Source organism: Dreissena polymorpha, chromosome 7 (genome assembly GCF_020536995.1).
Source record: "Dreissena polymorpha isolate Duluth1 chromosome 7, UMN_Dpol_1.0, whole genome shotgun sequence".
NCBI classification, from domain to species: Eukaryota; Metazoa; Mollusca; class Bivalvia; order Myida; family Dreissenidae; genus Dreissena; species Dreissena polymorpha.
Window position 1 is genome coordinate 101317808 of NC_068361.1, and position 72089 is coordinate 101389896.

Consider the following 72089-nt stretch of genomic DNA (forward strand, 5'->3'; position numbering starts at 1 on the left):
GTGATAAAATGCCCATAATATCACTTTAAGCATGTGAGTTACACTCGTGTAATACTCAACTAATATACAAGCTGCTCCTTTTCATCATAGTCAAACTACACTTGTCACGAAAATAAAAAATAAAAAGATATATCTTAATGTATATTTAGGGACTTCTTTTGCTACAGCTTCAGAACAATTATTAATTTATCATAATCATCGAATCAACATCATCATCGTCATGGTCGTCGTCATCACGTCATCATCGTAATCATCATCAAAATAATAATAATCATCATCATCGTCATCGTCGTCGTGATCATCATCATCGTCGTTGTCATCGTCGTTGTCATCGTCAATGTCATCGTCATCATCATAATATTCTTTTTCATATCCTTATAGTTATATTGGCAACTGCATCACTTTTGGTACCATGATTTAAAATTATTATAATGTCATTCCATCCTTCTCGTTACGGTAATCATTACGTAGGCCCTGGCCATAACGTACAGCTTGGTAAGCTCATTAACTAAATTTAAAAAAAGAAATATTTCCTTATGAGATCATATTAAAGACCGATTTGTATCAATTGCAGGCGTCAACTTCACGATCATACGACTGCCGTTCTGGTATGAGAATTTCTATACCGTGTTCCGACCACACCAAGTGAAATACGGAGTGTACGCGATACGTAAGTTTAACGAACTGATTTTGTGTAAAACATCAATATTTTCAGCGAAACTACAATCATAACTTAATTAAAACTTTCTGCTTTTATGTCCGATAGGAAGAGTTCTTAATTACAAATTCGAGATGGTGGGTTTTGCATATAAAATGTTTTTCCTATTCAGATTGACCGCATTAATTTAAGTGTCGTCCCTTATTAACCTGTGCGGACTGCACAGTCACATCCGGGTGCAAGATTTATGCATATACCTTAAACCCCATTTTGTTAGGGACTATACTCAAAAACATTATATTCTCTGTAAATTATACATTATATTCTCTGTAAAATATACATTATAATCTCTATAAATTATACATTATATTCTCTGTAAATTATACATTATATTCTCTATAAATTATACATGAATTTTTCTATACTTTGTACATTATATTCTATATATATTATACATTGTATTCTCCGTACATTATGCATTATATTCTCTATACATTGTACATTATATTCTCTATATAGTGTACATTATATTTTCTGTACATTATACATTATATTCTCTATAGATTGTACATTATATTCTCTATATATTATAAATTATATTCTCTTAACATTATACATTATATTCTCTATACATTGTACATTATATTCTCTATACCTTGTACATTATATTCTCTATACATTGTAAATTATATTCTCTATACATTGTACATTATATTCTCTATACATTGTACATTATATTCTCTATACATTGTACATAATGTTCCCTATATATTATACATTATATTCTCTGTACATTATGCATTATATTCTCTACACATTGCACATTATATTCTCTATACATTGTGCATTATATTCTCTGTACATTGTACATTATATTCTCTATACATTGTACATTATATTCTCTATACATTGGACATTATATTCTCTATACATTATACATTAAATTCTCTATACATTGTACATTATATTCTCTATACACTGTACATTATATTCTCTATACATTGTACATTATATTCTCTATTCATTATACATTATATTCTCTATACATTGTACATTATATTCTCTATACATTATACATTATATTCTCTATACATTGTACATTATATTCTGTACACATTGTACATTATATTCTCTATACATTGTACATTATATTCTCTATACATTGTACATTATATTCTCTATACATTATACATTATATTCTCTATACATTATACATTATTATTGATGATGATGATGATGATTATATTCTCCCACAGCGCTGCCCATGGAGGGCAAGCCTCTAGACATGATCTCCGTGGATGATGTCGGGGGGTGCGTGATGCATATCCTGGCACGGCCCAAGTTCTACTCCCGACAGGAACTCAACCTGGCGGCTGACCGGCTCTCCGTTGACCAGATCGCTCGAGTCTTCTCCAAGAACTTTTTCAATAAGAAGTTCATCACACCAAACGTAAGGGAAAACATCACACCTTACTAATTTTTGTTGTTGTTGTGTTTACACGTATTTTGTAGTTATTGGAGTCATAGTGGTTAAAATGATGTTAGTTTTGTTTGTATTTATCTCGATTGATTTACTTGTATTGCAACAGCTCTATCACAGGGTTCTATCAGGCCGAATATTAACCCATTTATGCCTCTCCCATCCTTCTAAATTGGATCAATTTATTTCCAAAATTAGGGATGTCTAGTATATTTATTTCTATCTTTAGAATTTTTCTTACAGAAATTCCTTTAAGCAAACAGCACAGACCCTGATGAGACGCCGCATCATGCGACGTCTCATCTGGGTCTACGCTGTATGCCAAGGCCTTTTTGAGACTATAGGCAAAAATGGGTTAACAGGGGCGCAAGCCCGATATAAGCGAAAGGTGTCCCTCATATGTCAGAGTCAAGCAATATCGTTGATCTATGCAGAAAAATTTGAGTTTAAAAAAACATTACATGTCGGTGGCAGGAACATAATGCATGCCTTTCGCATTTGGCACGGTCGGACTTAATCGTTAAGTCTATTTGGCAACAAACTGCAGTTAACTTCTCTTGATGTGATTAATAAGACTATTAGTGGAATAACCTTCCAATTACAACTTTATTGGTAGCATTAAATGCATAAAACATGGGGTTGGTTCATAGTAACGCAAGGAATGTTCGTCAATGCCCACAGCTAATGCTTTCGACGAATATTTAGTTTTCGTATATTTTGCAATTATATTTTAATTTTAATGAGGGTTATATTTATATACATGTACATTTACTTCAGATTCGGGTCAAAGATTACGAAAAGTTTGATTTCCCCGGTGCACAGGAACTGGCAGCCATGTTTGCCTTTTACCAAAGTGACCTTGCTATTCGGGACATAAAACTAACGAAGAAATTGAATTCTAATTTGAAAACGTTCGACAAGTGGCTGGACCTTGAAGCGGAAAAGGTGGAAAATGCGATCAAGGAGGGTACGAAAGAAATAGAGAGTACAAAAAAGACTTAGCATCGCGTGCCGAGGGTATTCATAAGTGTAAGATGACGTTCTTACAAAAGCCGTCACGTGACTGAAATTGATCACGTGACCGGTGAGAACACAAGAAGTCAGTCGGGTGCGTTTTCTTTCGAAACGACCAGTATGCCCATCGGAAAGTAACAGGATTTGTGTCGGTGTTGCAAAACAATTAGAACGATTTGTTTGTATCTATGTAAACGTATGTACGTGGCGTGATGTTTTCGAAAATAAATTGTCCGTGCGATTACTGACATATAAAATTCGGCAGAAGAAACACCTATATGCAATAAACAATAGAGATATGAATTGAGTTTGATTTCGTAGACCATGTTTAGGAAAATGAAGTAGTGTATGTAAATTACGGATTCCGGTTTGTGTGGCTTGAAATCACTTAATGACTTTAACAGTGTTTGAAGTCAGAACATGTGTTTGATTGAAGTCAGTTGTATAGTGACTAAGAAGGAGAAGATGCTAATCCTGATACAAACTATGGCCAACTATAAAGAAGAAAGTTTTGAATTTATTGACGAAATATTTCTTTAATGTGAACCACGCTAAACTGTATCTTTAAAGTACCTGACATTTCGCTTACAACTAATTTGTGCGGTAATATGCGAGTGCATTTACAAAGGGAGCCAATCGTATCATGTATTTGCTCAAACTTTCATTGTTTCGCCCCATTGCCGATAGTAACTATGAATTGTTGATTTGTGTGGGGATTTTTGTTTATATTTAGAGCCACATGCATTTATTGATTGTTGTTTATTTTTTGTTATAATATATGGTCTTATTCTAAGATTCATGTGATATTGCATGTTTACATTTTTAACGAAATTACCCGCGTCATGCGAAAATGTGTGTTATGCAATATGCGGATAGCGAAGCCCCAGAATCGCCTGCGCAGTCGCACGGTCTGGTCAGGTTCTCCCGTATAGTATACACGTTAACGACAGAAAGTTTGACAGATTTACCTGCGCTATTTTTGGAGGAGATAGTTGAAACCAAACAATGTATTTTCCTGTATTTGAACAGTCTTTCATGCTTTACCTATTCATATTGGTTTTCGTTGGAGCATTTTATGCGGGAAAGCTGATTCGTTATTCCATTGATGTCATTTGTCTTGTTATAGCTGTGTCAGTTCCTTATCTTGATCATTTTCAAAAAATGGTATATTAATGAAATAGTTACCATAAATCCAGCTAATTAAATGATCAAATAGGTGGAATAAATTATTTTTTCTTGATTCTTGATTATATTGTGCTAAGGATATTAGTGTTAGTATACATGTATATGGTTTATGCAATTGCTGTTTGCATCATTGTCATTATTGTTTTGCTCGATGTAACAAGTTTCTCATGTTGTTTTGCCATAGACAATCATTATTTAAATAAAACATCCTAAATCAACTATTTCAGTATAGTTTTTCATAAATCTTTCCGATATTCGACTGAAAATATGAATGATGCCCGTTTCATTTTTGTTGTTTTACAAGAGACAGGACGCAATGAAATCGCGCATTCGGCTCTATGGTTTTCGCGATTTCCTCGTTTGTTTCAAGATCGTAAACGTCGGAATAAAAAAGGAAGGAAATGTTTACTAACCGAGTAAGTAAACTTAAATACTTACTTACTTCTCGTATAAGTAAGTTCGAGAAATTGGATAATAACGCATCATTTTCTCACATCATACGTGCATGTGTACAGTTAAACATGACATACTTCACGATAATTTAGTTTCCTGAGGATATGTATTTTATAATAATTAAGTAATTTACTTCGAACTTCGCAAATTACAAAACGTGTACATATACGACCCATATCCCAAAATACACGAGGTTGTGATAAGATCTGAGGATGACCAATTAAAAAATTTACCGACATCTACCCGGTAACCGATCGGAAATGTGCATGCCAACGTGATCTTATATCGAGCTATAGATAATCGTTGTTTTGACTGGGGTCTCAATAATTATAATATCCGTAATTGTGTAATGATCGAAAAATCAAATGAAACGCAAGGCACATGATACTAAAAGCATATTTAGAGTTCGGTATAATTTTAGCTAAATCACGTTATAATTTTAGTATTAGCAGTAAATTTAACGCAATTTGAGATACAATAAGAATGGATTATAATTATAACTGATTATATTTCCTGATTACCTTAGTTTCGTTTTACTGTAGAATAAAACCAACAGCATACCTATCGGATTATTTACAGCGTTTTGAACAAGCTTTAACATAATCCATATTGCGAAAACATATATTATTATGAGGAAACGCGTTTAGTTCTTTCTTCTATAAACCAACGGACATGTTGACATACTGCGTATTATTATAATTGTCAGTTACAAAAACTTGTATCACGAATAATATGTAAACAACCTTACGATTTCAAGAGCGATGTACAGCGATTGATTTAGTTCCTTGAGTACTATCTGCTCCTAAGAAAAGTATACAATATCACACTTTAGGCTGTTTTTGCTGGATCGTTTTACCTCTTTCGTGGTATATAAAAGGCGAGTTATATTGACTATCGAGCCTCGTTTTGGGAAAACTGGGCTTAATGTATGTGCGTAAAGTGCCGTCCCAGGTTAACTCGTACAGTCGGCACAGGCTAATAAAGGACGACACTTTCCGCCTGTATGGCTTTTTTGTATAAAGGAAGTCCGTTCTAAACGAAAATCCAGTCTAGGCGGAAAGTGTCGTCCCGGATAATAATGTGACTTCAATGGCTAAAGGAAAATCTGTTAACGCACATGTATCTAGCCCAGATTTCCCACAACGCGGCTTTTTTTATATAGAATTGTGTATACCATAGCAACGATTTTAAGTTAAGATAACCGTTAATACGCGCTCTTACTAAATGAAATATGTGTAAGATGTATATCATACGTGCTATTTAACTTCTACAGTTTTTTTTCAATTTGCTGCTATTTGCCAATGATCAAAACGTTCGCCATATATTAATATCGCGTATAATTAACCGCTACTTTAGCGGATGTGATTATTTTTTATCTCCCTTCGCATAAATTGTGTTCCTATTACGATATGTTTATTAAAATCTGGTTGCGATTTTTTTGTTTTTGTCTTGTGTTTGTAAACATTGATTGATTGTGTGTTCATCATATACGCCTGCAATTGGGGTTTAATCTTCTTATATATGGGTCACATATTGAGTTCATCTGTCTACGGTTACTAGGAGTTTATCGAGTATGGGATGTGTTACTACGTAAAGAACAGAATAGTATGACTTCCGTAACGGATTGTATTGAAAACTCAGTTTGAATTAGACGCTCGTTTCGAGATGCTTTCGATAATGAGTTCTTAATTAATTAATTAAATGAGTGATAAATGAATTGTGTATGCAATATTTTCGGGTAGATTTTTTTCTCTCATATTTGTTCAACAAATCCGCATCTAAGTTTGTTGTTTTTTTCTTAAATTCTAAAAAGTCTCATCTTATAAATTCACCCAATGGTATAATCAATATATTTCGTATTGTGATTCTATAATCATTGTTAAAATCAGCGGAGCTCGGCATCGGTATGTACTTCTTTGTTCATGGTTGTTTCACAACACGGAAATTCATGAAAATGTCCAGCCCGAAGTAAACTAATTTACACATGGTCTCATATAGTTGGCGCTTTGGTACGCTTGTTCTATAAGTCAGCAAAACTGGACAATGTTTTTTTCATTCTTGATGATATATTTCCATTATCTTTTCGTGGTATACGTTATTCTTGTACGGCATGCGCACACTTACTTGAAAACAAATATGGAAATCAACCAGGTATGATTCATAGTTTATAAACAAAAAGTTGAGCCGATAAAATGTACTCAGTGTGAACATTGAATGTTTCATTAATGAACGTTTAAGCACGGAAATACCATGTACACAAATGCAGCCTCTTCTCAGTCTTGATTAATTTCTAGCACGATTAATATAATCATCATAAAATAAATAAATACAAATATAAACACAAAATTAAAAACGTGGTATTGAGTTTCTTGCCACTCTGACGACATTACAAACATTAAAATACAAACATGTATGCGTCATGCAAGTTCGTGTTCTTCATTGTTGTTACCGATGAATTGATACAACAATACGCTTTTCGCTTAAAACGTTGGTCGTTTTGTGTTAGCAACGGATAGTATTTATATTAATTATATGTATCCATTTGCCTTTTGTTTTTAATGTGCAAGCTGTAACTTTTATTTTTTGTCCGGTAGTGTACGTTTTAATGAAAATTATCAACAGCTGTAACTAACGATAATGAGTCGGGCTTCGTAAGAAATACGGTAGTAGGTGCAATAAGAAACATGATACATAGTCAAAATTAGAATCGAAATAGTTCTAATAAGTCATAGTTAACTATTAATAACCCAGGACTAGAAGCTTTGACGCATGTTATCAAATAAATCGTGATTTGCACCCGTGGTTTAAACCTATCATTGTATCATAGAATAATAATAATGACCGGTGTAGGATTACTAACTCAGCGATGCGTAAGGTAGGTTATTCAATATGTTTAATCAACGTGTATTTAATGAAACAAATAGCACTACATTTTAAACTCATGCTCAAATTAACGATAACGTTGAATTGCGAAGGAAATAAAAACGATCGCATGCCATATTGAAAATCACGTATTAATATTCGACCTCAGATTATGAAGCCTAGTAACGTTTGTATTGAGCTCTGATTGTAAGTGGTACGTAGCTAGCATATTCTAATAACAGTCGAGATTTGGACACTAGATTTTGTAATACCGGTAACAATCAACCTGCTAAAAATTACATGATGCGCACAAGTATAGTTGTATATTCCCTTTGCTATGTTGCATATATACAATCATTATTAACAAAGTTCAGTTTAGATGCGTACAAATAACGAAATTGCGCGAGCGTCGAGGACTCGTGTTATGCCCCCAATACACCGACTCCGTTCGAAGTACGTTCTGAAAAATGTGACTAAACGGGCTCGAACTGTGTGAGAACGGAGTGATCGTAGTAGCAACGTGTTACGAACTGTCTTCGAACTTTGTGGACGGCCTGGAACGGGGTTTAACGGGAGAGGTGTTTCAGAACTTTGAGCCTACTCAAAATTTTCTTCCGATCACCCCGTTCTACAATTAAACGTAGTAACAACGAACTGGAAACGGAATGGACGTACTAAGAACGGATAGGTCGCACTAGGGTCGGGTTAGGAACGTGCCAGAACGTAGTGCGATCGGACCGAAATGACCTGTACGATGTCACACCGATCGAGTCCGTTTCTAGACCGTCCAATCCGTTCTCAGACAGACCGACCCCGTCCGCACTACGTCTCAAATACGATCTTGTATCGTGTAAATAAATCAAAACTAAAAGATAAGTTCTTGCAACGTTTGTAACACGTTCTAAGAGTTCACAGTAGGTTCTAAGTACGTTGTAATCGTTCAATGCAGTTGTTACAACGTTCAAACCTGAATACAATACGTTCAGACAATGCGCATATAAATAGAGGTCGTTGTCTCAAAATTCATCGATATTAAGTTGAAACATGGACAATCTTGGAGCTCTTATTTTTTGACGATGCTGCGAAGCATCGTCTAACTTATCATACCATGAAAAAATTCTTGACAATGGCGACCTATCTAAAAGACCGAGCCAGTCCGATTGAGATAGCTCGATTTTTCTAATCGGCATACCTCGCTGATTATCATTGATAAAGGTAAATATTAATAGAACGGCATATTCTGGGGAAACAGATTCAATAAGTGTATCAAAACGTTAATTTTAAATTAGTAATTTTACATCCATTTTATTTTTATGGACCAATGAAACAACTATATATTTTTTCTATTTTGTTTGATATTTGTTCTCGATTTTGTAAATAAACTGCAAATGAAAATATGTAAAATTTACTTTTTACGCGATCTAAAGAATGCGAACAATTTCAAACCTGCAAATTGTAAACGGTGCACTGCTATTATATAAAACAACATTTCTTTACCTAGTAGTCCGTCCCCTGTAGCGGATCCGTGGTCTAGTGGTAACACACTGGCTTCACAATCCAGAGATCGCTGGTTCGATCCCCCGCTGCACCTAACCTACTAACTCGTCTTTCGCATGAGACGTTAAACCGAGGTGCAGTGTACTAGGTGCTATACACCGGGCACTAAAAGACCCAGGGTCACCTCTGGAACGGGGTGTCTCCTGTATCTTGCACTATCCCCCGTAACCAACTAACACGTCTTTCTGGGGGCGATGGCCATATGGGAGACAATCCCGGTGCACTCGATAAAAAAGAAAAACAACACATAGTAGTCCGTCCCGCTAGCGCAGTGCTTAGGGCGTTCGCTTTTTCACCTCTACGACACCGGTTCGATTCCCGCTCCCGGCGCAATGTTTTTTTTTGTTTGTTTTGTGGTCACCATACCGGACAGGTGTTTTTTCCGTAAAATCCTATCCCCCGCAGAACAAGACCATATAAAAAATAAAAAAGTATTTCAGTAAAAATAAATAAAAAGCTGGAAATTACAGCTATCTTTCAAAATTCGTCCCAACTGTCGTCAATCTAAGCTTATTAGGTAGGAGTGCTGGACACACTCCAGGTCCCAACATTATGCAGCCTCAGGCGCGGAGGTTACTCATAACCTTGGAAAAACACAGATACACACACTGGGTGCAGCCTAGGCGCGTATAGACTTAAACAAGGAACAAACTCAAGTGCGGGCACAATCATTTTAAATTTACATACATTTAATACGATATTCTAACAGATATTACACAACTACCTAATTGCACATACCATGTTTGATAATTCTTTCGATTGTTAGATTTCAGCATATACATGTATAAGGTCATATCGCTTTGGTTAGTTAACTTATCCATATGTTCCTGGGCGAACTCGGATAGTCAAGTGCTCTTACTATTGAGCTCACCTGGTCCGGCTATGTGCCAATACCTATTTTCAAGAATCATCATGAAAGTATTGCCATACTTAATGATCAAACATTCCTATGCTTATTGAATTTAAATTAACAAACAATATTCAACAGGAAAAAAAGCATGTATCCATGTCCATGGGCATGTGAAATCACGTCCGTACATATAACATTATTAAATTAAGAACGTAAACAACGAAATAAAGGTAGGGTATGATGTACATGTGTTATTATTATTAACGATCATGTCGTGTTTTTTTATATATCTGCTGAAATGTAATTTTAATAACCCACAAACATTTTATTATAATAGAAAGTTTTTACGAAAAGTGGTACAGAAAAATACACGCCGATTATCTGTTTAAAGATATTTCTTGTTAGATTTGATCGAAAATGTGACCCGCCTCCCAGTTTCGCTCAATGGGTCAAGCTACCCACGGGTACTACTTCCCCGTACCCCTAATTTTGTTTTCGTACCAAAAATGTTTCGTACCCAAATTTTTGTCGTACCAAATGTTTTATCGTACCCAAAATTTTCGTATCAACATACACAATTGTGGTGACATAGATAAACTTAAATTGATGTTTTATATCCATCCTCTTCAAAAGCATCGTCACACCAGTACTGTCAGTACTTTGATTTAAATTATGGCTTCGTGCAGTTTATGCTAGAAACACAACAGCAATATAATGTTTTGTTGGGCCGAGAAAGAAGGCGGATGCGACACAGAACTTGTTGGTTGAGAAATTTGACGGAATTATTTCTTGGAGTCATTACATATGTACGTCTGTTCGGCTCAAGCGTGAAACATAAATGATAACTGGCAGGAACGTAGTCGGTTTTATAATCGCCGAGCAGAACGTGACTGCAACTACGTCATAAACGTACTAAGAATGTAGTAGGACGGAGTGAGAACTGCCTTTGAACGAGCAACCACTGCACAACGAATATAGAAGAACTGCGTACGAACGTGATCGAACTGACTAAGGACGGGCTCTGTCTGACTGGAAACGGTATACCAACGGGGACAATGGGAAAATTGACACGATTTGAACTCGATAAAGACAGACTGGCATCGGGATAGGACGGGATAGGAACGAGCTGCGCGTAGCGCGAACTGTGTATGAACGTCATTCAATCATATCGTAGATTTTTTCTGACCATATAACACGTTCAAGTATGTTCACATCCCGTTTTGAATTTTCTTCAGAACGTGGTCGAACTGTCTAAGAACGTGCTTGGTGTATGGGCTCCTTTAGCGTGCAATGTTCGTTTTTGAGTGTTATAAAAGTATTAATTCGCCTTCAAGTCATATTTATTTTGCATAAATAGTTTTAGTGTTTGCTTTCAGATGCTCGTGCAGGGGGGGCTAAGCAAGCGACATGCGCAGGCATATACATTAGCATTGAAAAACAATCACAAACATATACCTTAAGTGTTTGCAAAGTGCAGTATATATCCGCAAGACAACTTTTTTTTAATGTAATGCATGCAATCAATTGGCAAAAAATAAAAAACTAACATCGCATAATAACGTCACACATGCACATTTTATGTATCCAATATAGATATAAGCTAGTATACCGGTAGTTGGTAAAGCGCGCTGAACTAAGATTGCGAGGATCGCGAGCTCGATTCTGGCTCGGCTACATAATTTGTTTGAAAATTCTGCATGAAATCATATCGACGGCGATTTTGTTTCAATTATAATTCCAGTCAGGAAGTCTTCAGATATTGTACAAAAAGGCATAAACAGCATTCAAAACTAAATAAACAATAAGGAAATTAAATTATGGTAATAACAGTTCATTACACAGTTTGAAAAGGTACCTGACTTATAACCATTTATATTACGTAAAATTCGTGAAGTGAGATTAATTTAACGTCACATACTTATAAAAACTGGCCATAACGTAAAATATCAGGACAGAAATGCGATCAGAAATATGTGTGTCGTGTTGTGACACGTTCATAGAAATCAGTCAAATTTAATCCCATGGGAATTTAAATTGCTAGTTCCTGTATTGTGTGAAAATTGACCTTTTGTACAGATCAAAGAAAGCGAAGATGACGTAACAATGGCGAACGCGATACACTTATTTATCAAACAGTGGTGTATTAACATGTTTGAGAAAGTGGCGTTATAAAACTGACCGTTCACGCGGGGTAGTTTGCAGTATGGAAAGACATATTTGACATAAGTTGTTCATTGTCTTGAAGATTGTTAATTCCATGTATTTGTCTACAAAAAGATTGAAGGGACAACAAATATTGTAGTATTATATTTGTAGAAGATAAAAATAGAAGAATCGAATCGTTAACTTCGCAGTGTCTAGTTAATAAAAATAAAAAAGGGTTGAAATGACAATAAAGCGAATATTTATGAACGGTTCGGTAGTTATGGAAGACATTGAACATCCGGTGACTTACGAAGACGTGTGCAAGTTCGGATACCCGATGGTTGACTTCACCTATACATTCCGAAGGTCAGAAAATTCCACCGAACCGATGACATCGGCACATGGGCAAAGCAGCACACGTTGTATCCGCTGTGACACGTGGCTGGAGTTTTCCCAACAGCCCCACGTGTGTGTCAGCGGAACTATGACGTCACTGAATCCACATTACATGGAATACTACCCGAGTGCCCCGGATGTTACTGTGTACTCTCGCACCCGGATCAACCGCACAGATGTCCCGACGAAAACATCGACCTGATTAAATCAACTATAAACTCACGGCGGCAACACGACGAATTTTTTTTGCATTCAGGCCTATCTTCCGTTAGTGCGGCGGTTGATGGTTTTGACACACGATTTCCTACCCAAGACCAAAGTAATCCAGAACTGGACGTTATTGTTATGGAAACTAATGTTCCGACGGAAGTTCAAATAAAGAGTCGCGTGCGGATGTGACTATGAATTAAACTGACTGAAGCTTGTGCATTTAAATGCGAAATTTTACGTACACTCAGAAATAATGAATTGACTGATGCAACTGAAGTTAATATGATGTATCTACATATATGTATATATTTATTGCATACACCCTGTGGAACGTTGCAATTTTTGTTATTAAGTAATTGTCAATAAATATACTGTAAGGTGAGTGTGTTAATGTTGTACTACAATGTCATCTACAAAGAAAATAGTTTCAATGATCTTAATGTTGCTTTTTTCCAAATCATTAAAAATGAAATTATATGCGCACACGTGAAATTGTCCACATGACATAGAAAGGTAATAAAACAATACCTTTATGAAAAGTTTATCCTTTACATGTTTCGCCTGAATACTTCGAAAAAATGGTATACTTTATGTGCGCTGAACTTGTTATGATTATGCAACTATGATTATGCAATGCAAAAACTCAACAATCATGCATGTTGGTTCTTTCTATATATTGAAGAGGTTCCTTTTCGTATTTTTTTTTCTGCTTTCATTCGTTATTGTTTGCTGATTAATTTGAAATAAATTGCATTGGAATAACTTTTTAAATAAAAATACACAATTTTATATTTGACACTTTGATACTAGTATGTGTTAAAAATAAACATTCCATAGGCAAAATAGCCCAAATAAAGATGCCTGCCCTTTAATCTTACACAATTTTGACTTCTTGTCAAGCACGAAACTGTATTTTTGCCAGTCGATATAGTTAATTTTAGTCTACCAACAATTCTTCAAATCTTCTTTTTAGCCACTATTTACCAAGTGGCATATATATACAAGTCAAACCAATATTGGCTAATGCTCTACCCAAAAAAGTTTTTGCATGGATTAACATCACCATGTAAATTTCCGTCCAGTTTTGTTTGCTGCACTGATAAGTTGAAAATCTGCATACAGGATACATTTGTTCATCGACATCGTCCTATTTTATTTTAAAACAATTAATATAAGGAGGCGATTCTTTGTATACGGCATTGTTCGATCAACTATCAAAATAAAAACCAAGTCATCAACGATGTTGTTCCTTTAAAATTGTACGTTAATTTCCGCCGAAAAGTAAAAAAAAAAACATAAAAAGACACCACCATTATAATACTCTAATTATTAAATTAGAATCTACTTTTTCTCAATCCGAAATGTGTTTAACATAAACACGAAATATAAAACAGTGCATTATTCGAGTGCATTCTACATTAGTAAAGAAATATACAATGCACTCTCGCCGATTTCATGTAAATCCTAAATTCGAATACGTTTATTCACATTATAGACGTAGATAACATCTACGGCTCTGTTCACATTTTATTGTAATAATCCACCATAAACTTCATAGTATTGTATAGCCTAACTGACAGTCGACAACGCCAGTTGCATTCGGCAAACTCTCGTGAGACTTACCGAGATACTTCCTTTCCGGAAACAGCCAACATGGGTTCGTACGAAATTTTTGATGTTGCGTTAAAAATCGTTAAACATCTGCGGCCCTGTTGATTAACATCGTGTGTATAAAATAAAACGAGTATTTGCGAAACATTTCCGTCAATTAAATTGTTATTTCATTTTTCAATCTCAATGAACTTGGTGGGTTTATACAATATCTTAATTGTGTATCGGAGGACATTTTCGGTTTGTTTACAGGTATCTCCCGTGACAAGTGGCATAAGCGTAGGCCGACTGGCGGTCGTCAACCCCAGCCTCGCAAGAAGCGTAGGTTTGAATTAGGTCGTCCAGCATCAAATACAAAGGTATTCGCAATAAGGTGTGGACAAATATTTAGTGAAACATTAAATGACTCTGCGAACTTTCGCAGACTTGCTCTCGTTCTCGAGCTAGGTCTACATCGTCGCGATTAGAGTCTGCTTACACTAGTTAGAGAGTTGTTTTCTTAGGCATATTAGGAATTGGACCCTTAAGTTAATGCGAACTTTGGACATTTTACTGGGAAAACCATAGGCAAGGCGTTGAGCATGCCAAATAGGCAGAATGTCACACATTCAACAAAAGCAGGGTTCGACACTAAGGCACGTCCGACAGACATTGTCTAGTAAGATCGGTGGTCGGGCTAGTAAAACTGCGTGCTAGCTTGTCCGACTGGTCGTATATGAAAAAATCTATACTGATTCATATATATAACTATAACTAACTGCTGTGAAAACCTTTATTTTTAATGTGTAAAATAACTCTTGTATCCGTAATTTACATTAAAACAAAACTAGTGTATTTAAATAAACGCGGAGCGTTCACATGACTCATCGGTATTTTTAGACGCAAAGGAGAGCTTCCTGCAGAAATTGCTGGTTTCCATTGGTCAAGTAATCATGAACAGTGCCCCAGATAATTATTTGGGAAATAGGGTTTTCACCCATTGATTTTGAAAAATAGGGTGATTTCATTCTTGAAATAGGGTAAACTTAGTTATATAATTGCATACCTTATAATCATTTCTGCTTTTCATCTGTTGAAGCTGCATACTTGTATTGATTCAATAAAACTGTAAACAATTATAATTAACTTTAATAAACAGATGTTTCATAACATCTTTAACCCTTGAAACATTCCATAATATAAACTTTAAACTTAAAAAGAATGTTAACACGAATGATTCGGCATTTATTGGCTCTTGCTTTCTTGGTTCAAAAAGTTTGTGATCGACTGATATTTTGGCGCAACAATCGCGGACGTCTTTCGACCTCTCTTAGACATTTTTATTTCGCATTGTAGTAGAAACTGAAAGAACAGACGCTTTACAAATACATGCACAATGAGCGACGGATTAAATCAGATTGAAAACGCATGTATGTTGTCGTAAACGCTGTAATTAAGTTATGAACTCTAGTCCACAGAGCGTTTAAATAACTTTGACTGATTTCCTGCTCCGTCATCCAGGCGCTTTCTGAATAAAAGCGTCGCTGCGTTTCGAAAATAATTCCAAAGAGAAAATACCGAAAATGAGCAAAGCATTTTCGATCGAAGCTATTGTACGCATCAAATTTGACGAATTTGCGTAAAAGTCAAATTGGTTGCGTTTTCAATACGCATGATATTGTATTTCTTTGCGTTTTTAAACATTTTAATAGGGTGAAAGACGCAGATACGCAGCTTATCTGGGGCACTGCATGAATATTAATGATTTAAAATCGGTATCGTCAATGTAAACATTTTTGCGTAGCAGACAAGAGAATGCTATTAAAAAGAATTCGACGCTTAAACTGACACGAAACGTTGAAGAAACATGAAAACGTCAATTTTATCCTAGTTGGAAAATCGAGTCAGTTCCCATGGCTTGAATTGGACGAAGAAAAGTAAAAAAATTTTTTATTTTATTGTTTTACTCTATGCATAAAAAAAATCTGGTGTTCACTGATTATTAACTGATATATCCTGATTAAACAGTTACATGACACAATTGTGTTAATTTGCTATGATTATGTCATTTATGGTCTAGTAGCAGGGCTCGCGCTGTCGTTCGCCACTTGAGCCATTTGCGAAAATATTGAGAATTTGGCTCAAGAAAAATCTGATTTGCGAAAATGCTAAAATCTCGTAAAATTTCATTAAAAACAGCCGCCATTTTAACCCGAAACTGGTTTTCTATATTTTTCTCTTTGTTTCAATGAAAGTATTCGCAATTTTGACAGTGAACGAATACCGGTCTGCACCTGTATCGAGACATCGCTTGACCTTATTGTTATTGAAGTGCAAATGGTAGCTGGCCAATCAAAACTGAGCTCGCTTACACATGAAATGACGTTGTTGAATGAAACGTAAAAATGTGTGGAGCTTTGAATACACAGTTAATATTGTCGTCTGCCAACAAAATAGCGGCCGGTCGCAAATGTCGTATTATAAGATTAAAAATGAAAATAAGCGTGACAATAAATTAATTATTTCCAAGCTGACTATCGATCTAAATTAAAGAGTGATAATTAAATAATTAGTTCTATGTCATTGATGTTACAACTTTCTGCCAATTTTCGATTGAAATGAAAGGTGATAATTAATTTGATCGTTTTACTCATACACTATGCTAACTAACAGCGGAGTATTTTAATCAAAGGAAAACGTGAAAAACACGCGCGGTTTAATTGCAATAATTAAAGTTTAATTAAAGTTACGAATTTGTAACACATTGGAAGAGTAATTCATATCGTCTACAATATAAATGGGAGTAACCACTTTGTCCGTGCAGTCGCTAACATAGCTTCTTTAACCTTAAGGCGTCCTTTGGACGAAAAAGAGTCTGAACAAAAAAATAAATAAAAATAAAATAGAGCGTTCCATGAGTCATGGAAAGTTGATAATAATTGGTTTTGCTTTGAGAATGAATCAAAATCAATGTACTGTGACCTATGCATTAAGATGCAGAATTCCAACACGTTCACTGTAGGTTGCAATATCCTGAAAAAAGACTCAGTGACGAAACATGCAAAGTCTAAAGGTTAAATTTTGAAGATGAGAGGAATTTTCCCCCGGACCCCCCTAGATCTGGGTGGCTCAAAGATATTTTGGGCCAGCGCTAGCCCTGAGTAGACATCAGGGTCGGGCTAGTCCATTTTAAGAGGAGCTGGTCCGACGGTCTTGCTCTAAAAATAGTTAATGTTGAACCCTGAAAAGTGCAAATTACAAAGTCTTTATCGCTTAAAATGTAGACACCTCTATATACAATTGTATCTAAATATCATCTGCAAACGTTGGCCATACAAAAATTGGCCATATTTCAACCGTATAAGAATAGCAAACTGAAAAATTGGACGAAATCGACAGTTTTTGCTAGGAAGGATAAAAACCCGCACTCCAATCTAATCATAACCATCTGTGTTAATAGGTGCTTACAAACAATACTATCACAATATATCGCTTAAAATTGATGAAAAAGAGATTTTCTTTGCAACAACTGATATAACCCTAAATTTGATTTACTTGAAAACAAAAGTCACCATTTCTCTTGAACCCGGCTTAACAGTGAATTACACTGACAGAGCCAGGCACAGAATCATCCAATCAACAACAATGATGCTTTGTCAAATGTCATTAAATGTCTTTATAAAAAAATACTCACTCATTCTGATTGCATTGGAATTAGGTTTTTAGGGGTAAGTGGTTCAAGCCCAGGTGTCCCGTTTCCTAGGGGAAATTTTAAGGACCTTGAAGATCAGACATAAAGTTATACAATTGATTGTTGTGCCATGTATAAAATGATCTTGATGGTAAACTGTTTCTTTGTTTGAGTTTGTTAAATGCAACTTATCAGGGCTCGAATTACTTTTTTTAATCAACTCGCAAAAAATTTCGAGTTGTCAAAATTTTAACTCGCATTTTTTCTTTCTAACTCGCAATACAAGTTTTAAAAAAATTCTTCCTTTGGTAGATCTTAACTCTAAGAATAAAGCCATAAACTTGTAGTGATACTGTGGTAACAGATACACAAATATAAAACTGGTAGAACTTAATGTTTATTTTAACTTAGAAGGTTTAAAAATGTAAGAACAGTTCACATTACACTATTTAATGGTATTGTATGATCTAGGTCTTTCTTAGCAACTCATTCAGCCCTTGTGACACCTTGTCAAGTAATTTTGGTTTTAAATAGTGTATATGTAAACACTGATTGCACATCTCAAACGTTTTAGCATTTTTTTCGGAGAAAAAACTATGTGCGAATATAGTACACATCTGAAAAATCGGTTGGGGTTACATCATGCTTTTTGTTTCCAACACAAAACATAACAATCTTAGTTTGGTTGCTATTTCAAAATTAATACGTTTATCGCTCTGTGTTGGTTTCGCATTTTCAATGTGAATACCCTGTATAACGTCATCATATCATGTGTTCACCCGTGCTATTAGCGCGAACATGGCACTTCCGACCAATGGCGACTGGTTGTGTTTATTCAATTCCTAAACAAAAGTTTTCGTTCATTCTCGGTCTGCATTTGTGTTTAAATATTTATGTGCTGGACTAAATTATTATCAGGTAATATACGCAATATGTGATAATCTAAAAACATTTCCAACTCGCAAAAATTTGCGAGAACCTAATTTGTCAAATCGCATTTGAGAGGCGTTTATTGAAATTTACTCGCAAATGGCCCGTTTGCGAGTGTTTAATTCGAGCCCTGACTTATTATTATTTGTAAATGCTTTAAGAAGTTTGCAGCATTTCAGCATAAAGTATAAATTTCCTGATTTGGATGAAAACTACACTAATTTTCCCAATTTGATCGGTACCAGTACCATTCCCAAAGTGGTGAGGAAAAACGCTGAAAAGCTACATGTGATTGGTTGTAGAAACAAAAAGTTGGTTGTGGAGAATATGATGATTTGAATTTATCACCATCTTTCGACTGAGGAAAGTGATGAGTCATATTCTTACTGATTCTCCAAATTTCACATAAACATGTAGCGATTTTTTCCCTTCTTTGTAAAGTAAAAGGTACTTTCCCAATTGAAAAAAACTACAAAATTCCCAATTTCTGTATGAAAATTTCCCAAAATAAAGGCTAATTCCGTCAATTTTGTTTCAAAGGTGCATTATCTGCGAGTAAACAAATAAAATGAGTACTGACACTAAACATTTCAAGCCAAAATGAATGTAAATTAATATTGGAGTAGATTTTTGCTTTTGATATCAAGCAATTAAAAAAACCTATAATTGGATCATTTCACGACGAGAATTTTCCCTATTTTAGCATGTTTTTTTCCTTCTTTGGGATCCGCTGAAAATCGGCCCTTTCCCCTCGGATTTTTTTCCCCTCAGCTGGTAAATTTTCCCCTAGATTTCATTTTCCCCTAATTTATTTTTTTTCCTTTAAATATATAAGTTAACCTGATCCACTGTAGAAACTAAAAAATCTTGCATAATTAAATTATCTGTTGCCTTGAATTTGTTTTAAAAACAGTAAAATATGTTAAATTGATTATTTTAGACTTTGCTTATTTTCCCCAAAATCCAGCTTTTCGCACAATTTTATTCCCCAAATTCGACGTTTCGCGCGATTTTTTTCCCCTCAAAAAAGGCCAGGCCCTTTCCCCAAAATCAGATAAAAAACCCTGTTTAGGTTTTTGCGCTGTTTTTTCCCAATAAGCATGGTACAGGTACTTTTTATACGCCCGTATAAAATACGGGACGTATTATGTGAAACCCCTTGGCGGCGGGCGGGCGGGCGGCGGGCGGGCGGGCGGCGGGCGGCGGGCGGAAGGCATCACTTTGTCCGGACTCTAATTCAAATTGTATTCATCCGATCTTCACCAAACTTGGTCAGCAGTTGCATCTAGTTGATATCTAGGCCAAGTTCGAATATGGGTCATGCCGGGTCAAAAACTAGGTCATAGGGTCAATAAGTGCATTTTCAAAGGGGCCACTTTGTCCGGACTCTATTTCAAATTGTATTCATCCGATCTTCACCAAACTTGGTCAGCAGTTGCATCTAGTTGATATCTAGGCCAAGTTCGAATATGGGTCATGCCGGGTCAAAAACTAGGTCATAGGGTCAATAAGTGCATTTTCAAAGGGGCCACTTTGTCCGGACTCTATTTCAAATTGTATTCATCCGATCTTCACCAAACTTGGTCAGCAGTTGCATCTAGTTGATATATAGGCCAAGTTCGAATATGGGTCATGCCGGGTCAAAAACTAGGTCATAGGGTCAATTAGTGCATTTTCAACGGCGCCACTTTGTCCGGACTCTAATTCAAATTGTATTCATCCGATCTTCACCAAATTTGGTCAGAAGTTGTGTCTAGATGATATGTAGGTCAAGTTCAAATATGGGTCATGCCGGGTCAAAAACTAGGTCACGAGGTTACTTAGTGCATTTCAAGCATTTAGCATGGTGTCCGCTCTCTAATTGAAGTAGTTTTCATCTGATCTTCACCTAATTTGGTCAGAAGTTGTGTCTAGATGATATGTAGGTCAAGTTCGAACATGGGTCATGCCGGGTCAAAAACGAGGTCACATAGTGCATTTCAAGCATTAAGCATGTTGTCCGCTCTTTAATTGAAGTAGTTTTCATCTGATCTTCACCAAATTTAGTCAGATGTTACATCTAAGTGATATCTAGGTCAAGTTCAAATATGGGTCATGCCGGGTCAATAACTAGGTCTTGAGGACACTTTCAAGCATTGAGCATGGTGTCCAAAACCTTCGAACGGGCGTATCTTGTGACAGTTTGGCACTCTTGTTCCCTATTGGGGAAGAAAAATAGCTGTTATGAAATATAAGTGTTACCTTTAATAGAATGCATTTATATTTACATTAAAATAACAGGGTCTTCCCCAGGCCATTTAAGCGCCCCTTGCCGGGGCGCTTGAATTTCGAAATCAGAGTCCCCGGGGCGCTTGAAATTTTCCGATCAGTGTATTCTTCAGTAAAAGAAAGTGGAGATTGTCCAAAAAAATCAAGGTTTCCCTATCAGTGTATCAATATTCCCTGTTTTAAAAGAGCACTCGGTACCTACTTTCACAAGTAATCGCCATAAACACCACATGGGGTAATGGATAATCCACTGATAAGAGAATAGCATGACGCGCGTATCGATTATTCTAGCCACATTACACGGTCATTTAAATGCTGACAAGGATGTATCTGGTAACTTTCCAGTCGTCAAACTGTGAAGTTCATCGTCCAATCGGTTACGCGAATGCTTATGAGGGCGGGGTTAACTAGCGACCATTATTTTTTATTGACGTCGGGCATGAAGTAAGAGTTTATCGCAGCTTGATAAGCAAGAAGTTGTACCATTGGAGTAATATAAAACCGGTAATTAGTACAGTACAGAACATTAAAGACGGTTTCGGGCATCATCATCACACCTTTTTACTGTAAACAAGTGTTACCTATGACTCATAATTAATACGAGAAATTAATTGCAAGTGATAAACAATTAATTATTATAGCGAGTAAGTTGTTCAAATGACTCCCGGTTACAATTATGTGATAACAATTTATTTAATTCCAGTACATGTATATTTCAACATGTCCATTTATAGAACTGATTCACCTCGTTTTTCTGACATTTATTTGACACGTAATGCGCTTTAACAAATTTTCGTTTAATTAATTACGCACACTTGTAAATGTTTCGTCCGATAATCAATAGTTAGAAGACTGATGATGGCAACCGGCCGTGATCCTCGTGGACAACGTGAATTTCATGCATAATTCCGTCAAAACATTTATTCGACTCGTAAAGTGTGTAAACAAATTATCGTTGTTATAACGCAACGGTTGATATTTGTTGAAATCTCAAATGAGAATAATTAAATTTGTAATCCGAAACCCATTACCGTAAGTCGATGTTGACGCGTTTTTAATCCGAAACACACTTCCGAATGTAAATGTTACCGCAACGTTAAATATTTTGCTTCAAATTAGCAGTGCAAATTTATTTTGTGTCGAATCTTTTTCTCAATTAAAAAGAGCGCGAAAATTATGCATCATGTACAACGTCGCGTCTATTGCATACAAATGGCGTGTATTGAGCGTTTTAACAAGCACACAACAGGTCAGGGGATTGACGCATATTCAGAGGCAATATTTCATCAAATCTTAAAAAATGGCAAGGTTTGTGTTAAAGAAATAAATGAAAGCTTTTATCGTTAATATTTACCAGAAAGAAATTGATAAAAATGGAATAAACGGGATTATCGGGTAATAAATAGAAACTTGAAAAATAGTAAGTATACAGTAATAGAGTCGGGTTGAAACGGATGTATTGGGGAATCGTTCGAGTCGGGATTTTACAATCTGTGCGGAAAAGTTTTAAAACAATTTAACAATATGAAAAAAGGATATTTTTTAATGACTGGGGGATTTTTTTTGAAGAGTCATAGCGCACCAAACGACGTCTTTTGACGCTGTTTTTTTTTTTAGTTATAACGCACCACAGAACGTGAATTGACACGTTAAATAAAAAAAAATCAACGTCGGCAGGGGACACCCCTCCCGAACCCACCCCCGGGGCGCCTGAACAAATTCCTGGGGAAGGCACTGAAATAAGTATCGGTCCATTTTAAATGTCGGTCCAGTTTAAAAAGTTATTTTCATACCACAATTTACTATTGTGCAATAAAATAATCTGGGTCATTGGAAAGCCTTATTAAGCATTCAAAAGAGGAAGCGTAATTATAATAAGGGGCATGGATTGCGTAGTACTTTTCTGACAATTTTGTAATTTTCTAGCAACATATTAACAGTTGACATGCGTTTTGTGTACAGCATGCAAAAAAAAGAATTTATGTACATCATGTCATTCGTTCTGCGGGAAAGCATGGGCTTTGCATTTGAATGCTGAATAAAAACTTTGTGGCACATGGGAGACAGGGCTACAGTTGTTGAGATATGGCAGTATTTACGTAAAACTTCATCTTCGTTGTTGGACAAGTGGTGTTATTGTTTGTTGCACTACACAGGCGTGAATGAACAATGAAGGCACCAAAAACCTGGACCAAACTGGAAAACGCTAAGAAGTCTTGTGTTCACACTTACAGTTACCCGCCAGTGTTTTTTTATGGCAATTTCGGGGCCGATATTCGGCCTCATTCCCCTCCAAAAATAGTATTTATTTTCCCCCATTTTTTTTTGAAAAAAATCCCCTCAAAAATTAAAAAAAAAATTTTTTTTTTTATACAACTGCCTCATGATAGATATATCTCAAATTCATTTTATAACCATCTAACAAGGTATATATAACTATAATTAATATGATTTTTTATTATTATGCCCCTCTTCGAAGAAGAGGGGGTATATTGCTTTGCTCATGTCGGTTGGTCTGTCGGTCCGTCCACCAGGTGGTTGTCAGACGATAACTCAAGAACGCTTGGGCCTAGGATCATGAAACTTCATAGGTACATTCATTGATCATGACTCGCAGATGACCCCTATTGATTTTGAGGTCACTAGGTCAAAGGTCAAGGTCACGGTGACCCGAAATAATAAAATGGTTTTTGAATGATAACTCAAGAACACATACGCCTAGGATCATGAAACTTCATGGGTAGATTGATCATGACTCACAGATAACCCCTATTGATTTTGAGGTCACTAGGTCAAAGGTCAAGGTCACGGTGACCCGAAATAGTAAAATGGTTTCCGGATGACAACTCAAGAATGCATACGCCTAGGATCATGAAACTTCATGTGTAGATTGATCATGACTCGCAGATGACCCCTATTGATTTTCAGGTCACTAGGTCAAAGGTCAAGGTCACGGTGACCCGAAATAGTAAAATGATTTTTGGATGATAACTCAAGAACGCTTTTGCCTAGGATCATGACACTTCATAGGTACATTGATCATGACTCGCAGATGACCCCTATTGATTTTCAGGTCACTAGGTCAAAGGTCAAGGTCACAGTGACAAAAAACGTATTCACACAATGGCTGCCACTACAACGGACAGCCCATATGGGGGCATGCATGTTTTACAAACAGCCCTTGTTATAAAGAGTTGTATTTAATTAGGGTATTTCAAATCAGTGGACTTCATGAATTTTTTTTTTTTTCCAAAATGACCAAGAAAAGGCCAGATGTTTCTATATTGTGTCAATATTTGTTGATAAAAAACATTCCAATTTGGCCCATTTTAATGATAAAAAATGCTCAAATTTGCCAGTTTATTGATTAAAAAAATCCCAATTAGACTAATTGTCTTGGAAAACTGATACTGTGCATGACGGCTGAACTGAGTGAAACTCGTGTTGAACAAATCATTGATATATATTTAAGAAAAAGAACAGAGACATTCAGCTGTGAATATTACATTCATACATACATGTGTATTCATATAATAAATATCATTACATATAAAAGAATGACTTCTTAATTTTCCTCTTTTCTGAAAAAGGACGGGTTTTTCCCCTTTGGACGGGCCCGCCACCATTCCCCATAAGGTGAAAAAAACACTGCCCGCAAAAAAGACCTTTGAAACCTACCTTTACCAGCCCAACGTAAGCTGCCAATGTAGAAGTGCACAAACACAGACACAGAAATGTTTGCATATCTTATTCAAAATTTTAAATTATTGTAAAAAACTGTTGCTATCCTGTCATATCTGCTGTTACCGACTTTTTGTGGTTTCGACAACGGCCCCTTCAGTCTGTAAGATTAAAGGGTGTAGTTTTGTGGAAAAAAAGGCCGATATTATGAATATTTACGATTACAAACCGAACTTTTTGCAATTTAGCAGCCAGGATTGTGTTAATACAACGCGCACACACTTTTTAATTTGAAATTTGGAGGTAACAAACTGTGGGCTATACATGAGAACATACAATATTGGGCTACAGCTATTTAAAACAACTTAATACACAGTGGGAGAACATGATGATTGAATTTTATCACCATCTTTCGACTGAAGAAAGTGATGCACTATATTCTTACTGATGGTTCTCCACATTTTGTGTTTGAAATATTGATTTTCATCAATGACAATATTTTATGAATTAATTCTATTCTGGTAAAGAAATCTGATTAACATTTGATAAGTCTGCTGTATTCTGATATTCTGTTTTCAGATTGGACCTAAACGTATCCACGCTATCCGCACTCGTGGTGGTAACAAGAAGTACAGAGCCCTTCGTCTTGACACTGGCAACTACTCCTGGGGGTCTGAAGGTAAGTGAACAATTTGAAGTAAACATTCAACTGAAACTGAACTGAGCTGAAACACACCTGGTCATGCATCTACATGACCACACACATAGGGAGGCTTTTTATTTCCTACATAGTAATTAAACTACGTAACAAGGTTGACGAGGTGTTTTTCTCAGTTGGTTACTTTGACATTGCACACCTTATAATGGGACGAAGTTATATACATGACTTTGTAATTGGTGCATGATTTTTGTAAAGGTAGCCAGAATTAATTCGTTCTTTTTTTCAGTGACATGTTTGCAATGATGAAATTCTTAGGACACCTTTTAATGTTCCATGAGAAAAAACCAAAGCGTTACCAACCCTGAGCTAACATGTCACATGATCTCTTGTAGAAATTTTAAATTAACAGATATGTATAACATGCAATTTGTTTAATTAATGTGATTTTGAATTTCTCACAAATTGTATGTTTTCATTGTCTTGTGTCTTGTCTCTCAATTCTAAACATTACCTATACACATGAAACTGGAAATTTTAGCATTAAAATTGCTTGAAATGTAATAAAATAATCAGTGATTTATTGATAATTTTAAATGGTTATTGATAAATCTGACATACATGTAAATACAAAATCCTAGACATAAAAATAGCAGCAAAATAGACAGTTTTGCTTCAAAACTTTACTTCTGCGCTGAACAGCTGTATTTCTCAATTTCTGAATGTCAAACCATCAAGTTGGAATTTAGGGACTCAACAAGGAGGTAAGAAAATGCCATTGAGATAATGATGATTGATCTAATAAGGACTAAGAATGGGCCAAAAAGCCCTGAAATAATTAATTAATATCTCGCCATTTCAGGTGTTGCACGTAAGACTAGGATCATTGACGTTGTGTACAATGCCAGTAACAATGAGATGGTGCGTACTAAGACTCTGGTTAAGAGTACCATCGTGCAGATAGATTCCACACCCTTCCGGCAGTGGTATGAGAACCACTATGCCACACCTCTCGGTCGCAAGAAGGGAGTTAAGTTGGTAAGAACAAAGTTGAAGTACAAAAGTTGATGAGGTACACAATGATGTGAATTTTCCCCTTACATGACCCTAAATGCAATTGAGATGGATTATTAAAAACTTCTTTTTAAATTTTTTAAACTATTGTATTTGAGCAAGTAATTTGATAAGCTTTATTATAGATTTAAGTTAAGTATTTTAACATGCTAATATTATGCTCTTAGACAAGATATTGTTTGCAATGATGATATTCTTAGGACACCTTTTAATGTTCCATGAGAAAAACCAAAGCGTTACCAAACCTGAGCAAACATTGTGAAATATAGTAGATTTGTATACATAAACTAATGTCATGCATTTTGTATCTCCCTTATTTGTCTCTGTTGACAATAGGGGTCGTTTTCCAATGCTATAGTAACCCAGTGATAGCATCGTTAGGTGGCAGATATACTGTCTGCTCCCTTGGTAAACACGCTGGTACAGATGTTGGCGATATATTTTTTATGCCCCCGGGAGCGTGGCATATAGCAGTTGAACTGTCTGTCAGTATGTCGGTCAGTCTGTCCATTTGTCTGAAAAAAACTATGGCCATACAGGGGGTTTTTTTTACTAAGAAAGTGACGCCGATATTCGGCGTCTTCCCCTACCAGAATTTTTCCCCTTAAAATACAATTTCCCCACCAAAAATACCATTTTTCACCAAAATATAATATTTTCTCTCAAAGAAATGTTTATTTTTCCTTGGGGCATTCGACAATTATCCAATTTGCACCATGTACAACGAATTCGCGCTCTCTCTCTCCAGACAAACACACAACATCTGGGAATCCCAGTTATTCTAAATATAGCTCTTAAATAACGTCATGTAAACTGGGCAACTTATCGTAATAATCATGTGACTATTTTACTGGATTGCGCGAGAAGGGTGTTTCGTCAATTAATTACCGGAAACCAGTCGAATTTTCATCCGGGCTATGTGCAAGCCGAGGTATAAACGTGAAAACAGAAAAAAATGTCTCACAATTAGCGTTCTTACACAAACAAAATAAAACATTCGAACTCGGAAGATACTGAACGCATCGAGGCATTTTTTAAGAAAGAATCATCGAAAACCGTTATAACCCAGCAGGATTCCGAGGTAATCAACATCGAACATTGTGAAAGTGAAAGTAGACAATCGGCAGCTGCCGCTCCTTTCCCTTCCAATACTGTAGCAAATCAAGATCGTCAACCCATTCATCATGAAATTGAAATCACAAAATTGACATCGTCCCCCGGCCCCAGTACAAAAATATAGTTGAAAACATTTCCCATTATTAGATCTACACCTGCAACTTTATTAAGGACTTTGACTTTAATACCTGTTAAATGTGTTTAAGAACAAAAAGGACAGAGACAAGTCTCTTTTGATGAGTTATAGACATTGAAATAAACAGTTTTTATTTTTTCCCCTAATATCTCTCTTTCGCACTCTTTTTTTCCCCTTTCACCCAGCGTCCAGCGTCTTCCCCTTTCTCTAAAAAAAACCCCTGCCATAACTTTTTCACTATTGAAGATAGCAACTTGATATTTGGCATGCATGTGTATCTCATGGAGCTGCACATTTTGATTGGTTAAAGGTCAAGGTCATCTGAAGTAGGAAAAGTCCAGTGACTTAAGAACCATAACTCTATCTACCTTAGCTTTTGAATTATCTCCCCTTTTATATAACTTTATTTTTGTCCCGAGCATAACTCTAAATCTACGAAAGGGATTAACTTGAAACTTGAAATATAAACAGATGGCAAGTAGGAAAAGTGCAGTGACTAAGAACTATAACTCTATCTACCTTAGTTTTGAATTATCTCCCCTTTTATATAACTTAAAGGTAAATTTTTGTCCGGAGCATAACTTTAAACTCTAAATGTTGTATAATTTGTATACACATTTAATATCGCCGTCTGCCTCCAAAATAGCGACCAGTCGGAAAGTCGTATAAAAAGATAAGCAAATGAAACAAAAAAACACTTATCTTTCTACTGAATATTAGCTGATCTGAATTAAAGAGTGCTAATTAAATAATAAGTTATATGGCAATAATATTACAAATCTGTGCCGATTGCAGAATTGAACGGTGATAATTAATTTATTTCTTTTTTTTACTCCCAAACTATCCTGAACGACAACAGCATATTTTAACTAGAGGGATACGAGAAAAACAGGAGCGGTTTAATTGTATTGTAAGGAACGGTCAACCAAAACGACACCGAAAAGAAAATTTGTAAAAAACTGTATTTTTTTTACAATTCTTAGTTTATATTGATTAAAATATCACGACTGGTATATTACATTGCTTGAAAAAAGTTGTAAAGTTTTCATATATTCAGTATATCGTCGCTGTTCTTCGAAAACCGCTTAAGTCAAATTTGGCGCAAATTGTTATTTGTTTTTATAAGAACGGCTGGTTCACGGGTCATTTTGTGCAAAAATACTGGATTTAATATCCAATTGGAAGGCATAGTTATGAGCACGTGAGAAAATCCTGAACACTCATTGGTGCACTAATTGTTTCTGCAAAAACTGCATAAGTCAATTTTTCCAACTTTTCAAAAAACATTTTTTAAATATTTTTTGAAGTTTTAAAATATATTAATTTAGATAGTCTATGTCAAAATGGGCATACTTTTTATTTATGAAAATATAAAGGCCTGTAGTTGTCATTTTAATTCTAAAAATGGACTTGCACAGTTTTCTATGTAAAATTTTGTTCCTTTTTTAGACTATCTAAATAAGTATATTTAAAAAAAAATTTTGGCCTATTGAAAAGTTGAAAAAAATTGACTTGCGCGGTTTTTGAAGAATAGCGACGATATTTGGTAATACATTTTACTGGGTATGTCTACCAGGTAACTATACCAGTTAACTACAAATAACGCCAGTAGATTGATTATTGTCATCACGTGGTAAACCCAGGAATGCAAGTTGTCCATGCGTAGTGTTTTGTATGTTTTGTACATAAAACGATCAATCTACTTTCGTAATATATAGTGTGTATATCGTTATGTCACTTATTTTTGCGATGTACTTTTGATTTCACATCGTGAAATTTAATTACCGAATATACTGAAAATATGAACTTTTTTTCATGTAATGTAATATACCAGTCGTGATATTTTAATCAATATCAACTACGAATTGAAAAAAATACGGTATTTTAGAACTTGTATCTTTCGTCATTCTCGGTTGAGAGTCCCTTTAAAGTCTAATTAATCACATATGCATATGTCAAATAAATAGGCGACTCAAATAAATACCGGTACGCGTTTTGTTCATTGCTATTCTAGATATCTTTGAAAGAGCATTCAATTAAATGACGCAAATAACCGAAAAGGATAAAAAGCAGAAAGGAAAAATTAAGTGTAAATAATTTTTGGCGAGCCAAAAAATTTTTTTTGGAAAGTAAAAAAAAAAAATTCAGCAGGGCCGATTTTAGTGGGTCGGTCGGGTTATGCCAAACAAAAGAATTTTTAAGGATGGCCTTATAAATATTTTGTCTTTAAAGATTTAGTTGAACAGAAAGGAAATACCTCTAATGTTAAACAAATATTTGTGAATGACTCCTGTCTGGACAGTAAATGGAGAGTTAACAATGCGTCTTGTATTTAGAACTGTTCAACAGTTTTTACGAAAAAGGATACATTTTATTCATCAGTGAGAAAATACAGAATATGTACTAGGTTTGTTAAAAAATTTAACAAGCTTAATAAATCAGTGTGATACATTTGAGCAGAACACATTTAAATGTGTAGTTATTTCAGCATTTTTATTTGGCACATGCTTGTTGCATGCTAATAAATTCGAGACCTTGTTTGCAATGATGAGACACTTAGGACACCTTTTAATGTTCCATGAGAAAAAACAAAGCGTTACCAAACCTGAGCAAACATTTTTTAATGAAACAAAGTTTGTAAAAGTTTAAGACAACGCATTTAAATGTTACATGCATTTTGTATCTCCCTTATTTGTCTCTGTTGACAATAGGGGTCGTTTTCCAATGCTATAGAAACCCAGTGATAGCATCGTTAGGTGGCAGATATACTGTCTGCTCCCTTGGTAAACGCACTGGTACAGATATTGGCCAGCAATTTTTATGCCCCTGGGTCAAAATATCGGGGGTATATTTTTGTTGGCCTGTCTTGTCTGTCTGCCATTCATTCATTCATTGTGTGTGTCCCAAAACTTTAATCTTGGTAAAAGTTTTGCAATAACTTTTGCAATATTGAAGATAGCAACTTGATATTTGGCATGCATGTGTATCTCATGGAGCTGCACATTTTGAGTGGTGAAAGGTCAAGGTCATCCTTCAATGTAAAAGATCTAAAAAACAAATCCAAAGGAAGTAAAAAGCTTTAAAAGGGAGATAATTTCTAAACCTGTCAATGATAAATTGATATTTTATTTCAAAGCAGCGAAATAGGGGGCATTGGGTTTCTGACAAACACATCTCTTGTTTTCTTTCTTTATAAAGTACTGGAAAACTGCACTTTCACAATAAGGATAAAATTACAAATTTCTAATTGCTGCCAAAAAATTCCCAATTTAAGGTTTCTAAAAAAATTGCAACATTTTGCTAGTTTCCTTATGCAGCCCTACGGCTTGAACCTAAGTAAATATACTACTGACAACTTGACAACATTTTTAGTTATCAATGTTAAAGTATTTGGGAGCAAAAAATCAACTACACCAATTCCCAATATGAAGACTTCACAACGCGAATTTTCCCAATTTCAGGGTTTTTCACGCACAATTTTCCCAATTGCGCTGGTACATGTACTTTTCCCAATTGGGCAAAAAATAATCACTGTTGGTGATCTCAATTTGTCAGTTAACTATTCACTTGTAACCAGGGTTGGCATATTGACCGGTCAATTGAGTATTGACCGGGCCGGCGGTCAATACCCGGTTAAAACCGGTCAATACTGGTCATTACTGGTCTTTACTGGTCAATACTGGTCGATTGAAAATTGTAGCATTTAAACATTACAAAGGAGCCATTTTATATTAAATCAATAATTATTCTGTAATTGATAAACTTTTTGCTGAGTTATTTTTTGTAAAAAAAATCTTTAAAGCTGTAAAAAGTTACTTCTTTATTATTTACGGAAACAGCCTCAAATACATAAGGACTAAGGCAATATCTTTATCTCAGTGTATCACATCTGTTACTAAAGTACTATTGTAGGTACCATTGCATTTCACTTATCTATTGATATATCTATTTGATAAGCAGATGGACAAACAGAACTCTTGTGTATTCTAGGGTTATAAATCTGGCCTCTTAGTTGGTAATAAAATGCATGCAGTGTTATGTCTCTGATATTGACAATTAAGCAAATCTGCCCTTCGGCTATTTCATATCACTCACACAAAAGAAGATTACATTGTACTTACTATTAATTTAATAGTTACTTATAACTTGTTTCCTTTCTGTATTAAGAGGGTTTTTTTCCTTTTCATATTAAAAAGTTCAATTGGTATTCAAATGAATAAACAATCAAAGTTCTTGATTTTGCCAACAAATTATGTTTTCCAATTGTGGGTCTACTCTTCTTTTCAATTATTTTATTCTTTTAATAATTATTTCTTATTATACTTTTATATTCTTATATCAATAAAAAAAGTTTTTTACACTATTTTGTTTAAAAAGTATTTAAAGAAATCAATGCAAGAATACATGACAAGTAAGGATTGTGTCAAAAAGGTGCCATTTAAGGCCCTATTATCAGTTTTGGGTGCCCCAACCTGTATAGGTGAGAAGACTGTTAGAAGACTGTGGGGACAGTGGGGTATGAGGAACAACGCATACACAGTAATTTACAGGTTCTTGTTGAATCAAGCACAGAATTATCTGAGCATCATAATTCATTAGAATTGAAAAAAAGTTCAATCGACCAGAAAAATCCAATTGACCAACTTTGACTTATTTGCAAAATTTTGAGAGATTGGCCTACAAATTGCATGAACAGGTATAAAATAGTGGGTATTAATAGCTTAAGACATTATTTGCAACATGTCTGTTTAATTTATATTATCAATATTGTTTAATTAGGCATGGAATATAAATTAAAATTGGGGGTAAAGTTCAATTGACCAGTATTGACCAGTAATGACCACATCGGGAGTATTGACCGGGGCGGTTTTAACCGGTAAAAACCGCCGGTTAAAACCGGGGGCGGTCGATTGGTGCCAACCCTGCTTGTAACACTTTGAAAGCTATGACTTGTTTAGAAAATCTATGTGCAATTTGTTGGAAAAATGTTCTTGTTACAAAGGATTATTATAACATGTGTGAACTTTGCCAGTGGTGTAATGGTTGTTATCTGTATCCAGTCTTTACACAAATTTTTAAGATCACTAGTTTATAGACCGTAGGTTTTTTACTTTGCTAGATCAATAGTCCAAAGCTCTTCTACTAGCCTGATGTGTTGTAATGAAGCACATCAACTATTGTAATAAATTCACATATGTTGTTATACCAATTAGTAAGTATCCCATTTATTCTGTGGGTATAGCAGTGTTCTTCATCAAAATTTGAGTAGCCAGTTAGTTGACCTATTTTACACATTCAGTCTTCATCGAACTTGTTTTTGGTGTATTGGAAATGATTTCAGTTTCTGAGAAGTGTTTTACTAAGCATTTTGTATCTCCCTTGCTAGCTATCAAGCAAGCAAGGGTCGTTTTCAAATGCTATAGTAACCCAGTGATAGCATCGTTAGGTGGCAGATGAACTGTCTGCTCCCTTGGTAAACACACTGGTACAGTTTGCAATAGACTTCTTAGCAAATCAGCAATTGTCAATGACAACAGAGGCAGGGCTTTTTTCCTTCAAATGTTCACAATTTCAAGAAGTTTGCTACATACATTTTCACAATTTTAGAAAGTTCAAGACTAATTTTTTCACAATTTTGAACAGTTAGCGATTCTATTTTTTCACAATTTTGAACAGTTTTCAAAAAATAAGGGGGGGGGGGGGGGCAAGGCTGCTTCATAAAAACAGGAAAAAAAGCCCTGTTAGGACATTAATAATATTGGATACTCGGTAGCTACAGGATATAAGTCTGTTCCATTTTTGTATGGGTTAACAATTTGTTTTAGAGTATTGCAATTGTATAGTTTTTGCAGAACTTGACAAAACTCTGGCTTTTTAGCTCACCTGTCACGAAGTGACATGGTGAGCTTATGTGACCGTGTGATGTCCGGCAATTTGTTTGTGTAGACAGTAGACAGAAGAGGTCACAGTTTTCATCCAATCTTTATGAAATTTGGTCAGAATGTTTATCTTGATGAAATCTGGGTTGAGATTGTACTTGGGTCATCTTGGGTCAAAAACTAGGTCACTAGGTCAAAAACTAGGTCACATCATAGGTCAAATAATAGAAAAACCTTGTGTAGACAATAGAGATAGCATTTTTCATCCAATCTTTATGAAATTTGGTCAGAATGTTTATCTTGATGAAATCTGGGTTGGGATTGTATTTGGGTCATCTGGGGTCAAAAACAAGTTCACTAGGTCAAAAACTATGTCAAATAGAAAAAACCTTGTGTAGAAAGTAGAGGTCACAGTTTTCATCCAATCTTTATGATATTTGGTCAGAATGTTTATCTTGATGAAATCGGGGTTGGGATTGTATTTGGGTCATCTGGGGCCAAAAACTAGGTCACTAGGTAAAAAACTAGGTCAAATAATAGAAAAACCTTGTGTAGACAGTTGAGGTCACAGTTTTATCCAATCTTTATGAAATTTGGTCAGAATGTTTATCTTGATAAAATCTGGGTTGGGATTGTATTTGGGTCATCTAGGGTCAAAAACTAGGTCACTAGGTCAAAAACTAGGTCAAATAATAGAAAAACCTTGTGTAGACAATAGAGGTGGCATTTTTTATCCAATTTTTATGAAATTTGGTCAGAATGTTAATCTTGATGAAATCTGGGTTGGGATTGTATTTGGGTCATCCGAGGTCAAAAACTAGGTCAAATAATAGAAAAACCGTCAACAATTTGTGTAGACAGTAGAGGTCACAGTTTTCATCCAATCTTTATGAAATTTGGTTAGAATGTTTATCTTGATGAAATCTGGGTTGGGATTGTATTTGGGTCATCTGGGGTAAAAAACTAGGTCACTAGGTAAAATAATAGAAAAACCTTGTGTAGACAATAGAGGTCACAGTTTTCATCCAATCTCTATAAAATTTGATCAGAATGTTTATCTTGATGAAATCTGGGTTGGGATTGTATTTGGGTCACCTGGGGTCAACAACTAGGTCACTAAGTCAAATAATAGAAAAACCTTGTGTAGACAATAGAGTTCACAGTTTTCATCTAATCTTTATGAAATTTGGTCAGAATGTTAATCTTGATAAAATCTGGGTTGGGATTGTATTTGGTTAGTCAGGTGAGCGATTCAGGGCCATCATGACCCTCTTGTTTATATCATATCAGATTAAGCACCAAAGGTTTATAAGAGAAAAAAAGAATAAAGATACAAGTATTAATACAGCTACCAAGGGAATTAGTGAATCAATGCTTTGGTTTTCTGGGCTCAAAATGAAGCAATATTAATAATTTTGTTTTTATTAGACACTCCAAGGTTTTATGGTTAAAAATGTTACAATATTAATGAATTATATAATGTGTTTGTTAATTTTCTTAAAACATTTATTAAGAAAACAACCAGGCCCAGAATAAATTAAAGACTTTGTATTTGGTTGCTGTGGAAAGAGTTTTTCAGTGACATGCTTGCAATGATGAAATTATTAGGACACCTTTTAATGTTCCATGAGAAAAACCAAAGCGTTACCAAGGCTGAGCAAACATGTCGGGTAGAAAATGTTGAAATGTTAAACTCTGTATTCAAACATGTCTGTTTTCATTGGTGTGATGTGCTTTCAAGTTGTATGTTTGCAATGATGAAACTCTTAGGACACCTTTTAATGTTCCATGAGAAAAACCAAAGCGTTACCAAGCCTGAGCAACCAGACAACTTGAAAGTTTGTATTGGTAGTAAAATCTTAGCTTGCCTACAGTCTGTTTAAAAACATGGATGGCAAAGGTCAAGGCAGTTTTCGCTATGTATTGCTCAACTGCCTATAGTACATGTAGCTATAATAAAACCTTGTTAACATTGTAGTCCCTTGAAAAACATGGCGGCCAGGAGAGACAGATTTCCTTGTATGGCTATCATAGCTGAAGTAAAACCTTGTCAAGTTGTTAACACTGTAGAAGTCAGATTTTTAGCCCAATCTTCATGAAACTTGTTTGGAACATTTGTTCAAATGATATCTGGGCCAAGTTTTAAAATGGTTATGGCCCATTGAAAAAATGGCTGCCATTAGGGGGGCAGGTTTCCTTATGTGGCTTCAGTCAAACCAGTCAAACTTTGTTTAAACTCTAGAAGTCAAATTTATGGTCCAAATGAAACTTGGTCAGAACATTTGTTCTAATGGTAACTGGGTCGTGTTAAAAAATGGTTAGTTGAAAAACATGGCCGTCAATGTGCAAGCAGTTTTCCTAATATGACTAGTAAAATATTATTAACAATAGTTCAGAATAGTCTAGTTCCATGGGGGATCTCAAGGTGCCATTCCTTTCAATTAAGGGAAAATTCAGAAAAATTAAATTTGGAGATTTATTTTACATCTTGTGACTGATGTGAGGGAAGAACTTTGTAGAGGTAAATTTAATATTTTTGGGGGTGGGGGGGGGGGGGGGGGGGGGGGGGGCTGTGAATTTACTGAGATTTACCAAATGAATGTTTCTAACTCTGCTAAATATATGGAATAAAACACCTTGTACACTAGGAGAACATGATGATTGAATTTATCACCATCTTTCGACTGAAGAAAGTGATGCACTATATTCTTACTGATGGTTCTCCACACTTTGTGTTTGAAATATACTTCTGATACCGTCTACCCCCTTGGTAAACATGCTTACAAAGAAATTTTGCTTATTCATTTTTAGCTCGACTATTTTATATGAAATATATATAGTGGAGCTATCCTACTCACCCCGGCGTTCGGTTCCGTGCCGTTAGCGTGCAAATGTTAAAGTTTTCGCACTACCCCAATTATTGTCATTGTCCCTTGACATATTGCTTTCATATTTTGCATACTTGTTGACCAACATGACCCCAACCTATAAACAAGAGCAGACAACTCTATCAAGCATTTTGTCATGATTATGGCCCCTTTTCCATTTAGAATATGCAGCAAATGTTCAAGTTTTCGTACTACCCCATTTATTTTCATTGTCCCTTGACATATTGCTTTCATTTTTTGCATACTTGTTTACCAACATCACCCCGACCAATAAAGAAGTGCAGACAACTCTATCAAGCATTTTGTCATAATTATGGCCCCTTTTATACTTAGATTTATGCATATTATTGATTTATCTATGTTAAAGTTTGTGTACTACCCCAAATATTTCCTATATCCTTTGACATTGCTTTTATATTTTGCATACTTGTTTACCAACAAGACCCCAACCTATAAACAAGAGCAGACCACTGTATCAAGCATTTGTACATAAATATGGCCCTTTTTACACTTAGATAATTGGACATTTTGCTTAAATTGCCATCTTTATTTATGATCACATTTTAGTATGACTTAGACAAAACAACACTTACCTATATACCACAATGGATTCCACCCAAACAATACCCCATGCCCCTACCCAGAATCCCCCACCTCCAACCTCCCCCCCCCCCCATTTTTTTTTAAACATCTAATAATTTACCCCAACCCACATTATACCCCCCTCTAACCCCCCTGCCCCCCCCCCTATTTTTTTTTAATCATCTAATAAATTACTACACCCCACATTATACCCCCCCTACCCCCCCCCCCCCCCCATCAATTTTTTTCTCTCCTTTTTTGTATTTTTTAAAGATCGTCTAATAAATGACCACACCCCACATTATACCCCCCCCCCCAAAAAAAAAAAAAATTTTTTTTTCTTTTTTATTTCTGAAAGATCGTCTAATAAATTATTGAATATGAACAATTTCCCCATGACGGCTTACGTTATAATGTCAAGCACTTGAATAGTCGAGCGCGCTGTCCTCTGACAGCACTTGTTATACTCCCATTACCATATAGGAGTCACTTTGTCGGTCTGTCTGTTGGTCAGTCTGTCCGGAATCTTCATCAGATCTTCACCAAACTTGGTCACAAGTTGTATCTAGATGATTTCTAAGTAAAGATTTAATATGGGTCATGCCGGGTCAAAAACTAGGTCACAGGGTCACTTAGTGTGTTTTAAACCAAAAGTGTGTCCGCACCAAAACTTTGTCATTTATCGTTAGATTTTAAAATTACTTGATATACATTTTAGAATTACTTGATACATTTGTTCACCATCATGAGACGGTGTGTCGTGTGAAAAAAATGTCGATATCTCCAAGGTCAAGGTCACAGTTGGATTTGAAAGGTCAAATGCTTGTACTGGCCATAACTTTATCATTTATTGTGAAATGTTAAAATCATTAGGCATATTTGTTCACCATCATTGGATGGTGTGTCGCGCGAAAGAATTACGTGGATGTCTTCAAGGTCAAGGTCACACTTTGAGTTCAAAGATCAAAAATGGCCATAAATGAGTTTGTCCGGGCAACAACTATGTCATTCAGTGTGAGATTTTAAAATTATTGGGCATATTTGTTCACTATCATCGGACGGTGTGTCGGGCGAAAGAATTACGTCGATATTTCCAAGGTCAAGGTCACACTTTGAGTTCAAAGGTCAAAATAGCCATAAATAATCTTGTCTGGGCCAGAACTATGTCATTCATTGTAAGATTTTAAAATCATTTGGCACATTTGTTCACCATCATTGGACGGTGTGTCGCGCGAAAGAATTACGTCGATATTTTCAAGGTCACACTTTGCGTTCACAGGTCAAAAATGCCCATAAATGAGCTTGTCTGGGCCATAACTATGTCGTTCATTGTGAGATTTTGAAATCATTTGGCACATTTGTTCACCATCATTGGACGGTGTGCTGTGCGAAAGAATTACGTCATTATATCCAAGTTCAAGGGCACACTTTGTGTTCAAAGGTCAAAAATGGCCATAAATGCGCTTGTCCAGGCCATAACTATGTCGTTTATTGTGAGATTTTAAAATCATTTGGCACATTTGTTCACCATTATTGGACGGTGCGTTGTGCGAAAGAATTACGTCAATATCTCCAAGGTCAAGGTCACACTTTGAGTTCAAAGGTCAAAATAGCAATAAATGATCTTGTCCGGGCCCTGAATATGTTGTTCATTGTAGGGTTTTAAAATTACCTGGTACATTTGTTCACAATCATTGGACGATGAGTCATGCGAAAGAATTACGTTGATATCTTCAAGGTCAAGTTCAAACTTGGAGTTCAAAAGTAAAAAAATGGGCATAAATGAGCTTGTACGGGCTATAACTATGTCAATCATACATGTATTTTAAAATGACTGTACATTAATTTTGTTCACAGTAATTGGACGGCATGTCATGCGAAAGAATTCAAGAGTTCAAAGGTTCAAATGGCCATAAATGATAATGGCAAAATTATTCTTAAAACTGGCCATAAATTAGATTCTCTTGTTTTGTGAAGACAGTATGCAAAATAGTCTGTGTCAATGCGGCACGTGGGGGTATACGTCACGTCTGTGACAAAGCTCTAGTTTGGAGGAGTGTTCATCAGTTTAACTAAGATTCTTGTTGGATTATGTTGTAGTACAACTCAGACAATGACAGTGCTTACTCTGCCATTCTAAAAATAGCCAACAGCTACAAATTTACTTATTTGGCTACAGAAAATCCTTTATATGAAACTATCAAATAACAGCAATAAGAAGAACTTTGCAAAATAGAGTCAAATTTGGCTTAAGAAATTTTTGAGCCAGATGAAGCCCTTAATTGATTAAGCCACCATTGCTTGGAAGGTATTGCATAGTTTTCAATTCTTCTAAAAGATGACTCATTATATGTATAAACCTTTCCAAATCTATCAAACCCTGGGTGTAACTGTTCAAATAGTTAGGATTTATCAGATGATGGACATGTCTTGTTGACCATGAGTGGCAGTGAACGACATGGGCAATAAATCAGAGCATGTTCACAATTCACACATGTTGTGTTTTTCCCACAGAGTGACGAAGACGCTGGTCGACTGAACAAGGTGCGCTCCAAGAAGACACTGAAGAAGTACACAATTAGACAGAAGACGAAGCAGGTGGAACAGGCCTTGGAGGACCAGTTTTCCACGGGCCGTGTGTACGGTAAGATTACTGGTAACCTGTAATCCTGGAATGAACCTGTGATCAATACACTTCAGTTAAACCTTAGTTAATATAATGTATATAATAGTGTTGAAAACAGTTATTCTCAATCCCGTATTTTCAATTGTAAGTAAAAATGCTCAAATTTTCCCCAATCCAAAGGGCCCCAAAAGGGTGAAATGAGAACTGAGGTTGAATGGAAGCCCACTCCCCAGTAGAGTAATCAAAAACATTGTAGAGACTGGACACTTAATGACATTTTATAATTTAGATCACCTGCTGAGTATAACAATACACATGCTCGTGGATTGAGTTCATGCGAGCTTTTGTCTTGTGTTTAATTCCTTGAGTGGATTATTTGTCACACAAGTCTTATGTCTTGTCTGTATATTATTTGGATATTGGAAATCTGGAGTTTTTAACTTCAACTAGGAAAAGGATTTAAGGGTGTTTGTATTTTACTAAATGTAGTTATTTAAACACTTAATACTAGTTGTGGTTTAATTTTCCAATTGATATTTGTTCTTTATACTTTATACTTTTTATATCCTTAGTTTTTTACCATTTACAAGTTTAATTACTATCCACTTAAAACTTAGAGCATAAAAACATGTTTGCAATGATGAAATTCTTAGGACACCTTTTAATGTTCCGTGAGAAAAAACAAAGCGTTACCAAGCCTGAGCAAACATGTTCTTTGTTTAAAAAACAAGGCAAATGACCATGAAAATCATTTCTGATTAAAAAGTACACTTTGTTTACTGTGTTAAACACAGATGTGTATGTTTGCAATGATGAAATTCTTAGGACACCTTTTAATGTTCCATGAGAAAAACCAAAGCGTTACCAAACCTGAGCAAACATACACCCTGTTTTGATACTCAGTAAGGTGGTCATAAAAATAAAAAATTGTCATACCCCCTCAAACATAGTTTGTAAAAGAGGATATTGGAATAAATCTTAGTGGGTAGGTTTGTCTGGAACAAATTTTCCTACATTCTCAAGATATTGAATTGAAACGTGAAATATGTCATAAATTCTTCTATGGTTATTTGAATACTATTGTGAAAATACATACATGTATTGGTATAATTTTTTGAGTAACATTGATTCAACAAAGAATTGTGTATAATATGGAAATGTAACCTTGCTTAGATTTTAGATCTTAAATTCAAATATCCATTTCAATAACAGGTGATAGAGGGAAAGCAAAATAATTTTAAACCACAAGTAATACTTTGGTTATTCTTCAATATTAAGGCTTGATCTAGGGCTATTTGGCAAATTGAATTTTGTTGAAATTAAATTTTGTTTCTATGTCTATGCAGTGTCCATTTGTTTAAAATAATTGTTCATAACTGATTTCACAAAGATAACCTTACATGCTATTACAATGGTATATGTACTTGGACATGATATGACGGTGTTGGCAATTATGATATTCTTACCTTCACTATCCCTTTAATGTTCCATGATAAAAAAATAGGCATTGCTAAACCCAATTAAACCTACTTAGATTTTGCAGTAGTAGCTATGGTAAAGGTAAAAAATCAACTAAAAATTGGTGTTAGATTCATTAGAACTTTCATGAACTGAAGCGAACGACTTGCAATGATGAAATTCTTAGGACACCTTTTAAATGTTCCATGAGAAAAATCAAAACGTTACCAAACCTGAGCAAGTCTTAGTCTTCTGATACAACAGAAGGTGTAATGACGTGACAAACAAGATGGCAACATCCATGACCAAACAGGTATTTTTCCCTGTTTTATATCTTCGATTACTTTTTACTAATTTTTGAATGCTGCTCACTATCCAGCCATATCAGTAACAAAAGTGATAACGTTTATTTTATAGAAATATTGCTCTATATCTTGTCTTAACTTGCTATGAATTTTTTAGCTGTTATTTTGTGATCCGCTAAGAAATTTTGTAGCGAGTAAATTTGAGGTATAAATAAAAGCGAATATACAAAAAACACTAATGAGGGCGCGGAGTCATCTGTCCAAGTTAGAACCACACTGTTTGCTGTCCAAACTGCTCACTAATTACTTTCTGGCTTATATGGCTGGAAAGTGAGCTGCATTTAAACAATTAATAGATGTAATAAAGGATATAAAAATAGCGAAACTAACCTGTGCAAGGACATCTCCAGCTTGTTTGTCAAGTGATTACCCAACTCTGTATAATATAATGGAGCTGATTGGAAGAACAAAAGATGCACTATTAAATTGTGAAAATTGGTTCATTTACTTATTCCTATTCATACATGATTGTGTGACGTTAAATAATACTCAAATTGTAAAAATTATTTGCCTTTTTCATCTGAACAAAGCCTGGTTCCTTTTACATGTTGGGTATTTGTGATTTGTTTATGATTCTGTTGTTGTTATTGTTGCTTTAATTTGATACAATTCCTTTTGTCATTGTAATAGTGCAATAATTGCCGCTGCATTTTACACATTGGATAACAAACTAAATTAAATTAGAAAGCAGTAATTATATCTATGACAGAATGATGACCTTTTCTATCAGGTAAAGGTCTTTAGTGACCTTCATGACACTGTTGTCATAGTTACCCTGACTGTCACTCTTTTAGATTTAAAGCTCTCAAAGTTATTTTAAGCATTCTAAGCTTCTTTTTAGTCCCCTACCGGTTTCACCAGAGGAGACTTATGATTTTCGCCTTGTAAGTCTGTGAGTCTGTCACACTTTTCTGGATCCTGCGACAACTTTAAAAGTTCTTAATATTTTTTCATGAAACTTGGAACATGGATAGATGGCAATATGGACATTATGCACATCATTTCATTTTGTTCCTACGTCTAAATTTCTGGTTGCTATGGCAACAAATATATATTTTTTTAATATGAAAATGTTGGAATTTTTGACAATGGTGGAGCCGGTAGGGGACTTATATTGCTTGACAATAGTCTTGTTGTTTTTTTAGCTCACCTGAGCGCATTTTCTGAGCACAATGTGCTCATAGTGAGCATTATAATCACCTTTTCTCTGTTGTCATAGTTTGTCATATGGTCCAACATATCACTAGAGAACATTCCAGAGGTCACATTCAGTGTCTAAACTCTATGAAACTTGTTCGGATCACGTGTCCATTCTGAACAGTACAGTTTTGTTCCTTATAGTCTCGGTGTAGGCTTGGTAAGCACAGGGGAAATCAAGTGTGCTTTCCTCCAAAAACTCTTTATTCTGTTTATACATTATCTAGACTTTTCAAAAGTTTTTGCCAAAATAATTTCAGTCACTCAATAATTGATTGCAAGTATGTTGAAGACAAAATAAGTGTTGACTCGATGTTTCTTACCAATTGTTCATTGCTTATTCAAGTTATTGCTACAATGTTATAATAAGAAATGGCTTTCTTGTCAACTTTTGTTGCTAGGTATTTAAAGGCATGAATGTTCTTGCATAATGATGAAACCTTTGACCTCAGATGGTAGTGATGGTCGTATTGACCTGCTAGCTGCCATGGGAATTTGTCACTTGTCATAGTTACTCTGAATGCAAGACTTCTTGAAATTTATTGTGAAGTTGAAGGCTATAAGGATTAAATTGTTTCTTTTAATAAGTAACAAAATAAATCATAAATGACATAAAGCTTTCTATGTTAGGTAAAACTGAGTACAGTCGAAACTGACCTAACCGCCACCTGAATTTATCGGTCACCTGCAGACAACGGTCAGTCTGAAATCCCCCTCCCCTTGATAAAAAATTACACTTGAATTTAACAGCCACCTGTCCATAACGGCCACTCCGAAATTCATGTTTGACCTGAAATCAACGGTCACGCGTCAGTCGTCCCAGCCGCGAAAATTAAAAACAAAGCACATCTTTTGTCTGTCTATTTGGTTAAAGTGTCTGATAGCGGTAATTGTCTTTGATATTATAAAAGCGGCCCACTGCGAGTAAACAAAGAATAAGGTGTTGAGACGGTTTGTTTTCCGGGGATAATTGTGGGAGTATCTTCAAAAGAAAATATGTCAGAGTTTGTGACACGTTTAAAGTAATTAGCGCTAATTAAATGACCGCTAATTAGTACATTGTACTTACAATATTGAGTATCGATTTAAAAATATTATTTTCGGATCATTCTTTAAAAGAGCTTTCTAGCGTACACAACACTTTTAAAAGTAATCAGAATAATAAATCACGGAATAACAATGAGTGGTAAACGTAAGGTCCTCACATTAGAGGAGCGAGTCAAGTGTTTGAAACAGTTTGAATCTGGAAAAAGTTTGCATGTAATAGCAAGTAAGCTCTGCTTTTTGTGTGATGTTTGCGTACGAATAAATTTTAACAAACTTTTTGCGTCTTTTTCTTTGAATTAGAACAGTACAATTACACAGTACTATCGGTTTATGACAGCGAATCCGCTTTTTAGACTTGTACGGACATTAGGTCAACGGCATGTGACAAGCTTTATTTACTGAATGAATGAGATGCATGTGTAAACAATTATACCAGCGTTGATAAAGTCATTGCTTAAGTTTAATAATATGAAATTAAATAAATCTATAAGATATTATTCTGTAATATTCAATGTACACACGTGTAAGTTATTTCTGTTATTATGCTTAGTTAACGGCAATGAGCCTTTGTTTTACACTGTATGCAAACGACTGGGTGGGGTAACGAAGTAGCAATACTACCAACTGACAAACCATCTTAAATTTGTGATCCAATTTCAACGGTCACCTGTGGACAACGGTCTATTTGGTCATTTCCCTTGACTGACTGCTGTTCTCAGGTTTGACTGTATATTGAATATTGAAATCAGTGCAGATGTTGGACATAACTTTTAATTTCTAACTTTTGTGACCCAGGTGTTTAAGTTAAGAGTAAACCTGCATATATGCATTGATCTGCTATTGGTTTCAATAACCCATTATTCAACCACAGTCTTAAATTCTACTTAACAATATGAAGTTATCAGTATCTGTAGGTTGAGATTTACCAAAGATTTAGTTTGTTTGCAATGATGAAAATCTTAGGACACCTTTTAATGTTCCATGAGAAAAACCAAAGCGTTACCAATCCTGAGCAAACAACCAAAATCTTAAGGTTTTGTCGTGTCGTTTTTACCTGATACTTGTGAACCATGTTTACATAAAATGCAAACTGCATTATGCTATACTTAATCTGGATATTTATACAATAACATGGCTTTATTTTACCAAAAGTGAACCTCTTGATCATTAAGAGCATATTTTTGATGGGTTGTTTTGACTCTTTTCTTACATGCTGTTGTGAATTCTTGCCATTTTGGAAAATTCTATGCACTTGGTCAGGGCTTTATTTTAGCGGACGCCCGCTTGCCCGTGCTGGGTTAAAATTGTTGGGGCAAGTGATTTTCCAAAGTAGATAGTCTGCCGGGCAAGTCCGTTTCGTATTAGCATAATTGTGGTATTTTTTCGACTTTTCCCCTTTTATCCTTTTATTTTCTTTGGGTCAATATATTTTTTTATCAAGCACAAGTAAAATGAGATTTGATTGGTTGCTTGCGTTGTATAAGCCAATCTAAATGCTCAAAACAAGTTCTACTCGGCAGACGTTTCAACATGGCGGATGGTAGCGTCCAGCCGATCTTTTCTATTTTTAATAAAAGAGACTCGAAACACTCAAATGAACAAACCAAAACAACCGAAAAAGAAAGGAAGAAAAAATATGAAAATGAATCACGAAAGCGTAACTTTCAAACATCGTGGCTTGATGAATTTCCATGGCTTGAATTTGATAAAGAGTCGCGATTGATGAAATGCAAGATTTGTCTCGATTAAATAAAACTGTCCAGATTTTGTTTTGTTGACAACTTTATATTATAAAAACGATTATTATTTTATTTTTGATACATTGAATATAGCTGAAATTAAATCTAGCATAATAATGCATGTGAATCAATGCTTTAAAGATCAAATGACAATAAAAAATTGACTTCAAAATAGGGAAACCAGTTTTTAAAGGGGCCTTTTCACAGATTTTGGCATTTTTTTAACTTATTCATTAAATGTTTTATATCGATAAATGTAAACATTGGATCGTAAAAGCTCCAGTAAAAAATCAAGAATAAAATTTAAAAAAGGAAAAGAACATTGCCCGGACCAGGTTTCGAACCAGTGACCCCTGGAGTCCTGCCAGAGTCCTGAAGTAAAAACGCTTTAGCCTACTGAGCTATTCCGCCAATTACACATACTTGACATATTTTATACCTTATATAAGCAATCTTCGTAGTTTCACAAAATTTAAAGACAAAAACAGAACTCTCCAAATTATTCAATCGTTTCGCGTTTCAACGCTTTATAATTTTTAGGTTTTAAAATCGTCAAAAGATGCATATAATGGCTTTATTAGACCATGGTAAATGTTCAGTGTTACTGTTTCCTCACAAATATCATAACTAAAACGAAAATTTGCGAATCTGAAACAACTTTTTTCAATTTTGTCAATTTACCAAAGCGTGAAAAGATCCCTTTAATGAGTCAAGTAGATGTTCAAAATAACTTGCCCCCCGGGCAAGTGAGTGTCAATTTCTTATGTTAACCCCTGTTGGTGCAGCAATGTACACGTTTCCCACCAATTCAAATGGGTCATGTGGGTTATTAAACTATGAAAAGATAGTGAACACTGCAGAGGCTGTATTTATTGTCAATCTTATTAAACTTGGTCAGAGAATTTGTCCATATTATATCTTGAAGTAGTTTGCAACTAGGTCCTGTTGTTTCAAAAACTAGGTTACTCGGTCTTATGAAATAATTACTATTGAAGCCACATTTAATGCCCAATGTTCATGAGACTTAGATCAGGGCCCTCAATCTATCAAATCTGCCGCCGAATTTCGGCGGCAGTCCCCCACCTGAAAAGTATACTTTAGAAATACATATTAGAAAGAAAGTTACTGACTTTTATTTCTAAGTAATATTCGGTATGTATCTCTTCTTTACTCAGTGCAAAATTTCTGAGCGGGATGACCTAATAAGGGCTCCACTAAAAAATTTGCACCGAGTAAAGTCTAGATATAAAGTGAATTTAAATACGAGATAAACGCTTATCACCTTTTTACTGATATGGCTGGAAAGTGAGCGTCATTTTAAAAGTAAACGGAAGTAATAAAGGGTATAAAACGGCGAAAAATAACTGTCTCGGTATGGATGTTACCATATTGACTATCACGTGATTACCCCCTCCAGTCCAATAAAAACATGGCTTCTATGTTTGAGCAGTTTGCTTTATCTGGCAGTATTAAATTAAGTTTAACAGTCTATAAATCACATTTGTAACCCATTCATCATGAAACCTGCAAAGAAGAAAAATTGTTTTGTTAAGTTATGAACTATTATTTTAAAAAACTAACACATTTCTGTCAGGTGTTGGCAGTTTTATTTAAAACATAGTTTACACAATCTACTCAACAAAATAGTTATGGTTGTTTTTGTTTGGTATCGGGTGTGTGCTTTAAGGTTTTAGCCCTTTTTTATTGATTTAATAAAATGCCTTCTTGTATTAAGGCCAGAAACTTGAGAGGAGCAAAAGGAAAGTCAAGTGGGCTATTCTCCCACTACTTCTTTTGTGTGTAAATAGTATATTTTCTAGTCAAAAGTTTTTTAAGCATGGATCACTTCAATTTTTGCAAGCATGCTGTCTCCATTGTTTCTTTGTTTTCTCACCAACTCTTGTTGGTAGGATAGAGAAAGCACAAATTGTCTTGTTTAATGATGTAAACTTTGACCTCAGATGGTAGTGATGGTCGTATTGGCCTGTTAGCTACCATAAGAATTTGTCACTTGTCATAGTTACTCTGAATTCAAGACACCTTTTGAAAGACCTTCTGAAGTTGAAGCCCGTACGGATTAGATTGTTGCGTGTAATAAGTAACAAAAATATCACACTTGCATAAATGACAATTAGCTATATTGCATAGTTCAAAGTATGGATATTGAATTATTAAATAAATGCAGATGTTTCTTAAGTGTTGGACACACATTTGTTATGGCAAACTTTTGTTACCAAGTGTTGGAAGAGAAAAATCTGCAAATGCATTGTTCCCTTATTGGTTTAAGATTAATAATATAAACTGCTGATGCTAAAATCTTATTCAATGGCTTTTAAAAGGGCATCACATTTCTGAACACTTCAACAGTCATTACTCCAGTAGTATCTCTATTGCTACTATTGATTTCTTGATGTGATGTATGTTCCATAAAATGGCGGCAACCTTGTTGAATAGTCATGTAGTGTTTATTCTCTGTGATTATCTATATTTCTACTATTGATCTCTCTGTGTTGTTTGTTGCAGCGAAGGTCTCGTCCCGGCCAGGCAGCACTGGGCGTTGTGACGGCTACATCCTTGAAGGCAAAGAGCTTGACTTCTACACCAGGAAACTCAAGACCAAGAAGGGAAAATAGGCGCTCTGTACTCTGTCGTTGGGAGAAAAAAAAATAAAGAGAAAAAAGTTTAAACAAGTCTTTGATGTCTTGGGATAGTGTTGTTTTTATCTCACCTGAGCATTATGCGCATAGGTAGCTTTTGTGATGGCCATTTGTCTGCATCAACATATGCACTTTTTATCATCCTTATTATTTCATAGAAATAACTAAGACAAAATAAAAACAACATGCTTTTTGGAAGTTCTGAAAGCATAGAAAGTATGATGAAAATGGTAATAATAACTTAATATAAAGAAAATTTGCAGTCACCATCATATTTAAGGAATATTTTTTTCTAATATCAAATGACTATCTCACCAAGAACATAAATTCATAATGAAAGTTCCATGTACAAAACTTTTGATTTTTGACACCATATACAAATTCAAAATATACAACATTCTTCGTATCTTGTATATGGAGGAATAAAAGTATATAAACATTGCTGTTTATGCTTTACTTATTACCCGAGCAGTTCACACGGTGTCAACAACGCTAACATAAACATAGGTATAGAGCACTAATGCGCTTTTAGGCGTAGCTGTTTCAGTTTTCATCTTAGTGACTTTTACATAACGCCAACAGACATGCATGAATATTTTCGAATATTTAATAAGCTGATTCGAGATACAACCTCTGAATTTTTGCTACATCACTGCGTATGTGCTCAATTCAAAGGATGTAGCACTGTTCAGTGTAAGGAATTCCGGACTACTCTCTGTATGCTCAAACGACACAAAGTGTGGCCCTGTTACAATTACGGGTTACAATCCATCTCGCAGAATTTCACTTTCGCCTCCAAGATGAGAAAACAATAATTAGCGAAGTAGTATAGTGTCACGAAAAGAGAAAATCGTTTAATTATCATACCACAATGTTTGCCTTACTTGGTCAGCACGTCTGGAAATCATTCCTTAATGTGTGGATAGGCTGCCATTATTAACAAGTTTGCTATTTTCAATTCAATTTTGTATCAAAAAGCATTGTTCTTAAATGTGGCATTTTCAATTCGCAATGAGATTTGTAATGACCCTCGTCATGCGAAAATGGGTCTTATGCCATATGCGCCCATCATATAAATAGCCCACTCAGCTATCCCTCCTTCTGGTAGGGAGAAACATAACATATTGAGTGATTTTAAAGCAAACAGCATCGCCTATGGCCTGACTGCGCAAAAGCACATGTTGGGTGTAACAAACGCTTGCCGAAACGTATAAGACCCATTTTCGCATGACGGCGCTATTGACGTGTGATTTAAATGTGTCGAAAGAAAACTGCGTACAAGGCATATGAGGACATACATTTTGTATATGAAGTGCTCTCCCGTAGTATATGTATGCCCCCCTTCGAAGAAGAGGGGGTATATTGCTTTGCTCATGTCGGTCGGTAGGTCGGTCGGTATGTCGGTCCGTCCACCAGGTGGTTGTCGTATGATAACTCAAGAACGCATATGCCTAGGATCATGAAACTTCATAGGTAGATTGATCATGACTCGCAGATGACCCCTATAGATTTTGAGGTCACTAGGTCAAAGGTCAAGGTCACGGTGACCCGAAATAGTAAATTGGTTTCCGGATGATAACTCAAGAACGCATACGCCTAGGATGATGAAACTTCATGGGTAGATTGATCATGACTTGCAGATGACCCCTATTTATTTTGAGGTCACTAGGTCAAAGGTCAAGGTCACGGTGACCCGAAATAGTAAAATGGTTTCCGGATGATAACTCAAGAAAGCATACGCCTAGGATCATGAGACTTCATGGGTAGCTTAATCATGACTTGCAGATGACCCCTTTTGATTTTGAGGTCATTAGGTCAAAGGTCAATGTCACGGTGACCCGAAATACATGTAGTAAAATGGTTTCCGGATGATAACTCAAGAATGCATACGCCTAGGATCATGAAACTTCATGGGTAGATTGATCATGACTCGCAGATGACCCCTATTGATTTTGAGGTCACTAGGTCAAAGGTCAAGGTCACGGTGACCCGAAATAGTAAAATGGTTGCCGGATGATAACTCAAGAACGCATACGCCAAGGATCATGAAACTTCATGGGTAGATTGATCAAGACTCGCAGATGACCCCTATTGATTTTGAGGTCACAAGGTCAAGGTCACGGTGACCCGAAATAGTAAAATGATTTTTGGATGATAACTCAAGAACGCTTTTGCCTAGGATCATGACACTTCATAGGTACATTGATCGTGACTCGCAGATGACCCCTTTTGATTTTCAGGTCACTAGTTTATTATGTTTTCACACTGTCCAGTAAAGAGACTTACAAATTGAATTTTTGACACATGTTCATTCATAATGATGTATAAGCCTTTGTTTCTGTGCCAGTAAATACTATGTTTATGGAAATGACGTGAGAATTCAACATTTAAAAAACCAGTGTAATATGATGTAATATTATATGGCAACAGGACAGTTGTGATTTGCTGGGTCAATTCTATTTAGCTTGACCATCCAAGCGGTTGATTGCTTTGACAAACTGGTGGTCTGAAACATTGAGAAAATGTCATGATTCACTGACAATAAATCAAACATGTAATTCTTGCCAGGCAACTTGCATTTAATTTTGTCAATTCAAATTATACATAAAAATATAATTACTTTTTAATCTGCTTGTTAATTGAAAAACAGCAACACAGTTTGTATGTATAAAAAACAATGTTAATACATAAATAGGATCAAGCATATTAAAATATCAACTTAGATTTAGTTTCCTTTACTGTACAGGATTTGTAAAGTTAGGTTAATATTTGTGTATTGAACAAAAATAACAACAGTGTAAAGAAAAGTTAATTTGGGGATGTTCTATCCAAACCCTGAGAGTTCATATTTCCTCAAATGCCAAGTAAAGATTGTAAATTTCAACCCACTGCTCTGGTTAGTTTTCAGAGGCACATATAATTAGCTTTTGAGCTTAGTGTCTCATTTGTACATGCATTACTGTATTAACTCCAAATCAACTAGTACAAGTGGTAGGCCAGTATTACATGGACTGGTGTTCACTGTTTACACAGTTTCACAACCCCATCTGATACTGGTCAGTATCTTGGCAAGTGGCCAAAGTTGGGAGTGGAATTAATGGTCTATTACATAACTGACTTCTGTGTGTGGTAAACACATGATACTGGTCATGTGGTCAAGTTGCACTTGTTGTTACAGATTTGCCTCCCTTGTAATATATTTAAATTTTACCAAATGTAAGGCTAACTGCATTTTTGTAATGAATACTACTACTACTACTACTACTACTGCTACTGCTACTGCTGCTGCTGCTGCTGCTGCTGCTGCTTCTACTACTACTTCTACTACTACTACTACTACTACTACTACTACTACTACTACTACTACTACTACTACTTCTACTGCTACTACTACTACTACTACTACTACTACTACTACTACTACTACTCTACTACTACTCTACTACTACTACTACTACTACTACTACTACTACTACTTCTACTACTGCTCTACTACTACTACTACTACTACTTCTACTACTACTACTACTACTACTACTACTACTACTACTACTACTACTACTACTTCTACTATTCCTTTTGCTGCCACCACCACCACCTACTACTACTACTACTACTCTATTACTACTACTCTACTACTACTACTACTACTAACTACTACTACCTACTACTACTACTACTACTACTACACTTCTACTACTACTACTACTATTACTACTACTACTACTACTACTACTACTACTACTACTATTTCTTCTGCTACCACCACCACCACCACCACCCACATTGACAAAAAACGAATTCAGTGACAAAAAACGTATTCACACAATGGCTGCTACTACAACTTATAGCCCATATAGGGGGGGGGCATGCATGTTTTACAAACAGCCCTTGTTTTTATTTACTCACACTAATGTGTGGCTTGACAATGCTAACACACATTTCATGCGGTGAATATACAGCTTACAAGTGAAAAACACAACACAATAGTTTAACTTTTGTTTAATAGTATTTAATTATTTAGAAAAGTAAATTGCTAATTTTATTTCAAAGTCAGCGTGTACGCCGACTACATTTTTAAAAGACATTTATTGTTATAAATATATTTAATATAATATATTAAGTTGTTTTAGGTTTTAGCGATTAAAAAGCATTTTCGAAGTTGCCTATAGTATGCCTGAAGTAATTGATGAACTCATATCCAACTGTCTATGTATTGAGAACTGTGAATATAAACAAGCTTAACCTTCTACTAACCTTCTACTTATGCATTCGTATTAGTATTATAAATTGTTTGTTATATTCGGGTTTAGCAATTATGAAACTTTTTTTGTCTATCGTATCGCTGAAGTTATTGTTGAACTTATATTCAACGTTTTATAAATTGAGAATATAAATAAGCGTCAACTTTTTCCCGAATCTCTCAATTTACGACCTGTACTACGTCATTGAGTTGTATGCGAGAGCGTAACCTATTGCGTTGTTATAACCCGTAAACTTTCCTTTGTTTATCGACAGGCGCATCTATTAATAGCCTCATATCATGAATGCCAAAACAACCGGGAAAAAGAACCACGTGACCAAATAGGACGCAAAACGCAAATATCATGCGACTACGATTTTTATTATGTAAGAACGCTCCGCAATTCCTTTGAAGTCGGAGCCTTGTGATTGATATTACGTAAATAATTGACCTCTAACTGAAGTAAGCAAAGGAAACGCAGCACCTAATTGACCCATTCCTTCTATGTGCGAAGGCAGATTGAATTTTACTGATGTATGGTTTGCCTATTATAACACACATTATAATGCGGTAAATATGCGACTAACAAGTAAAAAACACTATAATTAAACTTTTGTTTTGAATTAAGTTATTTAGAAAACAAAATTCCAAACCTTATTTCAAAACAGCAAGACTACATTTTTTAGAGAATATTATTGTTATATTTAAATGTTTTTTAACAGTTTCAGCGATAATGAAACATTTTTTTTATGTTGTCTATCGTATCCCTGTAATAATTGTTGAACTCGTGGTCAACGTATTATTAATTGAGACCTGTGAATATAAACAAGCGTAGCCTTATACTACTGCGTTATTCTCACACGGACTCCCCTTTGTTTATCGCCTGCCTCAGATTTATGAATGAGCTGAGCGAAAATACTACGTCACGCACACGCAGCAGAAAGTGGACTAGTTTAATCATTCATGAACAATCTCCTCCGCGACACGTACAATACGATCATTGTTTATTGATTCTTTTCTATAAAACACCGTTCGAAAATATTGAATGTAACACGATATTAATATAATGTTTCCATTTGTGAATACACATAATTGGAGAACTCAAATCTCTTGCATAAATTATACAACTCTTTCTTGCGCGGATACGCAAGCGGGTATTGGGTTAATCATACCTAGGCCGTATCGACCTGAATTTCACACTAAGCACTTTAGACGGGCGCTAATGCGCCCATCTAAAAACGTATGTACTTACGTAAATTAAAAACGAATTACCGAAACATGTTCTTATCCCTTTGGAATATGATAAAAAAGGGAAAGGGAAGTGCTTTTTATAAGTATACGTAGATCTCAATATAAAGGGAGTTTTCCAATCTTGTTTAAATTTTGTGGCTACGCATTAGTAACGTCTTCATGATATGATTCTAATGAGCATCAATGACAAAGGATTTTATGAGGTATATTGGCCGCTTTTAGACCCCTTGCTCCCCTTATCTAGAGTCGCTATAAGTTCAATTGAGCAGAGTCGTGTTGATCCACATGACTTGTTGTATTTTCAATTATCTTAATCTCAATTTACCACTTGAAAACACGTTTATTATTTAGACAATTATTTTCGGTCTGCACTTGAAATATATTACTTCAGAGATAAGCATTTGAATCTTTTTTAAGCTCATCTATTTTTTGAAAAAAAAATTATGAGCTATTATCACCTTGGCGTCTGCGTCGGGTTAAGTTTTGCGTTTAGGTCCACTTTTCTCAGAAAGTATCAATACTATTGCATTCAAACTTGGTACACTTACTTTCTATCATGAGGGGACTGGGCAGGCAAAGTTAGATTAAAACTCTAGAGGCCACTTTTATTGACTAATCTTCATGAAACTTGGTCAGAACGTTTGATTTCTAGCTCACCTGAGTACAATGTGCTCATGGTGAGCTTTTGTCCGTCGTCCGTTGTGCAACATCAACATTTGCCTTGTTCACTCTCTAGAGACCATATTTATTGTCCAATTTTCATGAAATTTGGTCAGAAGATTGGTCTCAATGATCTCTTGGATGAGTTCGAAAATGGTTACGTTTGCTTGAAAAACATGGCGGCCAAGGGGCGGGGCATTTTTCCTTATATGGCTATATAAGGCTATAGTAAAATCTTGTTAACACTCTAGAGGCCACATTTATAGTCCGATTTCATGAAATTCAGAAGATTCATCCCAATAATATCTTAGACGAGTTCAAAAATGATGCCGGTTGGTTGAAAAACATGGCCACCACGGGGCGGGGCTATTTTCCTTATATGGCTATGGTAAAACCTTGTTAACACTCTTAAGAGGTCACATTTATTTTCAGATCAACATGAAACTTGGTCAGAAGATTTGTCTCAATGATGGATGAGTGCGAAAATGGTTTTGGTTGCTTTAAAAACATGGCCACCAGTGGCGGGGCATTTTTCCTTATATGGCTATAGTAAAACCTTGTTTACACTCTAGAGGCCACATTTATTGTCCAATCTTCATGAAATTTGGTCAGAGGATTGGTCTTAATGATATCTTGGATGAGTTCGAAAATAATTATGTTTGCTTTATAAAAATGGCTTCCAAGGGGCGGGGCATTTTTCCTTATATGGCTATAGTAAAATCTTGTTAACACTCTAGAGGCCACATTTATTGTCCGATCTTCATGAAACTTGGTCAGAAGATTCATCTGCATAATATCTTGGACGAGTTCAAAAATGATGCCTTTGGTTGAAAAACATGGTTGCCAGGGGGCGGGGCATTTTTCCTTATATGGCTATAGTAAAACCTTGTTAACACCCTAGAGGCCACATTTATTTTCCGATCTTCGTGAAACTTGGTCAGAAGATTTGTCCCAATAATATCTTGTTATCTCATGTGAGTGACTTTGGGCCTTTCGGGCCCTCTTGTTTACCTAATAAGGCTATAGTAAAACCTTGTTAACACACTAGAGGCTACATTTACTGTCCGATCTTCATGAAACTTGGTCAGAAGATTCATCCCGATAATATCTAGGACGAGTTCAATAATGATGCCGGTTCGTTGAAAAACATGGTTGCCAGGGTGCGGGGCATTTTTCCTTAAATGGCTATAGTAAAACCTTGTTAACACTCTAGAGGCCACATTTACTTTCCGATCTTCGTGAAACTTGGCAGAAGATTTGTCCCAATAATATCTTGTTATCTCAGGTGAGCGACTTTGGGCCTTTCAGGCCCTCTTGTATGATCTCTTGGTTGAGTTCGAATTGGTTCTGGTTTGTTGAAAAATGGCCGCTAGGTGGAGGGGTATTTTTCCTTTTATTGCCATAGTTAAACATTGTAAACACATATAGGGGTGGGTTTAAAAAAAGTATCCCCATGGGGCTGGTCTTTTTTCCTTATATGGATATATTTTAACCTTGCTAACTTTATGTCACAGTTATTCAATCTTCATGATTCTTGGTCAGAACATTCGTTTTCATAATATCTTTGGCTAAAAGAACAGGTCAGTTCCTTCTCAGGTGAGGGACTTTGGACCTTTCAGGCCCTCTTGTTTATTTGATGCAACTTTTCAGGGCTATATTTCTTATACCATGCAAGACTTCAACATGAAATTTCATGGATGTATTGATATTAATGAGAAGTGCCATGCTTAAGAACCATAACTTGACTTTCTTAAATAAAAGTAATTGCCCTTTGTTGTTATTGTATGATGGAACTTTCAGGGCTGTATCTTAGAAACGAAACCGCATGAAACTTAGATTGTTTATAAATCGACGGGAAAAAGTGCAATGCATAACAACCATAACCCAACACTTTCTACTAAGAGACTTATAGTTATTGCCCTTTGTTGTTTTTATGCCCCCAGAACATAGGTTCTGGGGGAATATTAAAATCGCACAGTCCGTATGTCAGTTAGTCTTTCCATCCAGATTAGTATCACTCAATAAGTCATGCAATTGTCATAAGATCTTCACTAAACTTCATGAAAATGTGTAAGGAAATAACATGTAGGTCAAGTTCGATAATCAGCCAAATTGACCCAGACACTGCTGAGTTACGGCCCTTGAATCATCGTAAAATTATTTTTGTCCCCTACCGGTTTCACAGGCTATGGTTATGGTTTTCGCTCTGTAAGACTGTCTGTGAGTCTTTTCACACTTTTCTGGATCCTGCGATAACTTATAAAAGTTCTTAATATTTTTTCATGAAACTTGAAACATTAATAGATGGCAATATGGACATTATGCACGCCATTTCATTATGTTCTTGCGTCAAAAATTCTGGTTGCTATGGCAACAAATAGACTAGAAATACTGCTGAAAATGGTGGTTTTCTCGATCCTGCAAAAACATCAAAAGTTCTTCAATTGTTTTCATGAAACTTGAAACATGGATAGATGGCAATATGGACATCATGCACGTCATTTCATTTTGTTCCTACGTCAAAAATTCTGATTGCTTTGGCAACAAATATAAAAAAATCTGACAATGGTGGAGCTGGTAGGGGATATTGCTTGGCAATAGTCTTGTTTTTTATGCCCCCCTTCGAAGAAGAGGGGGTATATTGCTTTGCACATGTTGGTCAGTCTGTCGGTCTGTCCACCAGATGGTTTCCGGATGATAACTCAAGAACGCTTTGGCCTAGGATCATGAAACATGTACATGTAGATTGATCATGACTCGCAGATGACCCCTATTGATTTTGAGGTCAAAGGTCAAGGTCATGGTGACCCAGAATAGTAAAATGGTTTCTGGATGATACTGAAGAACGCATATGCCTAGGATCATGAAACTTCATAGGTACATTGATCATGACTTGCAGATGACCCATATTGATTTTGTGGTCACTAGGTCAAGGTCACGGTGACCTGAAATAGTAAAATGGTTTCCGGATGATAACTCAAGAACACATATGCCTAGGATCATGAAACTTCATGGGTAGATTGATCATGACTCGCAGATGACCCCTATTGATTTTGAGGTCACTAGGTCAAAGGTCAAGGTCATGGTGACCCGAAAAAGTCAAATTGTTTCCGGATGATAACTCAAGAACGCTTACGCCTAGGATCATGAAACTTCATAGGTACATTGATCATGACTCGCAGATGACCCATATTGATTTTCAGGTCACGAGGTCAAGGTCACGGTGACCCGAAACAGTAAAATTGTTTCAAACGCTTTTGCCTAGGATCATGACACTTCATACGTACATTGATCATGACTGGCAGATGACCCCTATCGATTTTCAGGTCACTAGGTCAAACGTCAAGGTCACAGTGACAAAAAACGTATTCACACAATGGCTGCCACTACAACAGACAGCCCATGTGGGGGTCATGCATGTTTTACAAACAGCCCTTGTTCTCATTTCCGCTCAATAACTCAAGCAGATTTCACAGGATCTTCACCAAACTGCATGAACATGTGTAGGTCAAGTTCGATAATCGGCCAAATTGACCGAGACACTTCTGAGTTACGGCACTTGAATCATCGAAAAAAGCGTTTTATTCTCGTTTCTGCTCAATAACTCGAGCAAATGTAATAGGATCTTCGCCACACTAAATGAAAATGTGTAAGGTCATGAGAATTATGTCCAGTTCGATAATCAGCCAAATTGACCAAGTCACTCCTGAGTTACGGCCCTTGAATCATCGAAAAATCGAGTTTTTTGTTGTTTCCACTCAATAATTCAAATATCGGTTCTTCACCAAACTTCATAAAAATGTGTTAGACAATATAATCTAGGTTTATTTTGATAATCAGTCAAATTTACTTTGGCACTTCTGAGTTAGGGCTCTTGAATCATCAAAAAATTGCGTTTCCGTTCGAAAAATGCTCAAAACTTCTATGTTGCTGCAGATGTAACCTGCATATTTTGTATGCATGTGTATATGGACAAGGCGTTTCCATACGCATTCACATTTTGACCCCCTTTGGGTCCGCGTTTAGGTTTCGAAAAACATGGCTTCCAGGGGGCATATGTCTTCGATGGAGACAGCTCTTGTTTATGATGTAACTTTTAAAGGAACTCGGATAGGCTTTAAGATAAAAATACATGGATGTTAAGAATCACCGAGAATAATTGCAATGCATAGAAACAATTGCACTACACATACTTTAAATGATTATACATATATCAAGGGATTTGCATCCGTTCATAAACAAAATTTATATGTTGGGGATATCATTTGAACAAATTTGCCTGTTGCAACTTCATGTAACTAGAACATTACATTATTCCTAAGATATATTAGATCAGTTGACGCCTAGCTTATGGGGTCAAAACTAGCTGACATGGTCAAAGTAAAGGAAAAGCTTCATAAGAGTCCTACAAGAAACCAAGTGTACTCTTACCTTAATGCCACCCATAATTGAGTTATAAGAGACTATACATATTATATACTACAATTCAATGATAATAGCTAAAACTTTATGAACATATTTCACTACTACAAATGAGAATGTTGTTTAAGTTTTCAACTTCAAATATCGGTTTTAATTAAAACAAAATATATAAGAGTAAGATAAATCTTAGATCTAATTGCTTTGGGTGTTATAAAGATGCCATTTTGCAAATCTAGTGCCAAATATAACTTCTACTTGGAGCAGAGAATTAAATGAATTAAAGTTTCCGAAATACATATTGGTAATTGTAATGTCTACAAACAAAAATAAGATGATTAAAAGATGGTTTAGTGAGTTTGGTAGTACTATACAACAAGAAAGGAATTATTCCACCCCATAAAATTCCTGTTATACTAGCGTTGAATGCATACTGTCTTATGAGATTTGAAAACTCGATATTTAACACTTACGATACAGCTGTTCTAATTCAATGTATCATATAATGATACCAGAAGCAGCTACTAGATACTCATATCTATATATCCAGGTCCATGCCTGCAAGAGAAAGGGAATTCCTTCAGTATATATAAAGAGATGCTAACATTTTACTCCTAAGCATTCAGTGTATTATTCTACAAAATGTAAAAGACATGTCCATCTTTTAGTGACTCGTTCTTATATGTGACTGAAATAACCATGAATATCTAAAAAAAATCTCATTTTGTTAACATTATTCACACATTTTTATGCCCCCGGTAGGGTAGCATATAGCAGTTGAACTGTTAGTCCGTCTGTCTGTCTGTCTGTGTGTCCGTCTGAAAACTTTAACATTGGCCATAACTTTTGCAATATTGAAGATAGCAACTTGATATTTGGCATGCATGTATCTCATGAAGCTGCACATTTTGAGTGGTTAAAGGTCAAGGTCATCCTTCAAGGTCAAAGGTAAAAACACAAAATCCAATGGAAGTAACAAGCTTTAAAGGGAGATAATTTATATTTTGTAAACAAATAAGTATTGTTTTTATTTAAGTGTACCCGCGCGTTTGAACGGTTAGAATTATGTCGGATCAATGTGGGGACTTCATATTACAAACGCGCGGTTGCACTTTGCTGAAAAAATACTTATTTGTTTAAAAAGACCATGATACTTATAGAAAACTCATGAATGAGCGGGCTCTCCACTTTATCCCATTAAAAATGGTGAAATATTTAAAAATACATCATTAAATACGTTAACTGGGTCGCGCTTTATTCTTCCAACACAGATCTTAAAAAGTCACGTGGTATAGGCACCGTGAATAATACAGTTTAAATAAAACACCAATACATGTTTGTGAAATTTTAAAGACTTCTGCAATATTAGTCATAATAAATGTTGATGAAGTTGTTTGTTTTATCTTATATTTATTTTGAGATGTTAGACGTTTAGAACATAACATGATAATTTGTCAATGTGTGTAACTGAAGTCTTTGTTGATCTGTTTTGACACTTTGATTAATCTGTTTTGACACTTTGATTAATCCTCATAAGAGGTGTGAATGCTTGATTGTAATACCCATTAAGGGCACGCTCGCAACCAGATTAAATTTCCTTTCTTTAATAAAGGTTTTCTCCTCAATTAAATCTGTATCTGTTTATTTGTGATATAGGCCTCCGGCCCCTGACACATATACATATATATTACGATTCGTGCAAGACAATGGTGTATGCACAAATGGTTGGCATAGCATTTAAACATATTGTCGAGTGGTGAACAAAGCTTAACAATAGCATGTTACAACATTTTACCGATTTTGCATGTAGTAGAGCAAAAATATTTATATTCACATCTTTTCATCCGAAACACACGCATTCGCACACGCGCGCACGCACATTCACACATGTATATAAATATACTTATTTATATGCATACATACACATATATAAATGATATTGAGTATATTTACGATACATAACGATATAACCCCTGTATATAACCTACACAAATCTAGGAGCCAGCGAATAGGATGCTTACGAGTTGTATAGCTAAAATTAGGTTATATAGATAGGGCCTACAGTAAATCGACAGAAATTGTATACCGACGTCCGAGTAGTAAGCCTATCGAAACGAAATATAGGACTTTCTCGGTAAGAGACTACATTTTAAGCATAAGAACACTTTTACATTTATTTGAAAATATAGCTAGTCCTGTGGCAACTCAAAATTAGGTTATATCAAATATCAAGAATTAATTTCGCGTTTCAAGTGCTTTAACAATGTAATAAGCAGTTTGTTTTATTGTCTGTTCATTTTTGCTTGACAGCATTATAACCAATTTATGTATATTTGGGTTAATGAAAAATTTACGTTGTATATATGTTTTTCTTATATCCTGCAATACAGGGCACTTAAATAGGAAATGTAGTTCGCTTTCTATTTCACCAGTATTGCAAATTGGACAAAACCGTTGTTCTCTTGTTATACCGCGATATCTGCCTGTTTCGATTTCTATCGGAAGGGTTCCGGAACTAAGTTGGGCAAAACTGCGCCTAAATTTGCTCACATATAGGATGTTTAAGTATGACTCGTGTTCGTATTGTGACTCAATATGTTTATATAATTCAAGTTTGGGCGATGTATTAACTATACTCCACCAGTTCTGTAAGTATTGGGACTTAGCACTTTCTCTAAATTCATTTATAAATTTGTGTGGGTTTGGGACATGCTGGTTATTCCAAATGTAATGAAACATTGGATATAAAAAGCTCCAGTAAAAAATCAAGAATAAATTTAAAAAAGTAAAAAGCCTACGACCTAGACCACTCGGCCATCCTTCCAGATACAATGATAAATGTATTTTATACTTATATAAGTAATCTTCGTAGTTTCACAAAATATAGCCACAACAACAGAACTCTCCAAATTATTAATTCGTTTCGCGTTGCAACGCTTTATAATTTTCAGGTTTTTAAATCGTCAAAAGATGCATATAATGGCTATGTTAGAGCAGGGTAAATGTTCAGTATTACTGTTTCCTCTCAAATAGCATAACTAAAACGAAAATTTGCGAATCTGAAACATCTTTTTTCAATTTTGTCATTTTACCCAAACGTGAAAAGGCCCCATTTAAGACGCAACTCATTTTTCAAAATAATGTTTGAAATGAACACACGCCATTCAAATTTATAAAGAGTGTGTCATAACGCACGGGTCGCGATGTGAGTGCACTTTTTATCATCCTATTTATTTTATAGAGATAACTTAGACAAAATAACAACAACATGGCCCTTTTTGGACATTTTGAAAGCATAGAAAGTATGATGCAAATGGTAATGAGAACTGAATATAAAGACAATTTGCAATCACCATCATATTAAATGAATATTGTTGGAATGTCAAATATCTATTTCACTAAGAATATAATTTCAATATGAAAATTCCCTGTACAAAACATATACAAATTCAAAATATAAAATACGATAATTGATGAAAATAAATACACAATAAATCTGCGAGAAATACTTTTACTCACGAATAAGGTAGTCATAAGTACAGCCCTGTTGACCCGTACGTTGTTGTTTATGCATTACTTGTTACCCTAGCAGTTAACACGGTGTCAACAACTCTGACCTAAACATAGGTATAGAGCACTAATGCACTTTTTCGGCGTAGCTGTTTACCCAGCTTTTGACCTTAAATGACTTTTACATAACGCCGGCTGACACGCGTGGATATTTTCGAATATTTCATAGGCTAATTCGAGATAAAACCTCTGAACTTTGTCTACATCACCGTGTCTGTGCTCAGCGCAAAGGATGTAGCACTTTTCAGTGAAAATAATTCCGGACTACTCCCTGTATGTTCAAACGACACAAATTGTGGCCCAGTTACAATGACGTGTTAAAACCCATCGCAGAATTTCAGGGTCAGTACTCTTTCACTTAATCGTCCGAGGTATATATATAATTGACTATCGATAAACACAGTTTTGCTTTCAAGATGAGAAAACAAACATTACCAAAAATAGAAGTGTCACGATAAGAAGAAAATCGTTAAATTATCCAACCACAATGTTTGCCGTACTCTTAAAGTACGTCTGGAAATCGTTCCTGAACGCCTTGATAGGCTGCCCTTATTTACAAGTTTGCTATTTTGAATTCAATTTTGTATCGAAAAGCATTGTTCTAAAATGTGCCATATACAATTCGCAATAAGATTTTTAATAACCCTCGTCATGCGAAAATGGGTCTTATTTCAAACGCGCCCATTCAGCCTGCGCATCTCTCAGTCTGGTCAGGAGATGCATAATGATACATAATGATAAATAATGAGACCATAACACATTGAGTGATTTTATTGCTAACATCATCGCCTCTGGGTTAACGATACGCTGGCCGAAACGCATAAGACTCTTTTTCGCATAACGCGGCTATGAAAGTGTGATTTTAATGTGTCGAAAGAAAATCAAATATGAACATACGATATACGATATATTTCGATAGTGAAGAAATATACTCATAATAAGGCATGTGAGGACACGTATGATGTGCACCCCAGTAGTATTATTTTTAATTACTTACACTAATTTGTGGTTTGACAATGATAACACACATTTCATGCGGTGAATATGCGACTAAAAAGTGAAAAAAACACAATAGTAAAACTTTTGTTTTCAGTTTATTTATTTAGAAACGTAAATTGCTTTATTTCGAAGTCAGCATTTACGCCGACTACCTTTTTAAAAGATATTTCTTGAGATAGTTAGTTGCTTTTTAATATTCGGTTTTAGCGATTATAAAGTATTTTTGAGGTTGTCTATAGTATACCTGAAGTAATTGGTGAACTCATGTTCAACGTTTTATACATTGAGAACTATACACGAGCTTAACCTTCTACTATTGCGTTGTTAGCACCCGTAAATACTAAAGATCGCCGCTATCTGTTGAGAACAAAAGAACGTTACCCAGAAATATCAAATTTAACCCCGCTGTAGAAGCATGAACGAAATTACGAAACAGATAATTATTGTTATATATATATTTTTTTTTTATATATTTGGTTTAAGCGATTATGAAGCATTTTTGTTGTTGCCTATCGTATCCCTTAAGTTAATGTTGAACTCGTGTTCAGCGTTTTATAAACAAGAGTTACCCTATACTATTGCGTTGTTGTCCCGAATCTATTATTAGCCTCAGATTATGAATGACCTGTACTGCGTCATTAAGACGCAGCAGATTGTGGACTATTTTAATAATTCATAAAAAAATTCTTCCGCGACACGTATAATACAAACATTGTTTATTGATTCTTTTCTATATGAGCTTCGTTCAAAAATATTCCATTTAACACGATATTCACATAATTTTTCCATTTGTGAATGAATATAGTTGGAGAACTCAAACCTCTTGCATAAATTACACAACTCTTTCTCGCGAGGCAGGTGTGGCGGCTATTAGGCTTTCCGTAGATAAGCCGAACTGAAATTTTCAGTAACAAGATTAGCTACGCGAACAACTACAAATCACAATGTCATCTTTTTTTTAATTTAAAAACTACATTTTATTATTTTCACGTCAAAATTGTGCTGCAAAGTCAAAATTATGACCCCAACACACCTGCTAACAACTTATTTTCAAATATGACAAAAAAGCAAATGACAATAAAATCTCATATGAAAAAATGGGAGTGATTTGTCTTGGGGTGAAATGCCGTTTGGAGCGAATTGTACAAGGAAATACAATACGGGGGGGGGGGGGTGAATTGTCCAGGGGGTGAATTGTCTTGGGGGTGAATAGTCTGACACTCCATAGCGAGCATACACCACCCCCGTTACTTTCGAGTTTATAGCAAACCGTTCCTAAATATAAAGTAACGCGATGCTTTGTGATGTCACTCATCTTTAGTTTAAGAAAACGGCGGTTCAAAATTGACGAACTATTATTATTTATTATATGCTAACTATTATTATTAAATTTTCCCTCTAATTGTTATGAACGTTTTTAAAAAATATTCATGCATTTTCTTTTTTGGTTATTTATTTTTATAGTCATAGTTGTTAATAGAATCATACAGAACATCATATATAAGCCGTGTACATAAGTATGTTTAGACAAGATGATTTACTGTATTATCACGGATTTCAATTTAAACGATGTATAAAAAATTGAGAAAAAACACAATTATGTGAATACGGATACCGCCGAATTTCATTAAAACAAGTATCGCGAAGGTAATGCTTCCGTACCCTTAATGAGTATTCGAAACATTAGTTTTACCCTTGTTTTTCGTGTATGGCAGTGTACTAATAGTAATGTACAATATGCATAGTATAACATATAACCATTTCACAAAATAATTTATTTGATACATAGTAATACGAGTTATATACATGTATAACGGATATCGCTCAGCTACCAACATTCTGCTGAATTGGCAGCACTTATTTTGACTGTTTCGGCTGTGTTAGTAACTGCGTGTTTGCAGGTTTTTGACTGTTTTGGCTGTGTTAGTAACTGAGTGTTTGCAGGCTTTTGCCTGTTTCGGCTGTGTTAGTAACTGTGTGTTTGCAGGATTTTGACTGTTTCGGTTGTGTTAGTAACTGCGTGTTTGCAGGCTTTTTACTGTTTCGGCTGTATTAGTAATTGCGTGTTTGCAGGCTTTTGTCTGTTTCGGCTGTGTTAGTAACTGCGTGTTTGCAGGCTTTTTCCTGTTTCGGCTGTGTTAGTAACTGCGTGTTTGCAGGCTTTTGACTGTTTCGGCTGTATTAGTAACTGTTTGTTTGCAGGCTTTTGACTGTTTCGGCTGTGTTAGTAACTGTGTGTTTGTAGGATTTTTACTGTTTCGGCTGTCTTAGTAAGGGCAGGGAATTCAATTCGTCAGTGCAGAATTTCATATTTTTCTCAAAATGAATTGAGTGAAGCATGTCATAAGTGCTTTAAATCATATCAAAACAAACGGGTAAGCTGAACATTTTGTAAAATATTTTTAACATATTATAAAAGCAGCTTGAAATGACAGTGGGCAGTTCAATCGACAGAACTCTACAAATTATTCAATCGTTTCGCGTTGCAGTGCTTTATATTTTCAGGTGTTTAAATCGTCAAAAGATGCATTTAATGGATATATTAAAGCGCGGTTAATGTCCAGTATTACTGTTTCCTCACAAATATCATAACTAAAACGAAAATTTGAGAATCTGAAACAACGTTTTTTAATATTGTTATTTTACCAAAACGTGAAAATGGTGGGATGGCCTGTAATGGTAGACGATTATTTCTTTGCAATTAAATGCTTTGAGAATATATCTCGTCCAAGTGTGAGGTTTGTGCGCTTAAACGGTTAACAACCTGCGATGCAATGCTTCGAATGCATTGTTCCAATGCTTTCAAACCACTTGTAGCAATGATTGATTCACCTGGATTTGATGTCTCCAAAATTCTTACGTCGGTTTTTAAGGATTGGATTCAAGTGTCTTTTCTTTAATTGCAATTAATGTATCACACATTTTTGAAGCAACAAATATCTAAAGCTTTGAATGAAAGTTAGTGGTAAAGTTCACAACACACATGATTTTTAATTAAAACAATAAACTTTGAAAAAGTAAAAAAGTTCCATATCGTTAGCGACTTAAAAAAGTGTGACTTAAACCCGACTTCAGAATTTTCGAGAAATAGGGGCAAGCGGATGCAATTGGAGTTTCAATTTGTTTGTCTTAAAACCAGAACGAAAGCATCCTGTTTGGTCAAAGTATTTTTAGATAATGATAGAGATCATTTATGATGAGTCTTTATTGCAAGTAAACATTTTCAGTTGTATGTCCAAAATATATCTCACAATAATTGAAATCTTCAGGATTAGAACAAATTTAGATCCGTTTATAAATCATGATATGATTATTTATTCCCTTCGTGTTTTGTTGATAGCGTTAATGTTTTGTTATCCAAAGTGAATCAAATGTACATATGAATAGTATTTTTGAATTAATCTTACATCTTTTTGTTAAAGTGACCAAAAACAATGTCGGGCAAAAATACAGATTAAACTTAGAGTTCAAGGGTGTACCTTCTTATGTTAGCTTCAATCAGATAGACCATTGTTATACTTAGATGGCCATAATTGATTGTTAAATATATGAATAGTTGAAATATAATGTGTTTGTTTTCTTATCGAAACTACTAAAAATCTTCCAGATATCCGTAATTTAGAAATAAAAAGACAACAACGACCGTGATTTTTTCATCGAATGCAGAAGACTTTCTCTTTGTGGGTGAGTGGATACACTTTGAATTGTTAATGCTTTTTATTGGTCTTTTCATGTAGATATTTGTTCAGTAAAAAAATTTTTGTTTGAAAAGGTTTGAGCGCGTTTTCGACATTTTGTTAATTAATAATTCGGTAATTGTTATTTTTTACCGGTACTTTAAGGACTTCGGTTTTAAACCGTTTCCAAAGCAACCTTAGTATCATAAAGGGCGCAGAGACTCGTATCGTCCGTTATGGGATTCACAGTTCTAACAGTTTGCAGTTAGGTTACGGTGCCTTTGAAAAATAAAATGTAAATACTATTGAAAATCTAAACGCTTTAAAGGGGCCTTTTCACAGAATTTGGCATTTTTTAACTTATTAATGAAATGCTTTATATTGATAAATGTAAACATTGGATCGTAAAAGCTTCAGTAAAAAATCAAGAATAAAATAAAAAAAAGGAAAAGAACATTGCCCGGAGCAGGTTTCGAACCAGTGACCCCTGGAGTCCTGCCAGAGTCCTGAAGTAAAAACGCTTTAGCCTACTAAGCTATTCCGCCGAGTACACATGCTTGACGTATGTTATGCCTTATAAAAGCAATCTTCGTAGTTTCACAAAATTTAACGACAAAAACAGAACTCTCCAAATTATTCAATCGTTTCGCGTTGAAACGCTTTATAATTTTTAGATTTTAAAATCGTCAAAAGATGCATATAATGGCTATATTAGACCATGGTAAATGTTCAGTATTACTGTTTCCTAACAAATATCATAACTAAAACGAAAATTAGCGAATCTGAAACAACTTTTTTCAATTTTGTCAATTTACCAAAGCGTGAAAAGATCCCTTTAAGATGTTACATCAGTGTAATTATTACACAGTATTTTTGTGTCACTGAGACAAAAGGCTGCAACAATATTATGCATTGTAATATATTACACTTTTATTAATTATGAAAATATATGTATGACATAGCATAACATTGCACTTAATTTATTATTTTACAGTCGTGCGAATTTGCAGACGTTATGTTGATAAATAAGAAAAACGCACATTGACCTAGTTAAAGGTACCTTTTTACGTTTTGGTAAATTGACAAAATTAAAAATAAATGTTTCAGACTATCACATTTTTGTTGTAGTTATGATATTTGTGGCGAAACAGTAATACTGAACATTAACCATACTCCAAAATATGCATCTTTTGACGATTTAAAAACCTGAAAATTATAAAGCGCTGCAACGCGAAACGATTGAATAATTTGTAGAGTTCTGTCGATTGAACTGCCAACTGTTCTTTTAAGCTGCTTTTATAATATGTTAAAATTATTTTTGGAGAGTTCTGTCGATTGAACGTCATTGCCACATTGACCGCTGTTAGCAGTGAAATCGTTCTATAAGTAGCGTATACATATATACATCAATTAAATGATAATAATATTTGTATATTTTAAAAAACAAAAGGAAATTGAATTGCTAACTGGACGGTTGAAAGACCATGAACACCTCATGCAGCACGAAGTCACTGATCTTAAATGTCGAAGCATGCGGGATAATCTTCTTTCTTCAAAATTCCCGAGGAAAAGATGAACAGTGTGAAAAAAATACTGGACTTCATGGAATCAAAATTACGAATCGAGAACGCATCCAGGGACATTAAATTGCACCGTGTCCATAGAATAGGTCGGTATAACAGCGCAAAAATTAGGCCTATTGTAGCCAAATTTGCTTATTATCCGGATCGAGAACAAGTGCGGAAGGCATCCAAAGAGCTAAAAGGGACCCCGTATGGCATATCGGAACAATACCCCAGGGAGGTAATGGAAACCCGACAAAAGCTTATTCCAATCATGAAGAAGGCGAGAGAAGAGAATAAGGAGGCCTACCTGAGGGTGGATAAATTATTCATCGACGGCCGTGAATACAAGTCGAATGCTTAGGAGAAATGTGGGAGTGTTGTGAAATGTGTAACCTGGAACGTTGAGGGGCTCACAACGGACAAGTCTTCATCACCGGAATTTGTAAAATTACTTTCACAATATGATATTATTTGTTTAAACTGAAACATGGACAAACTCAAAATCGAATATTTAATTGTCTGGATTTAGTGATCCAATACATTCATATAGACGTTATCAAAATAAGCGTGCGAAGCGTGCAAGTGGTGGAATTATTGTATATATTCGCGATAATATACGAAAAGGGGTTTCAGTTGTTAAAAATGAAATAGATTGTCTATTATGGTTTAAACTTGATCAACATTTTTTTAATACTGAAAATGACATGTATATTGATGTGACATATATTGCGCCTGAAAATTCACCTATTCACCCACGATTTGATGGAGATATTTTTAAAACTATTGAATCTGATATTAATACTTTCAGCGAGCTAGGTGCGGTTTACGTAACGGGCGATTTAAATGCAAGAATTGGTCGAAAACTAGATTATATTGCATATGATCGTAGTTTAAGTAATCTTGATTTTATAGACATTGACCATCCTATGCCTAGGGCAACGTGTGATTTGAATTCAAACCGCTTCGGGGACGCATTACTAGATTTATGTTTGGCTACACATTTTCGAGTTGTTAACGGTAGATTACATAACGATAATAATATTGGTAAAATAACATGTTTTACACACAATGGGCAGAGTTTAGTTGACTATCTGTTAACACGCTCGGAAAATTTTGTAAATATCGTGCACTTTACAATACAAGATTTTAATGAATTTTCTAATCACGCTCCCCTTGAATATAGTTTAAAAATTGGGACAACTAGCAAAACATATAAGCGAGGACGTAAAACTTTGTGAAATGGAATCCTATTCACAAGGAAGCTTTCCTTTCAGAATTATCGGGCGACATTGCGAATCTCGAGTTAAGTTTAAAACGAGGGATAGATAATAACGATGATGCAGAGGAACTAGCATCAATGTTTACTCAATACTTAACGTCTAAAGGTAATCCTTATTTTGCGCACACTATTAACTGCGATAGAAATCAATTCGATTCACATGACAAAAAATAAACAAAAATGGTATAATGCGGAGTGCGAAAGTAAACGTAAAGATATAAGGATGCTTTGTAAAATTATACCAAATGAATAACGAGAGCAATCGACAGTCAGTATTAGAGAAAAAGAAATCGTATAAATATTATTGTCGTAAATGCAAGACAGATTTTAATAGAACTTTAGGACGTAAATGGATAGCATGAAATCTAAGTCACCTAAAGACTTTGGAAAATGTTCAAAAAAGATCACCAAATCCTAACGGAGAAACAATTGAATTAAATGAGCTCGTTGAACACTTTAAAAACCTGGCTAAAAACGAAGGTAATATAAATATGAAAACAGTATAAATTTGTTCGCAATTTCGACAGTAACCATAACTTGAAAGTACTTACCCGGAGCTCGACAGATACATAACAATCTGAGGAAATTATCATGGCAAACAAAAACGATTAGGGAAAATAATAAGGCATGTTTTCCGGACAATATAATATACGAATACTTTAAAGAAAGTTGTTCATGTAATAGGTGATGCATTGGAATTGTATTTAACCATATTCTCAAGTCCGGGAAATTTCCTCACAGCTGGTCAACGGTCTGATTATCCCCCTCTATAAAAGGCGATCCTTCAATACCCAACAATTATAGAGGTATAAACCCTTGTGAGTTGTTTTGCTAAGTTATTCACGAGTATACTCAATGAACGCTTACAAATTGGGCTACAGCTAATGACATTTTAACCTGACGCACAGTTCGGATTCAAACCGGTGTATAGTACGGTCGACGCATTATTTGTCCTTCAATCATTGATTGAAAGTTCATATCAATAATAAACAAAAAAACTGTTTTGTTGCTTTGTCGATTATTAAAGGCATATGACTTAACGGATCGTATGCATCTCTGGTTTAGCTCATTAGGTCCGGGTATCGATGGCAACTCCTGTCCGTTTTCGCTCTTTGTATAACCAGATTAAATTAGGTGTCAAACATATGAATAGTAGTTCCGATTGATTGAATCCGACACGGGTTATTACAGGGAGAAATATGTTCGCCAATAATGTTTTCATTATTCTTAAATGACATTGAGTTGCACTTACAAGCTGATATAAATGCGGGCATTACAATTGATCAATTATCCATTTATCTTCTATTATCGCCGACGACGCAGTACTAATCTCAGAATCAGCTGAGGGTTTACAATCGTCCTTGAACAATTTGTTTGAGTATTGCACGAAGTGGAATATAACGGTGAATGTCGAAAAAAAAAAATTGTTATTTTTCATAAAGGCAGATTAAAAAAAGGCTATAGATGGGTGTACAATAATAATCCAATTGAAATCGTGAACAATTTTAATTATCTAGGAATAGTAGTTTCAAGCAGCGGCTCGTTTATACAAGCCACAAATACTTTATCAGCCAAAGCGCTTAGAGCGATGAACGCATTATTTACTGTTACAAAATCATTGAATGTATCTGTTAAATAATGTTAAATCTGTTTGATGCATATGTTGCCTCGATTCTAAATTATGGAAGCGAGGTATGGGGGTTTACTAAAGCCGAAAATATTGAGCGTGTCCAACGCAAATTCTGTAAATGGCTTTTAAGTGTTAAAGCTTCTACTAATTCAAATGCTTTGAAGTAGGGAGATACCCGATGTATATATGTCGATATTTGCGAGTAGTTAAATATTTCTTAAATTGATCAACGAAAAATCTTCTAACTGTATTTTAAGTATTAATTCGTAAACAATTTAAAGAATCATGTGATAATCCTCACTCCAAGTCATGGATATCAAACGTTCGGAAACTCTTGCAAGAGTCATTTTAATGACGTTTTATGGTTATATCCAGAATCGGTTAATGTTAACCGCTTTATTATA

General features: G+C 35.2%; 2 protein-coding genes and 12 non-coding genes across 14 annotated transcripts in view; all 14 read left to right on the top strand.

Moving 5' to 3' along the window:
* Positions 1-4408, top strand: part of LOC127836998 (nmrA-like family domain-containing protein 1) — a 21119-nt gene extending 16711 nt beyond the window's left edge. Inside the window, exons 5-7 of the mRNA XM_052363690.1 lie at positions 575-670; positions 1915-2108; positions 2916-4408. Of these exons, the coding sequence (XP_052219650.1) occupies positions 575-670; positions 1915-2108; positions 2916-3140 (515 nt within the window). The 3' untranslated portion in view covers positions 3141-4408. The remainder of the gene's footprint in view (positions 1-574; positions 671-1914; positions 2109-2915) is intronic.
* Positions 4409-14403: 9995 nt separating this feature from the next.
* On the top strand, positions 14404-48425 carry LOC127836999 (40S ribosomal protein S8-like). Its single transcript, XM_052363691.1, has 6 exons — positions 14404-14467; positions 14674-14780; positions 25550-25649; positions 26491-26666; positions 39818-39947; positions 48259-48425. Exons 1-6 carry the CDS (start codon positions 14464-14466, stop codon positions 48366-48368), a joined length of 627 nt encoding a protein of 208 aa, XP_052219651.1. The 5' UTR covers positions 14404-14463; the 3' UTR covers positions 48369-48425.
* LOC127840194 (small nucleolar RNA Me28S-Am982) lies at positions 19344-19415 on the top strand. The gene has a single exon (XR_008030466.1). It is a non-coding gene; the product is annotated as a small nucleolar RNA Me28S-Am982 (small nucleolar RNA).
* On the top strand, positions 25351-25425 carry LOC127840193 (small nucleolar RNA Me28S-Am982). Its single transcript, XR_008030465.1, has one exon. It is a non-coding gene; the product is annotated as a small nucleolar RNA Me28S-Am982 (small nucleolar RNA).
* LOC127840244 (small nucleolar RNA SNORD58) lies at positions 25926-26001 on the top strand. Its single transcript, XR_008030506.1, has one exon. It is a non-coding gene; the product is annotated as a small nucleolar RNA SNORD58 (small nucleolar RNA).
* Positions 26882-26956, top strand: LOC127840238 (small nucleolar RNA SNORD58). Its single transcript, XR_008030500.1, has one exon. It is a non-coding gene; the product is annotated as a small nucleolar RNA SNORD58 (small nucleolar RNA).
* Positions 30494-30568, top strand: LOC127840243 (small nucleolar RNA SNORD58). Its single transcript, XR_008030505.1, has one exon. It is a non-coding gene; the product is annotated as a small nucleolar RNA SNORD58 (small nucleolar RNA).
* LOC127840246 (small nucleolar RNA SNORD58) lies at positions 35421-35495 on the top strand. Its single transcript, XR_008030508.1, has one exon. It is a non-coding gene; the product is annotated as a small nucleolar RNA SNORD58 (small nucleolar RNA).
* LOC127840240 (small nucleolar RNA SNORD58) lies at positions 35583-35657 on the top strand. The gene has a single exon (XR_008030502.1). It is a non-coding gene; the product is annotated as a small nucleolar RNA SNORD58 (small nucleolar RNA).
* Positions 36483-36556, top strand: LOC127840192 (small nucleolar RNA Me28S-Am982). Its single transcript, XR_008030464.1, has one exon. It is a non-coding gene; the product is annotated as a small nucleolar RNA Me28S-Am982 (small nucleolar RNA).
* Positions 40562-40636, top strand: LOC127840241 (small nucleolar RNA SNORD58). The gene has a single exon (XR_008030503.1). It is a non-coding gene; the product is annotated as a small nucleolar RNA SNORD58 (small nucleolar RNA).
* On the top strand, positions 40734-40808 carry LOC127840242 (small nucleolar RNA SNORD58). The gene has a single exon (XR_008030504.1). It is a non-coding gene; the product is annotated as a small nucleolar RNA SNORD58 (small nucleolar RNA).
* LOC127840245 (small nucleolar RNA SNORD58) lies at positions 41554-41629 on the top strand. Its single transcript, XR_008030507.1, has one exon. It is a non-coding gene; the product is annotated as a small nucleolar RNA SNORD58 (small nucleolar RNA).
* LOC127840239 (small nucleolar RNA SNORD58) lies at positions 44939-45013 on the top strand. The gene has a single exon (XR_008030501.1). It is a non-coding gene; the product is annotated as a small nucleolar RNA SNORD58 (small nucleolar RNA).
* Positions 48426-72089: the final 23664 nt, after the last annotated feature.

Coding starts and splice junctions, on each gene's coding strand:
- LOC127836999 (XM_052363691.1), top strand. Junction 14,781..25,549: donor GTCCAGCATCAAATACAAAG/GTATTCGCAATA, acceptor TTCTGTTTTCAG/ATTGGACCTAAACGTATCCA. Junction 25,650..26,490: donor CTACTCCTGGGGGTCTGAAG/GTAAGTGAACAA, acceptor TCGCCATTTCAG/GTGTTGCACGTAAGACTAGG.